This window comes from Cryptomeria japonica, chromosome 6 (assembly GCF_030272615.1).
Source record: "Cryptomeria japonica chromosome 6, Sugi_1.0, whole genome shotgun sequence".
Classification (NCBI taxonomy): Eukaryota; Viridiplantae; Streptophyta; class Pinopsida; order Cupressales; family Cupressaceae; genus Cryptomeria; species Cryptomeria japonica.
Genome location: NC_081410.1, coordinates 280,807,395 through 280,879,483, shown reverse-complemented (window position 1 = coordinate 280,879,483; position 72,089 = coordinate 280,807,395).

Here is a 72,089-nt window from a genome sequence, read left to right as displayed (position 1 = left end):
TTGGTTGCAGAAGGTAAAAGGACATATGGAAATGTATATAATCTTAAGGAATTCTTTGAGTCTCAATGTATGATGGGACAAGTTGATGAGAGTTGGATATGGCATAGAAGACTAGGGCACATCAATTTTGATAACCTTGTTAAGGTAAGAAAGAAAGGGTATGTAAGACACATACCTCAAATTATTAATCCAACAGATACCTTCTATGATGAGTGTGAAAGAGGTAAGAAAACAAAGGAGAGTTTTAAGGAAAAAAATACTCAACTATAAGACCTCTTGAGCTGGTGCATACTGATTTGTGTGGACCTACAAGAACAAGAGCCCTAAATAGAGAAAGATACTTTATGCTACTTGTTAGCATACAGATTTGTCCCTTTTACAAATGTTTTAAAATAACTCTTGGAAGCTCAAATTGGAGAAAAAAAATTGAGACTAATAGTTGAGTCACTTGCAATGGATTTGTGCAAGTTCTCTTTGAATTTTGATGTGAAGGTACAACTCCCTTCATTTGATTTAAAATAAATAAAATATTGGATATGTCTTTAACATGAAGACACAAAGGCACACTAAAATTCACCCATCAGCATGGCATGAATTCCATTTTGGATTTAATAACTGAGAGAGAAAAAATCAAATGACACAAAGACCATTTATTCAACTTCCCATTTGAGAGGAACAAAAGACAATGACATTTTACTACAAACATGTGGATTAATAAAACCCATAGGTTTTATAGATATACAGATAATTAAATTAAGAAGAATAAAATTTAAAAATGATTGAGATAATTCACAAATTAATCTCAATCAGAGAGAATATACTTGAACACAAAGATATCCATATATTTCTCTTTATTAAATACATAGAAAAGGGCTCAAAGGCCATAATACCCTGCACAAAATTAATGCCTGAAAATAAAATATCCACCCCTTATTCCCCTGTTGCATTCATTTTAAATATTTCCTCCTTCCCTTTAGCACACAGACTTATGGAAAAAGAAGAAGACCCTTCCCCTTTGTCTATAAAATCCTTTCAATAAATAATCCCCCATAGTCGCTTCTTGATTCCCATAACTGATTTTTGAAAAGATTAATAATTTTCTTCTCACTTAACATACTCATGAATACAATTCTCACCTTTAGGGAAATAAAGCTCAAATATTTTAATACATAATTTCCCTTGATAGTCTCGGTGAATACATTTTCACTTATAGGTGAAAATAATTGTCCATTTTCCTAAGTCTTTGAGTTTATGAGACTTGAAACCCAAGTATCTCCCAATTAATGCAACTGCCATTGATAGTTTTGATAGTGTTGTACTCTATTATCCATATCTTACGAACCAGCCATAATTTTGGAAATCACTCTAGTGAAGATTTAGAAAACTAGGTTTCCTAACACATATCAAAAATTCCTTGAGAACCAATGGTTGAATTGAGAGTTATGCCACCCACATAAAGACTAATATTTGTGTAATCGGATCACCACTTTGAGCTTATTCATTATATTTATAATTTTTTGTGCATCCTCACAAAATCGGTCATTTTGGTGTTCTTCAAACTAGATGTATAAAATTGAACCTCATTAATACATATGAAGATGTTGTTTCATCTTTGTTGCCCCACCATAATAATTTCCTCAAATCATCCTCTTTGTGGCCCATTAGCCTTATTTGATGCAATATGGAAATAATAATGGAGGAGTGTGTGTTGTTTATAATGAATCTGCTCACAATAGATACAAGACCACTTTCGGTACTTAGTATCACATGATCGACACATTTTAATGCATCACTAAAGAAGACTTGCAGGACAAGTACAAGGCGTAGCAGCATCATTTTTTTGTATTTTTGAATAAGTCAAGCTTACAAGCACAAGAATCCTTCTATCAAAGCAGGGAATGAATTGGCCACTTCTTCAATTTACCAATTCTTATTCATATAAAACAATAGGGGATTCCTTATCGGGTTGTTGATACATCTTCATGTACCTATAGATTCACATTGTTTGTGAAGAACTATTTTGAACCTTCAAAATTGACCTTGTGTTTTTCAATTACCAAAACTATTGAAGTGTTGAACCAAGTGAACTCTCTGAACTATATGAATCCTTTGAACTCATGCACTTTGAACCAATGGAATTTGAAATCTTGAACCTTTGAAATTGAACTTGTACCTTCAAACCTATTCTATTGGTTCAGTAGTTCAACAATTTCTTCAAATGCTGCCTTTTATGGAATGCCATCATTATAAAAAGGTGATGAGAAAAATAATTAAAGGAAAAGAGTGCAAATTTCACCTTTAGTCATGAGATGGGGCTTGGCTTTAAAATTTAAAATTTGGGAAACCATAGGCAAGCCAACACTATTGATAGATGATTTCTCTAGGATGACATGGGTTACCTTCCTGCAAGAAAATTCTCAAGCCTATGGTAGATTCAGAATCTTCAAGATGATGGTAGAAAAGGAAAGTGGATACAAGCTGGAATGTTTGTGATCAGACCATGGAGGTGGTTCACATCCAATGAGCTTGAAGATTACTATGAGAGACATGAAATTAGAGGACAATACTCTCCCCGTAGGACACCATAGAAGAATGGTTTTGTGGAAAGGAAAAATAGAACAATCAAGGAGACGACAATGACATGTTGAATAAGTTTGATAGCTGTAGGCACAACACTTCAATTAAGTCATTACATGTATGGTTAGTAAATCAATAATCAATAAATAATAAACCATAACAAAGTGACTAATTGCCTTCTAAAAGATGCGAGTATATGATTGCTCTTAGATTTTTATAAGCAATACCAGTGACTAGACTACACCAAGATGAAGGATTTAATCTACATGAGCATGATATTAAGATAAATAGATGCAATATGGATGAATAATTCAAATAATAATGATTCAAGCAATAATGGATTCAAGCAACAATGGATAAACTAAATATGGATGCAAATAATCTAAAAAAGCACAATGTATTCAATGACTCCAGAGAAAAATCAGCATAATAATAATCTCCAAGCGCGTTCTGAAAAATCTCTGGGGTGTTTTGAATGAGAGTTGAAGGCTGAATTTATAGAGATTTACAAAAAAGCTCAATTGAGGATTAATTGAAAATAATTGAGAAATTAGGTTCAATTAACCTTGAGATAGATTCCAATTATAGTTTAATTGAAAGGCATCTAAATTAGAAGTTCAAGTTGCATTGGAAATAAGATTTAATTAATACCATGCACTTGTGATAAAAATAGATAATTCTTTGATTTATTCAAGAAAAGAGCCTTTTCAATGCAACTGAACTTCTTTTTCTGAAAAGCTTTGAGTTCCAATTTTAGAAAATGATCAATAATTCAATTAATTGATTTTCCAATTTCAGGTTCTAAATTTAGAAGAAGTAATAATATCTCAAGTTTGATTTCTCTCTCAATTCAATTCTTTTATTTTATTTTCAATTCAACTCTTGCTTTGTAATTAATTCCTCTTTTGTAATAAATTAATTCTTTTTTTCCATGATTAAATGACAAATTTATTAATTAATTAAATATGCTAGGATATTTAATAAATTAAACAGGACAATTGTCAAAAATGATATTCTTAGAATGATTCAATTAATTAAATAAATATTTAATTAATATTGAGTAATTGATTTGCCATGTGACATTTGATGATTAAAGAATTAATAATGTGCTCAAGATTGATTTAATTGCCTTTGGTTAGGACCTTGGTGATGTTATCAAGATTAGGGGCCCATGGTTTAGATGACCATTTTTAGGGTACTACATTTGCCCCTCTTTGAATTAATGTGTGAGCAACGGGTTGGTTTAAAGAATAGTTGATGTCTAGGAGATACCAGTTCTGAACTTGATTGATCATGAACAAGATAAAAAGCGAGATGTTTAGCTTGATTTGAAGTGATGAAGTTGAACATAGTCTGATTAAAGCGATACCGATCCTGAACTTGATTGAACTAGGAAGGATAGAGAGCAAAGATACTGAACTTGAACTTGATTGATCAAGAAGCAGATCTTACTGATCTAGAACTTGATTGATCTAGACACAGCGAGTGAAGATAAAATCAATCTTGAACTTGATGGATCAAGATACAATGAGAAAAGATAAACTGTCCAGTTTGATTTGATTCAATGAAACTGAATACCTTCTTAGATTGAGCGTGTGATCGAAGATACTCTTTAAACCCTTGATTGAGTTTAAATGAATAATCAACTTGATATAAAGTGATGAAACTGATTAATGTTAAGAGATTGATTAAGATGAAGACAAATATCAGCTTGATTTAAAGTGATGAAATTGATATGCCCCTAGCAATTGATTCGATTCAGATGATCGAGAGATCTGAACTTGATGTGAAGTGATGAAGCTGAGATGCCACTTACCAATAAGAATTTCATTTGATTTTCTTTATTTGAAAATATTTTTTCTCAACTTTGATGAAGATTTGAAAATTTTCTTGACTTTGAAGATGTGAGGTCATAAGGTCACGAATATGCCCCCTCGGGAGCGAAATTGAATAATAGTGAGGGTACATGATTATAGGCAATTTTTGGCGATGATAACTATTTGAACACAAATGATTCTGAGGAATTTTTGAAAATTCGGCATTGATTGATAAGAAATTAAGCACAAAGTTGATTTGTAGATTAAAATGGAGATTTAGCGTTGATTACTGATAAATTAAGCGCAGTTTGAAGAAAGAATGAGCATTTGATGAAAAACACTAAGTGGTCCAAATTGTGTGAAATTGACTAAAAAAATGATCTTGAATTTCAATTTTGATCCTGAAAATGGAATCAGAATGGGCGAATTAGCTAAGGGTACAATTTTCATGTCCATCGGAGAAAGTTGAAAAATTAGGGTTTTGGCTATATAAGGGGTAAACATGTCATTTTCAAGTCATTTTAACCTTCCAATTTTGAAAATTTGAAAATCCTTCTACAAAGAAAAATGGTGGTCCCCATTCGTGAGCATTGATTCAAGCGACAAAGACAACATAATCAACCTCGGGACTTTCAGCCAGCGGTAAGTGATCGATCTTAAGCCTGTTATTCATTTTAATTTTGAATTTTTTATTGATTTATCAAGTTTTTGGCATGTTTATAGTTGGGCTTTCACATTTTGTTGTGTGAGATAGGATCTTGCCTCGTACGACAAACTAATAAAGTGTATTTTTCATTTAGAGTCATTAGTTTTGTCGTGCGAGGCCTACCCTTGTATCGTACGACAACATTCATAAGAGATCATTTTGTCGTCCAAAGTCTAGTCCTATATCGTATGGGATTATTTTGTCGTATGATCTCTAATCCCGACTCGTACGAGTTTCTTCCCTTCTGTGTTTTATCATTTGGAAAATAGTGAGCATTTTTGAAGGTTCAAACTTGAAATTTTGACTTGGCAATTGACGTAGTTGAATTTGCGTGTTTTTTTACTTCTCTTGTAGGCTTATTTGGAATGTTTTCTAATGCTTCGTTGTTTGATTTTTTTGCAGGTTCATTTGCCTCATGTTCTTTTCAAATGTGTATATCCACCCACTATGACATTAGTTTGGCAGTTGTCAGATGTTGAGTAGGCACATATTGATTTGTGTGGTTTCACACACCTTCTTAGGTTACCCGATATCCGTGTGAATCACAGGATGCTCACAACATTAGTAGAGAGATTTCACCCTGAGCATAACACCTTCCATTTTCCAGTTGGGGAAATGACCATCATTCTTGAGGACATTTACATGATTATCTATATCCCTTTTGTTGGGGGTAAGGTAGATTATGATGCAGCACAACTTCCTGGATTACAGGCTGTCAGACATGTACTCAGGGATCCAGATATCTTGACTTGTTCTATCAGTTGGGACATTATGATGAGCAGGTATAGTGAGGATTTTCCTCTAGCTTGTGTTATAGCAAGGTTTATCAGTTGTTTTCTTATGCTGGATAGAGGACAATAGGGATTCCTTTGTGGATGGGGCAGGATGCTGGAGAGGCTTGTTGAGACCCCTCAGAGACTAGGTTGGGGTTCTTGTATACTAGTCCACATGTATCATGAGATGCATGAGATTATTTATCAGGAGGGGAAGAGCATGGTTGCAGGATTCTTGATTTTATAGGTATGGGCCTGGGAGCACCACCTAGTTTGTAGGCCGATTGTAGATGATGGTAGGGAGCCTGGTCAACCAATTGTATATAGATATTCATGATATGTCACACAACCCCATCTAGGCAAGATTGATTTCTGGCAACATCAGTTAGATGACTTGATAGTTGTGGTATGGAGACCTTACAGGGGCTTAGAGCCATGGGATTAGTGGAGGATCATACTTAGAGATTTGTTTGTTACATGCCCACTCATTGGCAGATCACAGATTGTGGTGGAGTGATTCGTGGTATCTTGGGTGATGAGGTAGTATGGTAGGCCTTAGGGGATCTCATAGGAGTTCACAACATACATGAGATATGTTGATGAGGAGAGGCAGGGATGGGCATCGAGGTTATCTTATGCCTTGGGTATGTAGGAGGTGACTGGATTGTAGTGACTCCAGTGGGACTACATGGATGACATTGTAGATCCCCAGTATAGGGATTGGTTCCAGCAACATCCATTCCCTAGATTTATAGATCCAGAAGAGTAGGAACCTCATATTGAGGAGATTGAGGATGTTTCCCCCGCCCAGGGATAGGTTTAGAGATAGGGATAGGGATAGAGAGCCAAGGCTATGAGGCGAGTAGGTGGCGATCTTGGTGCTAGCAGCAACAGGGTTATAGTTGGAGTTAGAAAGCAGAGGGGTGAGGGTGGATCCCTAGGTAGTGTTGGTGTTAGGTTGGGTGGAGGTGAGGAGGAGTGATTAGCTCCTAGACAGTTCTGATAGAGGTTGGAGGAGCAGGGTGGAGCTAGAGGTGGAGATGGGGGTGGAGAGCCTACGAGAGAGCAGGGGGCCAACATAGCATGGTCGATGAGGGTACGTCTAGTAGAGCTGCAGTCACAGTTGACAATGGCACAGACTCAGCTAGTGGAGCAAGATCAATAGCTAGCAGAGCTTAGAGCAGAGAGAGATCACCATGTCTCAAGGATGAGAGCAAAGAGGAGGGAAAAGATTGTTGCTTTGCGGCAGGAGGTTTTGCACCAGACCAGTCCAGCAGCTTATTACATTGCATCTTACAGCATAGTTGTTCATGTAGCATAGCAGATTGTACTGTACTCATTGTATATGGCATGATCAGAGGGAGCACGAGCACCTCATCAAGATCCCAGTCAATGGGCTCCTCCTCCTCCACTAGGTGATGAGGGATAGGCTAAGAGATAGATATTCTTTTTGTACCTCTGAGATTTTTTGTAGACATGCCCATTTTTTGTAGCCCTTACAATTCTTGCTCTGATGGGAGTTTGTATATGTCACTTGACATCATTCTATACTCTGAGACTTTATATGATATATATATATATACACGATCTGATTTGACTTCATCGTACTTGTGTTGATTCGATTATGAGATGCTTTCTATATGTATGCATATATATTTTTCTTTTCAGTATGGATGTATGTAAATCAGATGATTATGGATGTCTATTTTTGTTTCTTTTCATATGCAAATAAATGAATGAGTAATGAATGATGCAAAAATTTATTTTATTTTTCTATGCAATAAGGTGAATACAAATGAGTAATAATGAAATGTATGAATATATATAAGGTGTTTATGTATGCAGCTAACATCTTAAAATACAAGTACTTGATCAAAGAAATGATGAAAAAGAGACCACTTAGCTAAGAAATGATGATGCTTCCAACTCTCATTGAGAAGATAAAGAGATCATTATTATTATAATGAAATCACTCTAAATTCACAAAATACAGAATGAAATGCAACCTAAACCTAGTCACTAGATTTAAAATGCTTAAGTTTCATCATCGAGCATATCAAACATAATCAGCAGATTAGAGTTCCTTTCTTTTCACATGCAATATTAATTATCTTGTCCGCGATGACCCATTTTTCATTCATATCCTTGGACAGATTTCGTAGGGATCCAGATTGCGTGATAAAGAAATTCCCTTAAAATGGAAAAAGAAATGATGGGAACCTCCCTGTAGCATACAAGTAAGCGGAGTCGAGGTATGTGTGGTGATTTCACCTTGTTATGAAGGCTCTTATCACAGACACGCAACTTATTAGATGTTTCTAGATTATCAAAATCATTCCTACAAGCAAAAAACAAAGAAAATATTATGCCCCAATCCTTTCTACTCTTAGTCAAGATAGACTTCCTTGAGTTACTGAGAGGGATAATAATTAAAAATCAATATTAAATACAACATAAAAATTAAATTTTCATTCATAGCTCAAACTGTTTAGTGATTGTTTTCAATTTTGTTGTTTTCTTGTGTACTCAGTGATAAAACTCTTCAGTAGTCAGGAGATAGGTGACTGACTTGGAGTGGATGACCAGGTTTCACTAATGGAAAGATGACTTGGTTGATACTACTTAGGACATGTAAATTGGTTTGTCGATTAAAATAAGACTAGGAAATTAATCAGTTTCAAGCCATGAGGGTTCCTGTTAATGCACAAATTTGCACCCTACTAAACTATAAGTTTAGCAATCTGACCTAACATGGGATTCACTTCTGCATGTGGGCAATGCACAACTTGAAATGAAACCTCCAGTTCCTAGGCCAGTTCCTATTGGATAATCACCTGATACTCTCTAATATTGGACTAACTTTGCAGGGTAAAGGATAAGAAATTACAGAAATGGAACTTAAAACTGAACTAAACTTAACTAGAACCTGGTGATACACCAAAATGTGAGAGATAAATGATAAAAATTGATCTCAGTCTACAATATTCTACTTTAATTGATAAACACTTCTTTCCTGTTATAAGTTTGCATAAGTATTTCATAATAAGGTCTTGAGATGAACCAATGAGGAATAGTAATTTTTCACTCAAAAATTTTGAACTTTTAAACACATACTATGACCTGCAAACATACACACGTTCCTATATTAAGGTATTGACTGAGACAAGTAAGCAAGGAGCAATATAACTCACAAATTTAGCTTCATCAATCATGCTTATACACAAAAAATTGGAAGGAAAACAAGGTTTGATTCCATAGAAAATCACTCCAAAAGATGTTGTTTCATATATAATATCTCCAAATCTGAGTTACAGAATCTGTGCAAAAGAAATGTTAAGGACAAGAAAACTATCTCTGAAAACACTATTCTTGCATAAATCTGAACTAACCAAATGAAGTGTCTCCAGGCACTAAGTACAAAAACTCTCCAACTGATTGGGTCGGATGCAAGAAAAGGGCCTCAAAAAGAGGAGCCTAGAAGACACCAAAAAGGGCTACAAACATGGAAAAGTCTTCTTTAATGAATAAGCATCCCAAAAGACCACTAGAAATAGCCTCAAAAAGCTCAACCAAGTAATAAAAGCTCCCCAAAATGGTGAAAAAGTCCAACTTTGACCCTTTGCCTAAAAGTGCTCCAACCTCCCTAAATTCACTCCATTTGATTTCAAACAACCTCATGTTCCTATAAAAACGTTCTTGTCTCCAAAATTATCTCAACTCCTTTTGAATATTTCCCAAGTGGTTATGCATGCTCCTATATGCTCTCCTTATGTCTCCAAACCGAAAAGACTTCTTCAATGAGAGCCTTATCTCTCCTGAATTAACTCATCTTTCAAAACTAAGTCAAAAGACTTAGTCTCCCTCTTGCACATGGATACACCTTTTACATTTTAAATAATAATATTTAATAACAATTTATAATTGTATTGTAATTAAATACCTTTTACAAGGAAATACCAGCTTTTAACCAAGAAAGAAAACAAAAATATATAAAAAGAATAAAAATAAAACATATTTGATATATCGATGGAAAATTTAAACATCTATTTTATCAAATATGTTTTATTTTTATTACTTTGCATATTTTGGAAAGCCCAGCGGACTTGAGGGAGAATATAAAAAATTACAAAGGGTTTTTGTCACCCTAAAAGTTTTACACTCCATCGTATATTTCTCATTTTGCAAAATGAAAACAACAAAGAAGCTCTTCGAGGGTTTGGTGCCGCCATTGATGTTCTGATTTTTCCATTGCTTTCTGAAGTCGTTGATGAAGGGTGCTGGGGCTTTCTGAATCTTCTCTTTAAATGCAAATCATATTTTCTACAAGTATGAAAATGGCTCCTTCTTGCTTTATTCTGAGATTAGTTATGCCGTTGTTGGAAGCTTGAAGAGGGTTTTTACGCTGTGTCTGTTTTTTTCACATTTTGCATACAATTCTACCAGGAAACTTGCTGTGTGTCTATTTTTTTACATATTGCTCGCACATTTACCAGGAAGCTTGCAACTACAACATCTGAAAAAAATATCGGACTATACCCTTGTTCTAAAGCTCCCATCTACAGGAATGAGAGAAACACGTTCAATCCATTCCTGAATGGCATCTATAATATGTATTTTCCCAGTAGTAATATTGTTGTTTCGAGTCAGAGTAAATTACTATTGTACAAACCAATGTCTCAACACTAAGTAGCTTCTGCACAATGGCATTCTTTTGTGCCATCTACCGAGTCCCAAGGGCCAAACAAGTCATAATGACAGCAGACAATCCTTCAGGTATAGCAGCAACAGCCAAAGCAACAGTAATCTTGAAATAATAGGTACACTTCTCAAATGAGAACCTAATATTCTTTGGCCAACCATCAACAACTTCCTATGAGAGAAAAATTTTATAGCTTATGATCCACACCAGAAGACAAACAATACCAATGGCTTTTGTCAGACGTTCCCCAAATTCATCAAGTTTCTTTTTCAAAAGTGTGTCATCATCTTCTAAAGAAGCTTCCTGGATTTGTGCTTGAATTTGTCCTATTTCTATAGACATTCCAATGCTCACAACAATGCAAGTACAGCAACCATTGACAACAGTAGTTCCTGCAAAAACCATGCAATCTTTAGCTTGCAATTCACAGTCATCCATAAGGATTTTGTTTGTGCTTTTAATAACAGGCTGACTCTCTCCGGTGAGAGAGCTTTGTTCCATCCTCAAGGTTGATGTTTTCAGGGATGCAATTCGCATGTCTGCAGCAACCTTGTCTCCCACCCTGAGTTCAACTATATCCCCTGGAACAAGTTCTCGGGCAGAAAGATTTGGAATACTATAGCCATCTCTTAGAACCTTTGCTTGCTTAGATTGCATTTCTTTGAGGGCTTCTAAAGCCTTCTCAGCATTAGTCTCCTGTCATACTTCTATAGTGGCATTAAGCACAAGGATTAAGAGAATTACCAAAGGCTCCACATAGGCTGTCATGCCCCCCTCAACAATGTCATTTTTATCCACATAGGCAAGAATAAATGAAATGAAAGCTAACCCCAATAGAATTTTAACTAGTGTATCATCAAATTGTTCTAGAATCAACTTCCACAAAGGCTTGCCATTTTGTCCATATTCTGGAATCATCGCATTCCATGATACCGTATCTTTTTAAAGGCATTTTATTGAACAGTTCCAGCACGCTTTTATATGCTTCCACATTTTGTATACAATTCTACCAGGAAAGTTGCGTGCTGTGTTTGTTTTTTCACATTTTGGATACATGTCTTTCTGCTAATACTTGGGGATGTTCATATCTATTTGAATAGATTCTAAGTGCATGGCTGTAACATGTCCTCCACCGCAGGTGATGTGAGACCAACTAGTGTAGGGTTCTATTAAATTTGGATCCCAAATTCCAAGTAATTCTGTAGATTCATTTAGTCCTTCTTTGAGTTCAAGTAATGCTTGACCTTCAGCATTTGTTGTAGCTATTAAGCATGGACAGTATAGAAGAATAAGAAATACAAGCCAGTTCACCATAAAATGCATATTTCAGATAAACCATCATTTTTTTTTTAACAACTATATATAATCTCCAGAATGTTAGATTATATATAGCTGTTAAAAAAAATCACATTCTTTCCTTGAGAGAATTGTACCTTTTGATGAGATTGTGTTTTATCCTTATTAAATTTCTGACTTTGGCACATGCTGGGATTGATCTTATGTAGAAATGAAGTTCGAGCATGGGCTCGTGACACTCATTTCATTACCAGTTGATTCTGATTTCATTGAAGTTCACTGTTTGAACATGCATTAAAAAACTCAGATACTCTGTTTCTATACCAACCTGTTGCATTGAATTGTTTATCTTCACGATGTGGTATTGACCCCTTTTAAATACTGTAAGGTTTCATATTGAAATAATATGTCCCTTAAAACAATTTATTCATTAATATTTTTCTTTTTATGCATATCATGAATAGTAAAGTAAAAGGTTTCATATTTAAAACAAACATGTCCCTTTGATACCTCAGTTGGTTTCTTCATCATTCCACTTTGATATTTTGAGATTAGTTACTCTAAAAGGTATGTCGGGCTCATACCCGAAGGGAGCCTCGGTCAGGGGCACATGCCAATTAGAGTAACTAATTATCTACGCATGAAACAAACACATTAGCATAAACATTTCTTTCTCCTGAAACAGTGATTTGTGTCTTTATCTTTCCCGCCCTTTCAAGACAGAAATAAGATAGGATATGATAAATGATATATTGTAGGATAATCTTTCATTGCTTAGATCTGTTGGATCTAACACCTCTTCTCTTTTGTGCAAGAAAGTAGGGGTTTTTTTCAAAATTTGAAGATCGAGGAAACAGTCATAAGGGCAACGGAACAACAAATAACCAGTCAAAGCAACCCAAGGCAATGACTGGTTATCCTTACACTCACTATTTGATTCTATCCTTTTCTGTTTTGGATATGTAGGAAAGATAGAAATGCTAAGCTCACGGCTTATGTGAGGTTTTAAGAAATTCAGTGTATGTATAAATATGCTTCAAATGCATGAACTCAATTTGTAATCTATCATTGTTCAATGAAAATACCCCCCTTTTCTTTTTTAACACTGCAATGTACCATTTTGTAAATGCAATCATTTGATAAAAATGCATCCTTTGGCTAAAATTACATGGGTAATGAAATTTTAGATAACATTTTGGCGACTTCTACTGTATGTATGCCTGCTATACAGGACCCAGTAGCCTTAGAAATCCATTGGGCAGTGAGTCTTTTAGGAACAACTCTGGACTAAGGTAAATAGCTGAGATAAAATAGTGTAAGATAGAATTCTGAGTACAAATTTATGGCTCTGGATAGCTTGGCTCCCCTATCCTGAGGGATAGGTGTATACTCAGACTCTTATATTGGACTATTTTGTGTGAGTTATCTATCAGATTTGAATATTTATAATAGCAACTCGTGTTCAAAACACTTATTGAAAATAGGGAAACTAAAAGTTAGCTAGGCATTAGAGATACTAATAATAGGCAAGGTAGTATGAAGTAAGAGGGCTGGGTAATGAGGTTTTTCATTATGTATGCATGTTGAGTATACTCCAGCATATAGAATGCAGGATTTGATTACACAACCCTCTTAGTTGGAATGAACGTACTATTATTAGTATTCCTACTGCCTAGTCAACTGCTAACTGTGCAACAGCACTTAGGAGCACCAAAACTGAAAGTAAATAGTGCAGCATCACTTTATTCAACCACTAATCTATTACTTATAAAATAGGATAGACCTCAAAACAAGGTTTGAGGTAAATACCGTTTACCGGTAATGGCAAATTTTCCCCTTCCAGCATGGCCAGCTGAAAAGCATTGTGTTCCTTGCATTCTGTTATGACAAACGGACCTCCCCAAAATGAATCAAACTTGGTGTGCTTGCCTGGTCTACTTTTGAGCTCATCCCACTTGAGTACAATATCTTCCACATTGAATTCCCTGGCTCTAGCTTTCCTATCAAAACTCTTCTTCACCTGCAACTGTTGAAACTCCATTGTTTGTCCCGCTTTTCTCCTACTTTCCTCCAATTCCATTAACTGTGCATAACGCACTTGCATAGGATCTTCTTCTTCAAATAGCACCATTTGAGCGGCCATATCTAGTGCTAGCAATTCTGTTTCTATTGATAACCTTGCTTCCTTCCCATAAACCAACCGATAAGGTGAGTTTCCAATTATTTGCTTTGGTGTGATTCTGTCCACCCACAAGGCTGCCTTCAACTTTGAATGCCAATCACGCTGATTCTCTTGCAAAGTCCGTTTGATGATTCTGATTAAGTTCTTATTCATGGACTCTGCCAATCTGTTGCCTTGAGGATAATAATTTGAGCTAGTATTGAGATATATGTTGTGTTTGATAGCCCAATCAGTCACCCTTAAGCCTACAAAAGCGAGTGCATTGTCTGACACTATGGAGTCAGGAACTCCAAACCTGTTCACAATATCATCATAAAAATTAAGAATAGCCATCTCATTAGCATCCTTTAGTGCTGCAGCCTCAGTCCATCTAGTAAAATAATCGGTTGCAGTGATTATCCACCAGTGGCCTGCACTTGACGGTGGGTTAATAGGACCAATGAAATCAACACCCCACCTGTCAAAAGGTTGTTCTGCTTTTATAGGATGTAATGGTAATGCTAGCAGCCATTCTTTCCTTGCAAACATAACACACTTAACACACTTCCTTACATATGCATGACAGTCCTTGAAAACATCTGGCCAATAGTAACCAGCCCTTAGGATTTTATATGCAGTAGTCCTGGGAGAGAAATGACCTCCTGAATGGCCATCATGGAATTCATGCAAGATTTTTGTAATCTGATTTGAATCAATACATCAAAGGAGGACACCATTGTGATCTTTCCTATACAATATATCATTAATCAAGACAAAAGGAATTGATTGTAACCGATAATACCTTCTTTTTACCTTATCTAGGTTTGCTGGACACTCACTAGTCTTTAGAAAGTGAACCATATCCTGCAACCAGCTTGATGTACTGTTATCATCAGCCATCAAATCAATCACCAGAGCTATTTCTACTCCTTCTTCTTTTCTTGAAATTTTATTTGTAATAATCTGTTCACACAAGCCTCTTCCTCTAACCAATTTGGTGACCTGAATGTCTAAGTCATATTCCATAACCCGTGTTATCCAACCAGCTCTTTTCTCACTGAGATCTTTACTAAGGAGAAACTCTTTTACACTTGGATGAGCAACCTTCAGGTGTATCTTGTTATGAGACAACAAGTGCCGAAACTTTTTAGGGCTCTTTACAATAGCAAGGACATGCTTTTCAACAAAGCTATACCTCTGCTCATAATCTTCCAATACTTTGCTAAAAAACGCAATTGGCTGTTCCAATCCTTCTATGTTTTTCTGGACCAGCATTACAGAAATAGCCTCATAACCACCATATGCATACAAAATGAAATCTTTGTTAAAGTCTAGATTTACTAGAGCAGGTGCTGCCGCAAGTGATTCCTTGATAGTTTGAAAATTTAGCTTTGCTTCTTTTGTCGAGTGAAAAACAACATTCTTCTTTAGCATGGTTGTAAGTGGTTTCAATAAATCTGCAATATTAGGCAAGAAACGCCTAACGAAATTAATCCTCCCAATGAAAGATTGTAATCCCTTCTTATGATGCGGCAGGGGTATCTCCAAGATTGCTGCTATTCTTTCCGGATCCACTATGACACCTTGCTTAGAAACAACATAACCCAACAAGTTTCCTTCATGAACAGCAAACATGCATTTCTTAGGGTTAAGTGAAACACCAAACTCCTTGCAGCGCTCAAAAATCTGCCTTAAGTGCCCAAGATGATCCACGGCCTTCTTAGAATAAACTGTGATATCATCAAGATAAACCAAAACAAACTGGTACATCAGATTACTAAATGCCATATCCATGGCTTTCTGGAATGTTGCCCCTGCATTGGATAAACCGAAGGGCATTCTTTTGTAGGCCATGGTACCCCATTTAGTGGTAAAAGCTATTTTATATTGGTCTTCATTTCTTACCAGTATTTGGTTATATCCCGAATAACCATCTAGAAGTGAGAATCTTTCCGAACCAGCCACATACTACAATATTTGTTCCATTGAAGGAAGGGGATGCCTATCCTTCAAGGATGCTCTATTCAGGTCTCTGAAATCAACACATAATCTAAGCTCTCCATTCTTTTTCCTAATAGGTACAAGATTGGACACCCAGCTGGTGTGTTTGATGGGAAAGATAATGCCACTTTCAATCAGCCTAAAAACTTCCTTTTGCATTAATGGCTCTATCTTTGGGTTGATAGGACACTGCCTTTGTCTCACTGGCTTAGCATTTGGTTCTAACTCGATGGTATGCTATGCTAATTCAGGATTGAAACCTTTCAAATCACCATATTCCCATGCAAAAAAGTCTGCAAACTCTTGAAAAAGCTGAACATATGACTCCTTTTCAGTAGGGGAATTCACTTTACCTATCTTTAAGTTTTTTCTGGGTGTAACCTCCAACTCTTCATAATGCTCTTGCGGGACCATCAAACTGGTCTTATTCTTTTTAGCTTGATCATCCAAATTAAAAATTGACTCCAAGGTAACAAGACCCTTGGGCAATTTATTTGATTTCAGTTGAATGACTTGATCCCCATATTGTTGCTGAATTTTGTTCTGATTTGAGGCAGCGAACAAATCTTCCTCCAATAGGAATTGTAAAATTTGTTCATCTGATTCAAACACTTGCCAATTAATATTATTATCCAGAATTGAGGGCCGGATAATAATCTTGATATGCTGCTGATCACAGGTCCCTTTTATACTATTTGGTATATCATATTGGGCTCCAACTGCAGCCAATCGATCAACATGCTGATTTATACTTCTTGGAACAGCTACAATGTTAAATGCATCAAAAACTTCAATGGAATCCCAAACCCTGAGCTTGTATGCTTTTAAAGTATCATTTTTTACTGCATTCAAACTTCTAACTTGGTTAACAATTAGCTCACTATCACCATGCACCTTCAGATTTTTAATTCCATGCTTTCTCGCCCACTCTAAACCTTGAATCAGTCCTTCATACTCTGCTGTATTATTGGTACAGGTAAAACCAAACTTGAAAGCTGCATAATATTTCTCACCCTTAGGTGAAACAAACATAACCCTACCTCCTGAACCATTCTTGCTTCGTGACCCGTCAAAGAACATCTCCCAAACATCATTCTGAGATTCAATATTAGCTTCTTGTCCTTTAACCAGATTAGGCATAATTAAACCGGCTTCTTGAAACATATAGTTTCCCAAACTAGCATCCACAAAGACGCTAGTTTCATCCTCCAAAACATTCTTTGCTGCCCATTCATCTAATAGGAAATCCGGTATTTCACTGACCTGAGTTACAGGCTCATGAACAACTATATACTCATCATGCTCAAAAATCATACAATTAGCATTAATGATGTTAGGTGTATAAGGCTCTATATGATTCTTAGACAACAATTCGGATTGGATAGTCACTTTGGTTCCATATCTTGTTCGGAACAGCATGTGTGACCAATCAGATGATAAATATCCTCCTATTTTGGCAGTAAATTCTCTTGACAAACACAAGGCAAAATATGGGGGCAGATCTATGACATAAATATCTTGAGATATAGAGAAATTAGGACAAGCATGTAAGGTTAAACTAGCATCTTTGATAAAGCCTATAGTCCTAACAGCCGAACCATCAAGCTGTACTACGCCTTTCTCTAATAAATCATATTTTAGACCAAGTTGGTCAGCTATCTTTTTAGGCATAACAGAGCATGTAGCTCTGCTATCCACCATGCAGTTGTGTACCAAATTATCACCTATAATAAGAGAAACGTTAAACGGGGGAGGTTTCACGCTCTTACCTTGGATTGAAGTTGCTTCTTTATTGCTATTCCCCTTTTCATCATTCTGGACAATAGTATTAGTCAACACAGCCTCCTTACCAGCATCAGCAAATGTCACCTTAGGAGGAATTTCTTTGTTCAATGCCTTCTTCAAACTATTAACTTGTCCAGGAATAGCTAAAGAATCCCACATGCTCATGGTAACATTCATCCTTTTCATGGTGTCCACAATGCTGTAAGGTACAGATGAATGTACTTTCTGTTGTGTCTTGACAACAGACGTATCTGCATCCTTTTGAAACTGCTCCTTAGCTGCTGCAATAGGTACTTTCTTCAGAATGCTTGGTATTTGTGTGGATTTGAATGACGATTCTTCGGTTGTAGGTCCTTTACCTCTCTCTGATGTTTGGCCTATGTCAAGAGCTTTTTTCTTAGCTCGAGTATTGGCTACAATCGGTGAATCACCATTCATGCCATTGAATTCTTCATCTTGCCAGTTAAGAAAACCAATTTCCATAGTATGCATATCCTGCTGTTGTTCAGGCGCAGCTAGAGGTGTATCCGGTTGTGAACTTGCAGCATTTTGTACCATGAGAGCTTGATTTATCATGCCATTAGAGCATGTAGACTGATTATGAGCTTGGTTGCAAGGATAACACTAGTCTACCTCTAATATTAAATTGTTTTGAGCAGGTACAATGTCTCTTACTACATTTGCAGCATTCAAAGGTGCTGGATTGTAAGGCTGATAAGACCTTTGATTAATATTTTGCCTCGCACCTTGGTAATTATTCTGATAAGGCTATCTATTCTGCTGGTAGTGCTGATTGTAGCCTTGACTTGGTTGCTAAAAAGTTGGCCTTGGAGCTTGGTAATGCTTCTTAATACTTGTCAACTCATTTCCCAGAGTCTGCAAAATATTTTCTATCTTTTGCTGGCTGCTCCTTATCTCATGTATTTCATTTGACGTGCCTGCTACCGTTGTCTCTTGAGGAGCAGCAATAGGCATTGCTGGTATAATAGGCAAAGAGGCAAGAGGTGGTATATTAATTGGCATGTCAGGTTGAATAGCCAGAAAATAAGGCATTGGAGGCCTAGGTGCTATCTTACCAGCCTGTATGAGGCTATTCTCTACTCTAATAGCAATGCCAAAAGCTTGGGGCAGCGAAGTACCACCCATCGATTGAATCATTACTGAGATATCACTATTCAAACTTTTTAGAAAATACAAAAATGCATGTTCTGCACTTGGTCTTACCGCTGCTCGTATTCATTTCCATGTTTTTTGAAAACGAGAGTTGAAATCTATCATCTGCTCCTGAGGAGCATGCTTGATAGTTGTGAGCTGTTCCACCAGGGACAAGTGATCAGACTTGTCTTCAAAATACTTGGTTAACAGATCCCCAAGCTCATCCCATGAGTTAACTGACCCCACAGCCAAAGTTATAAACCATTCTAAAGCTTTTCCTTTCAAGGATGCTGCTAACAATTTTACAGCAACATCTTCTTCTATAATGTGGTGCACATTACATAAACTTGCCACATCACTGATGTGGTCTATTGCCAGTGTTTGGCCTTCTCCAGTGAAATCTAGTAAGCCTTTTAGTGCCACCAAAGGCACGTCATGATGCTGGGCAAAATTCAATGGGCTTCCTTGATTGAAAGGCACGAAAGCAAAGGCTCTTGGTAAGGCCATAGCACCAAGCCGAACTGATCTACTTGCTGCAGCTGAGCTTCCTCCTATAAAAAATGAAAAACTAAACGGAAGAGGAGCAACAACTCTACAAGTAGGTGAGGCTGAATGTCTATCTCTTCGATTCCTGTTTACAGCTTTACCTCTTCTTTGATAAACTCTTTTAGGAGGTAATGACTTGCCTCTTTTTGTATATATGGTTCTTTTGGCTGATCTTCCTTGTCTTTTTGGTGAAGAAAGCTGCAAATATTCAAAGTTTTTGGAACTTCTAGTTTCAATTCTTCTCATAAGGCAAAATAATTATGCTCACTTGATCTTTTTACCAGGGAGTCGCCAGATACACCTGAAAATAACCTCTTACAGGTCTTTATTATGCTGATAGTGTATAAAAATCAGCATAAAATATGAAAATGGACTTCCTTTAAGGTCCCATCGGGCGTACCAAAACTATTAATGCACAAATTTGCACCCTACTAAACTATAAGTTTAGCAATCTGGCCTAACATGGGATTCACTTCTGCATGTGGGCAATGCACAACTTGAAATGAAACCTCTGGTTCCTAGGCTGGTTCCTATTAGATAATCACCTGATACTCTCTAATATTGGACTAACTTTGTAGGGTTAAAGGATAAGAAATTACAGAAATGGAACTTAAAACTGAACTAAACTTAACTAGAAACTGGTGATACACCAAAATGTGAGAGATAAATGATAAAAACTGATCTCAGTCTACAATATTCTACTTTAATTGATAAACACTTCTTTCCTGTTATAAGTTTGCATAAGTATTTCATAATAAGGTCTTGAGATGAACCAATGAGGAATAGTAATTTTTCACTCAAAAATTTTGAACTTTTAATAACATACTATGACCTGCAAACATACACATGTTCCTATATTAAGGTACTGACTGAGACAAGTAAGCAAGGAGCAATATAACTCACAAATTTAGCTTCATCAATCATGCTTATACACAAAAAATTGGAAGGAAAACAAGGTTTGATTCCATAGAATATCGCTCCAAAAGATGTTGTTTCATATATAATATCTCCAAATCTGAGTTATAGAATCTGTGCAAAAGAAATGTTAAGGACAAGAAAACTGTCTCTAAAAACACTATTCTTGCATAAATCTGAACTAACCAAATGAAGTGTCTCCAGGCACTAAGTACAAAAACTCTGCAACTGATTGGGTCGGATGCAAGAAAAGGGCCTCAAAAAGAGGAGCCTAGAAGACACCAAAAAGGGCTACAAACATGGAAAAGTCTTCTTTAATGAATAACCAACCCAAAAGACCACTAGAAACAGCCTCAAAAAGCTCAACCAAGTAATAAAAGCTCCCCAAAATGGTGAAAAAGTCCAACTTCGATTGTTTGCCTAAAAGTGCTCCAACCTCCCTAAATTCACTGCATTTGATTTCAAACAACCTCATGTTCCTATAAAAATGTTCTTGTCTCCAAAATTATCTCAACTCCTTTTGAATATTTCCCAAGTGGTTATGCATGCTCCTATATGCTCTCCTTATGTCTCCAAATCGAAAAGACTTCTTCAATGAGAGCCTTATCTCTCCTGAATTAACTCATCTTTCAAAACTAAGTCAAAAGACTTAGTCTCCCTCTTGCACATGGATACACCTTTTACATTTTAAATAATAATATTTAATAACAATTTATAATTGTATTGTAATTAAATATCTTTTACAAGGAAATACCAGCTTTTAACCAAGAAAGAAAACAAAAATATATAAAAAGAATAAAAATAAAACATATTTGATATATCGATGGAAAATTTAAACATCTATTTTATCAAATATGTTTTATTTTTATTACTTTGCATATTTTGGAAAGCCCAGCGGACTTGAGGGAGAATATAAAAAATTACAAAGGGTTTTTGTTACCCTAAAAGTTTTACACTCCATCGTATATTTCTCATTTTGCAAAATGAAAACAACAAAGAAGCTCTTCGAGGGTTTGGTGCCGCCATTGATGTTTTGATTTTTCCATTGCTTTGTGAAGTCGTTGACAAAGGGTGCTGGGGCTTTCTGAATCTTCTCCTTAAATGCAAATCATATTTTCTATAGGTATGAAAATGGCTCCTTCTTGCTTTATTCTGAGATTAGTTATGTCGTTGTTGGAAGCTTGAAGAGGGTTTTTACGCTGTGTCTATTTTTTTCACATTTTGCATACAATTCTACCAGGAAACTTGCCGTGTGTCTGTTTTTTTACATATTGCTCGCACATTTACCAGGAAGCTTGCAACTACAACATCCAAAAAAAATATCGGACTATACCCTTGTTCTAAAGCTCCCATCTACAAGAATGAGAGAAACATGTTCAATCCACTCCTGAATGGCATCTGTAATATGTATTTTCCCAGTAGTAATATTGTTGTTTCGAGTCAGAGTAAATTACTATTGTACAAACCAATGTCTCAACACTAGATAGCTTCCGCACAATGGCATTCTTTTGTGCCATCTTCCGAGGCCCAAGGGCCAAACAAGTCATAATGACAGCAGGCAATCCTTCAGGTAGAGCAGCAACAGCCAAAGCAACAGCAATCTTGAAATAATAGGTACACTTCTCAAATGAGAACCTAATATTCTTTGGCCAGCCATCAACAACTTCCTATGAGAAAATTTTTATAGCTTATGATCCACACCAGAAGACAAACAATACCAATGGCTTTTGTCAGACGTTCCCCGAATTCATCAAGTTTCTTTTTCAAAAGTGTGTCATCATCGTCTAAAGAAGCTTCCTGGATTTGTGCTTGAATTTGTCCTATTTCTGTAGACATTCCAATGCCCACAACAATGCAAGTACAGCAACCATTGACAACAGTAGTTCCTGCAAAAACCATGCAATCTTTAGCTTGCAATTCACAGTCATCCATAAGGATTTTGTTTGTGCTTTTAATAACAGGCTGACTCTCTCCGGTCAGAGAGCTCTGTTCCATCCTCAAGGTTGATGTTTTCAGGGATGCGATTCGCATGTCTGCAGCAACCTTGTCTCCCACCCTGAGTTCAACTATATCCCCTGGAACAAGTTCTCGGGCAGAAAGATTTGGAATACTATAGCCATCTCTCAGAACCTTTGCTTGCTCAGATTGCATTTCTTTGAGGGCTTCTAAAGCCTTCTTAGCATTAGTCTCCTACCATACTTCTACAGTGGCATTAAGCACAAGGATTAAGAGAATTACCAAAGGCTCCACATAGGCTGTCATGCCCCCCTCACCAATGTCATTTTTATCCACATAGGCAAGAATAAATGAAATGAAAGCTAACCCCAACAGAATTTTAACTAGTGTATCGTCAAATTGTTCTAGAATCAACTTCCACAAAGGCTTGTCATTTTGTCCATATTTTGTATACAATTCTACTAGGAAAGTTGTGTGCTGTGTTTGTTTTTTCACATTTTGGATACATGTCTTTTTGCTAATACTTGGGGATGTTCATATCTATTTGAATAGATTCTAATTGCATAGCTGTAACATGTCCTCCACTGCAAGTGATGTGAGACCAACTAGTGCAGGGTTCTATTAAATTTGGATCCCAAATTCCAAGTAATTCTGTAGATTCATTTAGTTCTTCTTTGAGTTCAAGTAATGCTTGACCTTCAGCATTTGTTGCAGCTATTAAGCATGGACAGTATAGAAGAATAAGAAATACAAGCCAGTTCACCATAAAATGCATATTTCAGATAAACCATCATTTTTTTTTTAACAGCTATATATAATCTCCAGAATGTTAGATTATATATAGCTGTTAAAAAAAATCACATTCTTTCCTTGAGAGAATTGTACCTTTTGATGAGATTGTGTTTTATCCTTATTAAATTTCTGACTTTGGCACATGCTGGGATTGATCTTATGTAGAAATGAAGTTCGAGCACGAGCTCGTGACACTCATTTCATTACCAGTTGATTCTGATTTCATTGAAGTTCACTGTTTGAACATGCATTAAAAAACTCAGATACTCTATTTCTATACCAACCTGTTGTATTGAATTGTTTATCTTCACGATGTAGTATTGACCCCTTTTAAATACTGTAAGGTTTCACATTGAAATAATATGTCCCTTAAAATAGTTTATTCATTAATATTTTTCTTTTTATGCATATCATGAATAGTAAAGTAAAAGGTTTCATATTTAAAACAAACATGTCCCTTTGATACCTCAGTTGGTTTCTTCATCATTCCACTTTGATATTTTGAGATTAGTTACTCTAAAAGGTATGTCGGGCTCATACCCGAAGGGAGCCTCGGTCAGGGGCACATGCCAATTAGAGTAACTAATTATCTGCGCATGAAACAAACACATTAGCATAAACATTTCTTTCTCCTGAAACAGTGATTTGTGTCTTTATCTTTCCCGCCCTTTCAAGACAGAAATAAGATAGGATATGATAAATGATATATTTTAGGATAATCTTTCATTGCTTAGATCTGTTGGATCTAACACCTCTTCTCTTTTGTGCAGGAAAGTAGGGTTTTTTTTCAGAATTTGAAGATCGAGGAAACAGTCATAAGGGCAACGGGACAGCAAATAACCAGTCAAAGCAACCCAAGGCAATGACTGGTTATCCTTACACTCACTATTTGATTCTATCCTTTTCTGTCTTGGATATGTAGGAAAGATAGAAATGCTAAGCTCACGGCTTGTGTGAGGTTTTAAGAAATTCAGTGTATGTATAAATATGCTTCAAATGCATGAACTCAATTTGTAATCTATCATTGTTCAATGAAAATACCCCCCTTTTCTTTTTTAACACTGCAATGTACCATTTTGTAAATGCAATCATTTGATAAAAATGCATCCTTTGGCTAAAATTACATGGGTAATAAAATTTTAGATAACAGTTCCAATGAACCAGAATGTCACAAAAGTGACTGAAATATGTAGAAGCAATAATAAAGATACATGAAAGCAGGAAATGCCAATGTTGCATTGATAGATGGAGCATTGAGTACAAGAGGCATCTGTTTGCCAGGTTTTCACCTACTTGGCAGAGATTCTTCTTTTTTTTTTTAGCAAGGTGCCTGTTTACCAGGTTTTCACAAGGGCATTTTTCTTCTTTTCTTTTCTTTTCTTTTTTAGGACTTTTTATGACTTTTATGAATTTTTTGTAGGACATTTTCAGCTATACAGGTTGCTGGAGCAGAGAATGCTAAGTGAATAATTTATTCAAATGGATGGTGTTAATCAGTTCACAGAGTTGTTCTCCTTCTGATGTTGAGAGCTAATAGGAACTAGAGCCAAATACTGCACTAATGATGTAGGGACCCAACCAGTTGGGTTCAAACTTCCCTTTTTTTTCTCGAAACTACTGATTTTTAGGATTTTCTTTCAGAACTAGGTCACCAACCTAAAATTCTCTTTGTCTAACCTTCTTGTTATATCCTCTGGACATTCTCTTTTGATACACTCTAAGATTATCAAATGCCACTTGCTGACGTTCATCTAGAAATTTGTGTTCTAATACTTGCTCTGTAAGCCCATAATACAGGATTGAGCTACAGATGCCAATCCTTCCTAGATTTGTTCACTGTTATGTGCAATATAGTAAGTAGGTTTTTGTTGGATACCTCAGCTTGTCCATTACCTTGGGGGTAATATACAGATGACCAGTGTTGTCTAATTTTGAATTTCTCACAGAGCTCATCGAGATCTTTATTCTTGAATTGTCCTCCATTGTCAGTCATGATGGATGAAGGTATCCCATACCTGCCAATGATATGATTTAGAATGAACAGAGATACTTGTTTGTCGATTGCTTTGATGAGCGGAACCACTTCTACCCACTTAGTGAAATACTCAGTGGGGGTTATGATAAATTTATGTCCATTAGATGATGTAGGGTAGATCTGAGCAATGAGATCAAAGGCCCATTGTTGGAAAGGCCAATGTGTGATGAAGGGTATGAGATCCCTTGTTGGAGCATGTATGAGATTTCCATGTAGCTGACATTTCTCACAAATCTTAGAAAACTTTATAGCATCCTTCTCCATGTCTGGCTAGTAGTAGCCAACCCTTAGTAGTTTCTGAGCTAAACTAAGACCATTCAAATGAGATCCACAAATACCTTCATGAACTTCTGATAATGCACATTGAGACTCTTCAGTTTCTATACATCTTGACAATGTACCATCCAAACCTCACCTAAACAAATTGTTAGCAATGATGACATTCCACGAAGCCTTTCGGGTTAGGTTCCTTTTCTTATTATGGGTAAAAAATTTTGAGATAATTTTGTCTCATAGATAAGAGTAAATGTGGCTGTATCAGGACGAGTCATGTCCAATAATAGAACAGACCATTTGGGTCTCAAGAGAATCATAGGCAGGGTAATGTAACTCTTCCACAAGGAATTCAAAGCAAAAATTGGATTCTTGTAACTCAAGTATAGATGCCAAGGTGACCATAACATCTGCTGCTCTGTTTGCTGTTCTGGGAATCTATTGGAATGATACAAAAGTAAAATAGTTCTTGAGATCATCAACCATCCTCTTATAAGGAATTAGTTTCTCATCTTGAGTTTGATATGTATCATTGATTTGATTGATAATTAGTTGAGAATATCCATAGATGTCTAATTCTGCAACCTTCCATTTGATAGCTAGCTTTATCCCATTTACCAAAGCTTCCTACTCTACAATATTGTTTGTGCAAGGGAAAAGAATCTTATAAGGCTTTGAGATTGAATATTTATGAGGAGTGATAAATAGTATTCTAGCACCAGAACCATTTTGGGTGAAAGATCCATTAAAGAACATCTTCTAGGATTGTTAAGTAAGGTGCATTATTGATTCATCTGGAAACTCTATATGCAGTGGTTGAGTGTCTTCAAGTGGAGCTTCAGCGAGTTGATCTGCAATTACCTATCTTTTGATGGATTTGCATTCCACATATTCAATATCAAACTCTGTAAGTACCATGACCCATTTTGCCAATCTTACGGTGATTGTTACTTTGTTGAGAAGATATTTGAGCGGATCAATTTTAGCCACGAGCTTGACTGAATGTGCTAAGATGTAGTGTCTCAATTTTTTTTATGCAAAGATTAATGCCAAGCATGATTTTTCTATTATAGTGTAGTTCATTTCATAAGACACCAATGTTCTACTGATGTAATATATAGCTCTCTCTTTTTTATTTTCATCTTGTTGTGCCAGAAGTGCCCCCAGTGATGAATTAGTTGCTAATATGTATAAGATCAATAGTTTATCCTGAATTGGTGGCATCATTATTAATGGATTGGATAGGTACTCTTTGATTTGTTGAAGGTGTTGTTCACATTCCTGATCCCAATTGTATATTAGTCCTTTCCTTAATACTTTTATGAGAGGTTGAGCTTTGTTTGCTAGTTGAGAAATGAAGTGTCTGATTGATTGGAGATGTCCCTGTAAACTTCTCATTTGACTAATGTTCTTCGAAGGTGGCATTTCCATTATAGCTTGGACCTTCTTAGGATCAACCTCTATTCCCTTCTTTGAAATGATGTAGCCAAGTAATTTTCCAGATGTCACTCCAAATGCACACTTTTTTGGATTTAGCTGGAGTTTGAATTTTTCCATTCTATCTAGTATAGGGCCTAGCTCTTGAATATGTGTGGGACTCTTCATAGTCTTTATTAAAGTGTCATCAACATAATCATACATATTCTTATGCATCATGTCATGAAAGATAATAGTTACTTCTCTTTGGTATGTTGCTCCTACATTCTTTAGCCCAGATGGCATGACATTCCAGGAAAAGGTTCCCCATGCACAGGTGAAGGCTATCTTTTCTTGATCTCCAGGAGCTATTTTGATCTGATTATATCTAGAGAATCCATCCATTAGTGAGTACATCTCATACCCAATAGTCTTGTCGACTATCATATTAATGTTTGGTAATGGAAAGTCATTCTTCAGAAAGCTTTGTTGAGATCTCTGAAGTATATGCAAACTCTAATAGATTTGTCTGCCTTTGACATAGGTACTATGTTTGAAATCCGTCTGGCATAGTCTATAGCTCTGATGAATCCATCTTTTAGTAGTTTTTCTAGCTCATCTTTGACTAGTAGTGCCACATGAGGCTGCATCTTGCAGAGTTTTTGCTTGACTGGTTTAACTCTTGGTGTGACAGAAAGATGATGCATGATAAGATCAGGATCCAGGCCTAGCATATCAGAGTACGTCCATGCAAAATTGATCTTCTTTTTCTAGAAAGAGATGAGTGAAATTTTTCAATTCTTCTACTGATAATGATTGAGCTACATTAATGATGTGTGGTGTCTCTTGACTCCCAATGTTAATTGGATGAGTTGGCTCAATCAATATAGAAGATCTCTCCTAGAAGTGACTTGGTAGTATATCAAGTATCTTAGCTTCAGGTGCCTCAAATAGCTTTTCACCCTTAGGTACATCCTTTATTTTCTCTTTTTTTAGATTCTGACACCGCCACAATGTGATTTTTGCCATCAGATCTTTTATTTTTATTTTTTTTATTTTTGTGACTAAGATACTTGATATTTGTTTCAGTCATGTTTTCAATTTGTTCACTGGTGAAGTGTCCATAGGTTCAACTGTATTGAGATAATAGGCTAATGTATAGTCATTAGCAAAAGTAGGTATATTCACAAGTTGGTTTTGTAGAGTACAGTCAATTAGTTCTGGATGTAGTAAGTGTTAAATTCTGTGAGAAGCAAGAATTGAGCCAGGATTTGATGTCGGTCATAGATCACATGCAACTCCAAGCAATGGATGATCAAAGATCAAAATAGCTGAATGAAGATAAATTTGATATGAGAGAAAAATAGAGATAAAGAAGAGAATTTAGAGAAGACTCTCACCGAGCTATCACTTGACTTGTGAAGGTGAGAGTATATTGCTTATTATATAGAAAAATAATAGCATATACAACCAAGAGGTGCATTAACTCCCACCTCCATAAAAAGTGGAAGGTTTTACCTACTACCCCATAAAAGGTGGGAGGTTTTTACCTACTTGGTAAATGCCAAAACATGTGGCATAACCTCCTTACATGAAAACAAAAAAGGAGTTATAAGAGGTGGCACATAAGGCCAAAAGAGGGTGAGAAACCCAACTACCCCATAACCTACTTAGGAAATGACAAAATAGTGGTTATGAGAGGTGGCACAACAAGCCAAAAGAGGGTGTGTAACTCAACTACCCATGTGAGGTGGAGAGTTACACATGTAGCTAAAGTATTCTGCCACGTGTCCTCATATTAACCACACCTAATAACCTAAGCAAGCTTAATAATATATGTGTAGGAAAAATAAATACCCCCTAACATAAGGAAAATAAAAAAACCTACACTAACACCCCCCCTTAAGCGTAGCTTAGGTGGGTGAAAAGATGGGTCCCGACAAATGAGGCCATGTTAGGTACCTATGTACATAAATATCCCCCCCAAAAGAAGAAGCCCCCCATAAGAGGAATAGACCCCCCCTAAATAGAGAGAGAAAGAATGAAGGACTAAGAAGCCCCTCCTGAAGTAGACACCTTTTGCATCCCAAGCAAAGATCGCAAATGAAGGAACTTGCTTTCAGTGAAAGGTTTGGTGAAGATGTCCGCAGTTTGCTCCGATGTAGAACAATACTTAAGATCAATGATGCCTTCCTAAATGAGCTCCCAAATATAGTGCATATGTATCTCAATGTGTTTCGTCCTCTGATGATGAACTGGATTTCTTGAGATCTGTATAGCACTCTGATTATCACAAAAGATGATGGTAGGCTTTCTGACTGGAATACCAAACTTAGTAAGAATATTTTGAAGCCAAATAGCCTCAATGGTGGCATTGACTCCCCCTCGATACTCAGCCTCTTTCGATGAAAGAGAAATTACAGACTGCTTCTTGCTCGACCAACAAACTGGACCAGAACCAAGTAAGAAGCAATACCCAGAAGTAGACTTGCGATCCTGAGAATCACCTGCCCAATCTGAATCTGTATATCCTACCAAATCAATATCCACACCTGCTACATACTGAATTCCATAATTGTGAGTACCCTGAATGTAGTGGAGGATCTGCTTAGCTGCTTTCCAATGCAACTCATGTGGCTCCTGCATGAATCTAGAGACCATGCCCACAGCATAAGAAATGTCGGGTCTCGTATGAGTTAAATAAATGAGGCTTCCAACAAGCTATCGATATAAAGTGCCATCAACCAAGGGTGAAGAGCACTTAGCCTCAAGTTTGACCCCTGACAAAAATGGAGTAGGTGCAGGCTTACAATCAGCCATGTGAAATCTGGAGAGCATATCAAGTGCATACTTGGGTTGTCCAAGGAAGATTCCTGAAGATGATTGAGTGATCTCAATTCCCAAGAAGTAATGCAGAAGACCCAAGTCTGACATCAAAAATCTATCATGTAGAGCAATTTTCACTGCTTTGATGGTGGATGAGTGACTCCCTGTGAGTAACAAGTCATCAACATAGAGAACCAGAAATGTGAGAGTTTCATCCTGTTGCAGAATGTATACGTTCGGATCAAAATGGCACCGAGTGAAACCAACTGTCAGAAGAAATGAGTCCATCTTGGCATACCAAGCTCGAGGAGCCTGTGTGAGGCCATAGAGAGACTTTCAAAGTCGACACACAAGTGAAGGATCTTGAACAAACCCCTGTGGTTGCTCCATGTAGATTTCCTCCTGAAGGTCACCATGAAGAAATGCACTCTTCACATCCATCTGATGAACTTCCCAACGATGGGCAGCAGCTATAGCAAGAACAAGCCAGATGGAATTCATCTTAGCAACTGGAGCAAAAGTCTTAGATTAATCAACCCTTGGAACTTGGGAAAAACCTTTTGCTACCAAGCGAGCCTTATACTTATCAACCGACCCATCCGCTGCAAATTTTGTTTGATAGATCCACTTGCATCGAACAAGTTTCCTTCCCTTAGGAAGAGGAACTAAATCCCATGTGTTATTCCTTTCCAAGGAATTGAACTCTTCTTGCATTGCAGCATCCCACTCAGGAACACCTGAAGCTTCTCGAAAGTACTATGGATCAGAAGCTGAAGCAATGAAGAGATGTGGAGCTTGCTGAAATTGTGACCTTGTTCTTCTAGTATCTAATGGATCACCAAGCCAATCTCCTGCTGACTCAAATGTTTGTCGAGCCCAAAGAGGCACTGAGGCTGGAGAGTCTGGGGGAGAATCATCAGCCTCTGAATGATGACTATGAGAGGAATGTGAATCCTCATCATCACTGTCACCATCTGAAGTAGAGGAAGAAGACTCCTCATCAAGATTAGGAGGATTAAGATCCTCTGAAGAACTGTCATCATAATGCAATTTCTCCAATGTGATAGTGGATGGAGAGGTGGTATGAGAAGAACTAGAAGAACTCTCCTCAAAATGAACACTCCTCTCAATGAACAACTCATGAGTAGTGGGATGGAGAAGCCTATACCCTTTGACATCATCTGGATATCCAACAAATATGCAAGGCTTACTCTGCGGATCCATAGCCTTGCGTTTTTCAGCTGGAATGTGGGCCCATGCAAGAGAACCAAACACTCTAAAGTGTTTAACTGTGGGTTTTCGACCAGTCCAAGCTTGAAAGGGAGTTACCCCCTTCACAGCTTTATGAGGAACTTGATTCTGGATGTAACACGCACAGTTGATGGCCTCTGCCCAATACTGAGGTGCCAAAGACTTGGAGTGAATCATACAATTAGCCATCTCCTTCAAGGACCTATTTTTGTGTTCTGCTACACCATTTTGTTGAGGACTATATGGAACTGTGTGCTGCATGTTGATACCTTCTGAAGCACAAAACTGTTCAAACTGATTATTAACATATTCACCCCCATTATCTATACACAGAATCTTGATGAACTTCCCAGATTGTTTCTCTGCAAAAGCTTTGAAATCTAGAAAATTTTCAAAGACTTCAAACTTTTGTTTGAGAAAGTAAACCCATGTATATTTGGAAAAGTCATCAATAAATGTCAAGACATATCTAGCCTTGCTGAAAGATGGTTGTGGAAATGGTCCTGCCAAGTCACTATGTACCAACTCCAATAGTTGTGTAGCTCTCCAAGCTTTACCTTTATCATACTTCTCCTCTGGATGCTTACCAAGAATGCACCCCTGGCAAACTCCATCAGAAAATCGAATAGAAGGCAACCCTGAAACCATTTCTTGTTGACTAAGTTGTTGCAAGTAACGGTAGTTCAAGTGGCCAAACCATTGATGCCACAAACAACTCACCTCATCTGCATGAGTGAGTAAAACTGTCGAAGGAGAGTCAGGAACAAAGTGAGAAAACTGATATAATCTAGAATGATGATCTACTTTTCCCACAGCAACAGTAGACCCATTATGCATTTCGCTGATTACCACTGCATCTGGTGTGAACTCAACTCGCTTTCCAGAACCAGTGTGAGTGATCTGATAAACAGATAGGAGATTAGTTGATAAAGATGGAACACAAAGGACATCTTGAAATGTTCCTTCACCCACATCAACAGACCCTCTCCCATGCACTTCAACAGGAGTGTCATCACCCATTAGGATGGAAGGCATAGAACATGGCTCTAAAGATGTGAAATCATCTTCTGAAGAAGCCATGTGGTGTGAAGCACCTGAGTCAATTATCCAAGAATTTGGTTGTGAGGCAATAGCAACTAGGGCCTTACCCTTTCCTTTCCCCTTACTCTTATCTATGTCCTTAGAAGATCCTTCCGATGAACTCTGTTTGACTGAATCAGGAACCTTGATATTATTCTTTTCAAGAAGATTTGAAAGGTGATCAATTTGTTTCCTTAAACACTTATGTTCATCATGACCAGGCCTCTTACAATAAGAACACTTGACCTTCTCCTTCTTAGGTTGTTCACCTTTTGATGAAGAGGTCTCATTGTCTGCTTTTGAAGTAGCAGATTTCTGATCTTTCTTCTTCTCTCCTTGGTTCTTTTGTTTCTTATCTTGCTTACTAGACCCTTTCTGTTCTTTTATGCCTTGATTTACAACTAAGGCATGTGACTTAGAGGGCTTTATTGTACCCATTTGAACCAATTTGTCCTGCTCCCTAGTGAGTTCTACAGCAAAATCATCTAAAGAAGGCATTTTGAATGTGGTACCTAGGGCACATTTGGTAGCATAGAATGTAGAAACAAACACTGAATAATTAGGACCAAGCTTAGAAAGAATACTCAAGATCAGTTGCTTATCATCTTTCTTAGTTCCACACTGTTCCAACTACAATCTTATAGACTTAAGTTTAGTGAAGAAGTCTTGTATAGTATCAAAATTGGTTGGATTCAACCCTATGAGTTCATTCTCCAATTGATGACCTCTTAGTTCATCCTGCTTACCAAAGAGGTTTCCCAAAGTAGTCCATACTGCATTTGGTGTAGTAGCAGATTCAATGTGAAAAAGAAGGTTAGGAGAGACTGACATGCACAATGTACCAAAAGCTTCATCACATTTATTAAACCATTTAATCTTTTCTGCAGCATCTTGAGGTTCAGTTTCAAGTCCCACAGTAACACGATGATATCCATGTCTTTTCAGATATATTATCATCTTAGATTTCCATTCAAAGTAATTATATGGTGTTAAAAGTGGAACTGTAGATGCATCCATGATAGCAGAAAAGAAGATTGCAAAGAGTCAAGAAGAGTGCAAGAAAGAAGACACAAGAGACACCCCCCCTTTTCACTAGTCTTTGAAATCACCCCCCCCCAAATATTACAAGGTTGGAACTTTATAATTAGTGCATTTACAAGGCTTTTATCAGATTACAATGCTTTCTAAGGCTTTAATGGCCAAAATAGAAAGTTTAAATACATATAAATTTAACACAAAATCTAAAAAAATTAGCCTTATAGTTGCTCAATGTATCTTAATACCTTTCCAACAACTATTCATTTTTGTAAAATAGAGTTGTGAGAAGAAAGATATGATCTATAGAAGGGAAAAAAAAAAATGTAGCTGATTCAACCTGCAATATCTAACAAAGAAGGGTAGAATATTTCAATAAGACCTGCAATTATGAAGAGTGCTCATTTCCAGCTTTCCGTCAAGTACTCTGATTTTTTTTTACTGTGTTCTTCAAACTCTGAATTTGGTGAAATAAAAGTCACTTATGATTTTCACAAGCCTTCTGGAAACTCTGGAAATGCTAAAGAAGCCTCCAATATTACCAAAAATGCTGCAATCACCCAAATCTCAAAGAACACATATATAAAACCAGATTTAACTAGAAGCTTATTTTCCTTTAAACTGTTCTGATTCTCCAGATCACACGAAAATGCAGGAGAAGAGCATACTTGGTTTTTAAGAAAAATATTAGCTATCTAACAATCTCAAATCTCTCAAATAAATCAGAAAAGCAATGAGCTATACCAGACAACACGACTCTGATACCATGTTAAATTCTGTGAGAAGCAAGAATTGAGCCAGAATCTGATGTCAGTCATAGATCACATTCAACTCCAAGCAATGGATGATCGAAGATCAAAATAGCTGAATGAAGATAAATCTGATATGAGAGAAAAATAGAGATAAAGAAGAGAATTTAGAGAAGACTCTCACCGAGCTATCACTTGACTTGTGAAGGTGAGAGTATATTGCTTATTATATAGAAAAATAATAGCATATACAACCAAGAGGTGCATTAACTCCCACCTCCATAAAAAGTGGGAGGTTTTACCTACTACCCCATAAAAGGTGGGAGGTTTTTACCTACTTGGTAAATGCCAAAACATGTGGCATAACCTCCTTACATGAAAACAAAAAAGGAGTTATAAGAGGTGGCACATAAGGCCAAAAGAGGGTGAGAAACCCAACTACCCCATAACTGACTTAGGAAATGACAAAATAGTGGTTATGAGAGGTGGCACAACAAGCCAAAAGAGGGTGTGTAACTCAACTACCCATGTGAGGTGGAGAGTTACACATGTAGCTAATGTATTCTGCCACGTGTCCTCATATTAACCACACCTAATAACCTAAGCAAGCTTAATAATATATGTGTAGGAAAAATAAATACCCCCTAACATAAGGAAAATAAAAAAACCTACACTAACAGTAAGGATAAATGTTGGACAAGTTTGAGGGAGTTCATGGTATTGTCATCACAACTGCTAATCAAAAAGTTGAGATCCAGAAGGATACCTTGCATAAATGTCTCGAGAACAAGAAAAGTCAGAACATGATTATTAAAGTACACATTAATATTTAACTGACCTAATCCAATAGACATGCTTGTAGCATCGTTCTCTATGCCAGATTGGACTTCATATCATGGTTCGATAGCAATAAGATCAATAGACTAATTTTCATTATTTACATTAGATGATTCAAAATTTGATGTTGAGTAGATATTGTCATGATAAGACTATTGTCAAGGTCATCAGATTCATTGGATGAAGTTTCCAAGTCTTCTTTAAGTGATTTAGTGAGTATATGTATGGTATCAACACCAAAATCTTTAATGCTGCAAGTTCCTCCAAGATTTGTCTCATTTATCATTGGTATTTGACACACCTGTTGACATGATCCTTATGTTTCTGTGATTCCCTGTCATCTACTCCATTCAGCTTCCTCTAGAGTGATGACTGGTTTTGCTTCTGTTGCTTCCAATTCTTCTTGTGTAGTGCTATACGTAGCTTGTTCTATCTTAGTATAGGCATACATAGATGAAAATCTTTCTGGTATTCTTCCTTCCTTTATTCCTTTTTCATAGTTTGCTTGTCTCTTTTGTCTAATTTCCTATATTTATTTTTCTAGTTTTATGTGCATCATCTCTTGAGTATCATCTGTGGTACTATTAGACTCTTCTGGAGTTTTTGTAGTGGATTTATCTGAGAAGTGATTTGGACCCCATTCATACTCATTTGAGTCAGTGTCTAAATCTTCTACTTGTTTCCTACCAGTGTATGTGACTGGAACCTTCAGTGGTGCAAACAATTCTCTGATTCTTTCTACTTCATCTCTTATTTCCTCTGGGACTTCAACTCCTTTTATTGTTGTAGCTGACACCATCAGAGCTTGAATGTTGACTGTTTCTTCTTTCTAGACTATTGATTCCTCTTTCTATTTTACACACTCTGCTTGAGTTTGTTGAGTGTTTTTTTTTGTAATGTTGAAGGTGATATCCTTTTCTGCCACTTAGAATTAGAAGCATGTTTTTGGTCTGATGTCTTTTTCAGATTATACCCCAGTCCGGCCTTATCATTTCTTGATTTTGTTTGCAGCTGAATCAGTTCAATAATACCCTCTTGATGTTTTCCCAGGGGACCAATACCTAAATATCCCATGCATTGAATCATCTTGTAGCTAGGACCATATTGGGTTGAGGAAATCTCACAATGTCGTACTTCCTCATTTTGACTATCTTCCTTGAAAAGCCATTTAAGAACTGCATCCTCTTCTATTTCATCTACTAGGGAAGTAGAAGAGTGTACAAAAAGACCATCATATATGATATTCAAAGCTGAATTTTGTGTTCTCATAGCCTTTGATGGTTTGCCCAGCTATTTTGGTGATGGAGGGAGAGAGACTAATGAAATTATCGGTTCTATCTTGTAGCCATCCATGTTGATATTTATAATCTTCAATTCCTTTTATGTCTTTCATCAGAGCTTCTGGATTTTCGTTTGTAGAAGTTTCCCTATTATGAGGTACAAAAGTATCAGCACCTTTTGTCAATGCATTACAGAGGACATTTGTATCAGTAGGAATACTAACTTCAACTCCATTGGAGGGAAATTTTAAGCATTGATGGTATGTAGATGGAACTACCTTCATTCCATGAATCCATGACCTGCCCAGTAAGATATTGTATGACAGAGGAATATCAAGTACCTAGAAAAGGACATCTCTTTCTATAGGTTCGACCTTGATTGGTAATGATACCAGACCTTTAGAGGTCCTTTCCTCTTCATCATAGGCTTTAATTGTTATTTTCTTGACTGGATCAATGACATTTTCAGAAAATCCTAGTTATGTAAGCAGACTATAAGTACAGATATTCAACCCTACACCTCCATCTATCAAAACACATTTGACTCTGTGTTTATGGATCATGGCTTCAATATGCAATGGCTGGTTATGTGGATGATTTAGCAAGTTTTCATCTTCTTCAGAGAAGACCAGATAGTGAGGTGAAGTTAGATGACCCACCATAGACTAAAACTAATCAATATCTAAATCTTTTGGAACATTAGTGGTGAGCAAAGCTTTGTCCGGGATCTCTTTGTGAGAAGAAGAGATTTTTAGCAATTCAAAGATTGAGATTTGAGCATTTTTCCTTTTCAATTGTTCAACAACGCTATATTAAGAGGATGATGTTGAAGTTAGCCTTTTAAATTTATCCATGGTTGATTATTTTTGTTTGTTTGATGGGGCTGGTAGGTTTGATGTTGCTTGAGCCGGGTCAGAAGAACTAGCTCCTTGGAGAGTGACTTTCTTTTGAGAATGGGTCAGAGCTCTTGCATATCATGATTCATTTGGTTTATCTTAGACTATAATCACATTGCAATATTTAGATTGGGAAGGCTCAATCATGTTAATGATGTTGTCATTACTGGTATAAGTATAATTTACTTTGGCACCTCCTTTGGTCTTTGAGGAATCACCTTGTTCGTAAACAAGTAAAGGGTCCTTAAATGCTTTGTGATCAGCATTGGTCGGGTGATTCCCGACGATCTTGAATCTCATGTTTGAGCTTCATGTAGTTGTTTGTGTTATGACCTTTATTTTGATGGTAGTCGCAGTATTCATTTTCTCTCCACCATTTTGGTTTGACTTCCAGATCATATGGCCTAGAATTATCTGGTAGTGTTATCAGTTTGTTTACCAATAGAGTTTTGAAAGCAGATTCATATGATTCTTAAAGAGGAGTGAAATCATGCTTAGATTTGGAAAGCCAACGTTTCTCTTTGAACCACTCTTTTGTTTTCTTTGGAGAATTTTCTGCTGCAACTTCAGCAACTTTGAGTGCTTGTGTGCCGCTAGCCAAGTTAAATATCATGGGCTTTGAGTTGGATTTAATAGTGTCTACTACTCCATTATTAAAAACGTTCGTATTGTTGTCTTTGCCATACTTCCCATACTTGTTTTTCTCTTTAGAGCTAGATCCTGGTTGTGTTTCTTTCCAAGGTGAGATATCCCCCTTCTTTATGAGCACATCTTCCATTCAAATAGCATTATCTACCATTTTGTTAAATGACGGGTGTACTTGCATTTTGATACTAAATTTTAATTTTGGGACCAAGTTGTTGACAAATATATCCATTTTCTTAGAATCTAGGATAGGTCATGAATACCTAGAGAACATCTTTCTCCAACGTTGAAGGAAAGTAAGAAAAGGCTCCCCTATTTTATGTTTAATATTACAAAGCTCAATCATAGTCATGGGATGTCAAATGTTGTATGAGTATTGTTGTAAAAGTAGTTGGATTAGTTTTTCAAACATTTTTATTCCTTTGGGTAGACTTGAGAACCATTCCATAGCTTGTCCTCCCAAACTCCTTGGAAAAAGGTGCGTGAGATACGTTTGATCATGCATGAACTCCCTACAGGCAGAACAAAATTCCCTGACATGATCTTGAGGATCTGAGGTACCATCATATATGTCAAATTTTGGGATCTCAACTCGTGAAGGAAATGGAGGCATGTATAGATTCTTGTCAAACGGAAAGGGGCATATTGCCTCCAGAGAATATTGTTTTGGGGACTTATCCTTATTCCTCAGTTCTATGATCTCAATCAGTAAGGCTTGTAATTGTTTGTGTACCATGAGTATAGGTGATTCTTCCTTTTTAGTAACGAGTGTTTGAACATCATATCTAGTAGGAAATTTGGCGCCTTGTTTTGCTAGTTCTAAGAAATAGTCTTCCTTTTCTCGAGCTAGGATAGTTTTCATCCTTTTTTAGAAGTCTTTATCCTTTTGACAGTCACGGATATCTTTTTCTGGAGGTTTAGTGTCTTCTCTAGCTTCACTTGATGAGGAATCATTATCAATTTCATGAATACTAAGGTTGTCTTTATCATTGTATTTCATCTCATGTATAGTGTGAGATTCAGGTTCATCAAAAATTGGTACCCCTGATGATGAAGGTTTGTCAGTGAGAAGGTCCTTCATGTGTATGGGTTATCTTGATATGTGAAGGGTTGTCCTTTTCCTTTGGCTTCTTTCTTACAAGAACTCCTATTTTGAATTGGCATTTTTATGGATTCGTGTGACCTAAAGTTGTTTGTAATGTAGAGGTCAAGATCAATTTCAGAGCTAGTTGTTCGGTTAATGTATTGTTTGAGAGAAGCAACTAAGATTTAGTCTAGTTTCAGGAAAGATCTATCTTGTATAAGATGTTTATCTAAGTTGATTCGAGAGTAGTGACTAAGATTCAGTCTGGTTTCAGGAATGATCTATCCTGTATAAGATGTTATCTAAGTGACTTAGGTTGATAAGTAGTTGATTGAACTAGCTGAAAGATGATCGACCAAATCATACAATACAAATTGCAGAGGTACACTGTCTTGATCTATTTATGCTTAGGATGATGATAACCAATATTATGTTTGTTGAAAACTATTTTAGGCAAGTTTGACTACTTTGTACTGACAAAATTAGAGATTTGTATGATAGGTTTTACTGAGCCATACGACAATTTAATAGCTTCTGGATGACAATAGTTTTGTTTCGTACAAGTTGCTGCCTAGTACCATATGATAGATGAGTATGTCTAGGATGACAAAAGATTTTGTGCAATTTTATATCATATGACATAGGAGTTATCTTTATACGTTAGAGTATTAGGATTCATACGATAAAGGATTGAGCTCAGATGATAAATAATCAGACTCGTATGACATAGGATATGAAGTAGTACGATAAATTATTAGATTCATACGACTGTTCTTAGGACAGACAAAAATTTTGAGCTTTTCAATAGCTGAGTATGATAACTGAGTATGACCAATTCTGAGATGGACTATGTTTGACTAGGATAAACTAGTTTTGGATAGAATTTTGACTTAGGATGGACTAGTTTTGACATGGACAGAGTTTTTGATCACTGAGTTGTTTCTTGTTTTCTCCAATTTTGGTATTTCAGTTTTAGTTTGAGGGATGAAAACATAGAAAATATGTAGTATGAATAGTAACTCCAATCACAACATGCAAGCCCTACGGAATTTAGTGAGAGAAGAAAACCTTTCCTTTTAGACTTAGGTACACACCCAATAGCTAATCAGAATACAGTCACTGAGTCTCACACAATGGATTCTCAACATCATATTATCTGACTCCAAACACTAATGGGGGCACAAAATGACAAGTATCTTGGGAGAGTTACTATCTCTCTTGCACAAATATTATCCCCCTTTCGGAGGTGAACTGGGTAGCTTCTAATTTTAATTGGATCTAGTAAGGGGTCTTTTCGGTGTGTCAAGATATAAACTCAATTAAGAGGTCTCCTAGCCTTGAAAACCAAAGTTCAATATACCCAAAGTTACTGAGGAGAGCTATTCCCAAGCACTGCCATTGACTTGATTTTCATCAAATCATGTTTATTTTATAGTGGGTTGGAGTACTTGGTGTTTAGCCATTCCCACTTAGGTCATTCTCCTCACACCGATCGTAACGACTTTAAGAGTTTTTAAGCTCCTCGAGAGGGTAGGCCTGCTAAAGATGTCCAAATTTGAAATGAAGAAAACACCTCAAGGGTCTAGATTTATGATTGTCTAGAGAAAGAAAAGAGGATAAGAATACTCTCCTACCTCTCAGAATTTACTTAAAACATGAAATACAGATTTTTTCTTTAACCATATAGCAATTTAGGTTCCTAAAAATGAATTTAAAGAATACATGATGTTTGGACAAGCATACTCTTTGACAAGTGTTCTACAAAAACTGAATAGGTTGTGAAAAATTCTAAGATAGATAGATAAACAAATAGGGCCAGTCGTCAGTATAACTAATCTGAATAGAAAACCAAAATCATAAAATTTGCTATTTTTTTTCCTTTTAACAAAAAACATACAGGATCGTGCGATATAGTTTACCTGATTGTATGATACAGGATTTCAGTTCGTATGACACTTGTAGTTTGTCATTTTGGCCTGTGAGAAATGGTGTATGATATGACGTAGAAGCTGTATGATCGAAAATCTGAAAAGTCTAAAATCTGAAAAATAACAAAAATAAAAAAGTTAGTCTTGGAAGCCAAAAAATTTAGTCTTCTGCCCCACAGTGGGCGCCAGAGTTGTGTATGTGAAAAAGTGGAATAAGTCTGATAGATGCAGGCACAACACTTCAATTAAGTCATTACATGTATGGTTAGTAAATCAATAATCAATAAATAATAAACCATAACAAAGCGACTAATTGCCTTCTAAAAGATGCGAGTATAAGATTGCTCTTAGATTTTTATAAGCAATACCAGTGACCAGACTACACCAAGACGAAGGATTTAATCTATATTAGCATGATATTAAGCTAAATAGATGCAAGATGGATGAATAATTCAAATAATAATGATTCAAGCAATAATGGATTCAAGCAACAATGGATAAACTAAATATGGATGCAAATGATCTAAAAATGCACAATATATTCTATGACTCCATAGCAAAATCAGTGTAATAATAATCTACAAGCATGTTCTAAAAAATATTTGGGGTGTTTTGAATGAGAGCTAAAGGCTGAACTTATAGAGAATTACAAAAAAGCTCAATTTAGGATTAATTGAAAAAAATTGAGAAATCAAGTTCAGTTAACCTTGAGATAGATTCCAATTATAGTTTAATTGAAATGCATCTAAATTAGAAGTTCAAGTTGCATTGGAAATAAGATTTAATTAATTCCATGCACTTGTGATAAAAATAGATAATTCTTTGATTTATTCAAGAAAAGAGTCTTTTCAATGCAACTGAACTTCTTTTTCTGAAAATCTTTGAGTTCCAATTTTAGAGAATGATCAATAATTCAATTAATTGCTTTTCCAATTTCAAGTTCTAAATTTAGAAGAAGAAATAATATCTCAAGTTTGATTTCTCTCTCAATTCAATTCTTTTATTTTATATTCAATTCAACTCTTGCTTTGTAATTAATTCCTCTTTTGTAATAAATTAATTCTTTTTTGCATGATTAAATGACAAATTTATTAGTTAATTAAATATGTTAAGATATTTAATAAATTAAACAGGATAATTGATCAAAAATGATATTCTTGGAATGATTCAATTAATTAAATAAATATTTAATTAATATTGAGTAATTGATTTACCATGTGACATTTGATGATTAAAGAATTAATAATGTGCTCAAGATTGATTTAATTGCCTTTGGTTAGGACCTTGGTGATGTTGTCGAGATTAGGGGCGCATGGCTTAGATGACCATTTTAGGGTATTACAATTAGGCTGGCTTATGAGAATGATGTGTTGAGAACTGAATTGGTACAATCACAGAACAATGAGCAAGAGTTGGAAAGAATGGTGACAGTCCTAAGAAGTGATCTGGATGCTGCAAATGAATATAAAGAAAAGTTTAGGGTTAGTTTTGCAAGGCTTGATGAATTACTGAAGGATCAAAGAGACATTGAAGACACTAGAGGTCTTGGACTTGAGCCTAGAGAAAGATTTGGTACTACAAATAAGGGGAATCTACCACATAACCAAAATAAAAAATCACCGGTAAGGAAACACAATGCACATAAATTTAATGGTAGATGCTTTGTTTGTAATAAGTTTGGCCATAGAGCAAGTTAATGTAGGAATAGAGAAAATCAAATAATAATGCAGTTCCCGATCAATGTTCAAATTGTAAGAAGTATGGTCATAGGACAAAATATTGTAGAATGAATGTGAGATGCCATGCATGTGGAAAGTTTGGACATATGTCTAATCAATGTAGGTCAAAGAATGGTCAAGGACTCAAAGAGGCACTTTAGAAGAATAATGTTACTTCCTATGCATGCAACAAAATAGGACACATTGCTAAATATTGTAGAAGCAAGAATACACCAGAAGGGAATGACACATCCAATGAGAAGGGGAAGCAAAAGGTTGATGGAATCCAACAAACTCATGCTAAACACTACGTTAGGAAATCTAATGATCAATTTGTAGAGGCAAATTCCCTGGTTACTCAATCGGTAGAGCAGAATGTTCCTGCACTAGTAGGGAACACATCCAGTAACTAAGGCATTAGCCTTAAAAGGAGGCAAATTAATGACATATTATACATTACCTCTAGTAGTGGTTTGAAAGCTTGTTTCAGATCTTGGTGTAGTCAATTTGGAGGATAAGCAACACTGAGATAATAGACTTTGATTCAGGAATGATATATCAGCATGAATTAATGTTAATAAGAAATAAGGGTTTCATAGGATTTAAAATGATAAGCTGCTTCATTTTTGATCACATAACACTTAGAGCAAAGAAGAGCAAAGCAGAGCGAGTTTAAGGCAATCAAGGTGATTAAGAGCATTTTCCAGGGATTTCTAGTATTTTCTGAGTGGGTTTTCAAGGTTTTCATTAGCTTAGGTTGAGAGGTATTTTCTCTATTTTTCATGCTACTTTTTTGAAATCATGATGGCTTCTAGATCTGATGTCACTCTATCAAATGCGGCTACCCCTATTGTGGTGGACATTAAGGATCGTCCACGTTTGGAATTTAAGAAATGCCCTCAAATTGCAAATGTTGATGATTCAATTGACGCATTTTCTAGGGTTCTTGATGAAGTTATTTATGTGGAATATGTGAGAGCATATATTCACTATACTTTGGAGGATCTGGGACCATCAAAGATTAAATTAATGTACTTATCCACTTTGTTGAACAAGGATGGATTAATCAAACTAGAATTTTAATTTTTGAAGGATCAGGGTTTCACCAATATTCTGGAGATGCCCAAGTTCAAGGATGAGATGATTTGGTATGTGCTAAGCCAAGTCCATGGAGAGTTCATGTGGCTTGACCAACCCTACAAAATCACCAAGGAGGTGATTCAGGCTATCATCGGTTTACCCCAGGTCAGACAAACACTAGGTAGAAGGAAGATTCCAAATAATGAAGTGAACAAGCTAACCGGTGCCACTTTGACAACCGATTGATGTGGATTAGCACCATTAGGGACAAAGATGCTCAATTTGCAAGCATGGTAATTGGATACAGGGTAACTCAATCCAATCAATTGAACTTTGTTTGCAATTCTTGTATCTACTGTGCACACAAGATGGTAAAGGAAAATGTGAAATATGATCTATGTCAGTGGATGTGCGATGAATTTATTTCCTATTTGTGAAAGATTGAGGGAGAAAAGAAAGGCACATTCTAGTATGGGAATCTCATTGTCTGTTTAATGATTTTCTTTTTAAATGAGATATCAGGATCCGATAAGAGGCAATGGGCCTATGATATAATGGTAGGAAAAAAAATTAAGGATGTCTTGAGGAATTTGGGACATGACAAAGACTCCATTATGTGGGGTTATTTCAAAGTATTTGAGAAAGAAATGAAGAAGAGGGAAAGGATACCTAAGCATATTATTGACAAATACTCTACCAACATATGCTTCATGGTCAAGAAGGATTAAGCCTTAATGGAGGCAGTGCAACTTAGAACTATCTAGGTTACTGAAATGGGCTATAAGGTTGATGCACAAATCTTGTATCTTTATTCCAAGATGCTTATAGATGCCCCAGTTGATGAGAAAGAGAAAAATTTTGGTACTACAAAGTAGAAGGAATCTAAAGTAAAGATAGGTTTCAGTAAGAAGAAAAGGGAAGGACAAATAAAGAAGGTTGGATAGGTTATCCAAAAGATGTCCTCTGAGATCAAAAAAAGCATTGGTTTAGTAGAGACATCTCCTCTGGTAGCTATACAGGCTTCTCTGCAAGAAGGAACTGACAAGGGTATATAGAAGAGGAAGAAAATGGAGACCTTTATTGCTCTTGTTGAATCTGGTTTTGAGATAGAGGAAGAAACCCCAAAGATTCCTAAGATTTACATGAGGATTCAGAGGAATAAGCCCAAGGAAGGGAAGCTACAGAAAACCAAAGTCACCCCTCCGGCAACTCAGAAGAAAATTTTGAATGAGAGGAAGCCTACTAAGAAAAGAAAATTGGCCAAGTACTCTACTCTCACCCCTGGTAAGAAGAAATCAAATATAGATAAAACTCTTGAATCTGGTATAAGTGTTAAGATTATTGGTCATCTTTCTATTGCTGAGCTAATTGATCAAATTACAAAGGATAACATTTTGAGTAGCATACAACATTATTATGGTGATATGGATGATAAAGAGAAAAAGGAAATAGAAGAATCATTTTTCTTATACTTAGACATATATAAGAAAGCTTTACTTGATATTGAGAAGCAAATACTAATAGATTTGTATCATAAGTTAGATGCTAGGAGGTTATCTACTATTGAGGAAGAAAAACACATAAAGGTTTAGGAATTATTAACTGTTTGTGGTTCTATTACTGAAGATGAGATGCAACAGTGTCTAGATTTTGCTAACAAAACAATTTTCTGGAGTAGACACTGGCATATAATTCTTATGGTGGGCAAAGTAAATGAGATAGTCAAGGAAACTCATGAGTCTTGGGTTAAATTATTTGTTCATAAACTAGATTTCTTTACATTACTGGATACACCTCCTAAGTCTGACATTCCAGACATCCTGGTTGATTCTAAGGGTAAAGGTATACTAGGTGGAGATCCACCAGTTTTAGAATAGAAAATAACTGAGGACATTCCTCCAACAGTAACACATGTATAGGATATAGAGATCAACATATCGATAGAAGACAATCCTCCTCCATTAATTGATGTTGACACAATTAAAATTCATGAGGTAAAGGCAGTAGAAATAATTGCACCAAGTGGCGAAGCCACTGGTGCTGAGGAGAAGATAAAGGATGCAGTCAAACAGAAGGCAGAGGAGAAAGGTCAGGTTGAATAGACTAAAGTCAGGGTATCGACACCCTCATCGGTTGTTGGTCCCTCATTGTTGGCACTTGACTCATGCAATCAAGAAGGTTTTTATTGTTTTGAGAATAAGAATATTGAGCAGCTGAGCAATTTTTAATTGATGTTTGTTGTGGCTTAGAAATTGAGGAAGGAAGGATCAGAGGATAAATAGGTTATTGAGCAGGCTATTCCAATTTTACAACAACTTGCACTAGAATGCAAGATAGATCAGGTTGCAAGTCCATCTGGTAAGTTGAAAGGTTTTCCTGAGCACATTGCAAAAGAGTATAAAACTCTTCAACAAGTGTCAAACCGATAGTTCATGGAAAGGTATAAAACAACTAGGAAGGTCACCTATGATAATATGATCACATTTGACAAAGCTAAGCTAACAGAAGAAATAACAAGGATTGATGAAGCTCTTCATCAATGTAGTCACATATTCCGGTCTTGCACTAACACAACAAAACTTACAACATACCTAGATAATAAAGTTAAGGTAGATAACGATAAGCTGGAACAACTTGTAGTCACTTTTGATGATACTAAATCATTGACATACTCTATTGATGGTCAAATTTTTCTTTTATAGTCTGAAATTTCAGCTCTGAAGAAGGACAGGGAAAAATTAATCCAGTGGGCCAAAGAATTGAGAGGTTTGGTAAGTCCCTGACTTAATACTTTGTTGTTTCATAAGCAGGAATGTATGCACTAGATGAATATGCCCACAGTGACAACCCTAATAGAATAAGAATTGCACACTTACATTCTGAATGGGTTTGTACCAATTTTGGGAACTCTAAAATACGGCTGGGATACTTATTTGGCATTTTTGAAGGGTGCTTATCCTGATATTTTTAAGTACATTTTGATCTGGTATTCACAATTTTTCTTTGTACATAATTTCACTGATTACTTATTGTTTTTCCCCTGACCTTTGGCATTGCTATCAATGGGGGAGAGGTTTGGATGTGAAAAATGTCAAGGGACATAAGAAGTAATATATAGCTCAAAGGGAGCAACCTTCTGAGATCAATTTTTGGACAGGAACCAATACAACACTTTAATGATCCATTTTTCACATGAGTGTTTCCATCAATACCAAAGGGGGATATTGTTGGCAATTGACACTCATCCAGGTTATAGGTGTTGTCATTGATGGCAACACACTTCATGGTAGATACAACAATCATGGTAACTAACATTCACTTCATTGACATTCAGGGAACCAACATGCATGTAACTGACAAACTTGGAATTGGTAATCTAAGGCCAACATAGGAGATTGATCCGGCAAGTGTGGAAGCATCAACAGTCATATTGTTTCATGTTTATATTTTTTTTGGGCTGATATGTGTCTTATCTTTTTATATGATTATAAGCCAACATAAGGCATTTGTGTGTATTCATGTAAATGGGTATATAAGTCAGTTCGATTAAGTCATTTTTTGGATATGAAAAATAAGAGATGTGATAGGTTATGTGATGTTATGTGAGTGGGATCTTGATTGATAGAATGTGAATGCAAAGGTTTGTAATCGATCTTGATTATTTGTCTAGAGTTTTGGGAAGCAATCTAAGTTACCAGTAAGGGAGGTTACAGTGTAAATTGTAACAAATAGTGCTTTAAACCAGAACTCATCTAGCATAGAAGATGCACATTCTGAGTTCAGTTTTTGTTTTTAATCTAGTACTTTGGATCTGTAGTCAGTGATTCTCTTTTTATGATGAGAAGTGTGCTCTAGGAAGTGTGCCTTCTTACATGTGCAGGCCCTCTTATACTATTTATTTAGTTGGCCAGTGGATAGATATTGTGGGTCACCAATCCCATCATGGTTTTTACTCTTTAAGGTTTTCCATGTATAAATATTTATGTTATGGTATTGATTCATGTGGTTGCATTAATATTACTTGTTGTTACTTTATTTTATGCATATCGGTTAATAAGTGGATTTGTTAATAAGGCTAAAAATAATATAACTAACAGAACACTAATTCACCTCCCTCTTAGTGCTCTTTGACTCCAACAAACATATGATAGCTTTCCGATCACCAAATCCTGAACCAACTAAATGTGACATGCATCTGAATTACATGAATGACCAAACCAAACTAATTCCACCAATCGAAACATACCGAAGACAAATCTCCTGATCATCATCAAAGTCCAACCACTCTACCAGAACTCGATAGATAACCAAAGAAGCTAGTGTTGACATCAATGACAAATATTAATGCAACACATAATCAATTCTTCCAAATTACCAACAATATCCCCCTTTGGCATTGATGGAAAGACTAGATGTGAAAAACATCCAAGTGCCAAGAAGTGTGAAACAAGTCTCCCCCAATGTAAGATATCCAACAAATGATATATAAATAGAGTTATGAACCAAATAACCAAACCATAAACCAAACTCCCCCTATGACTGATATCTCTGTTAAGCTATATTTTTCACATGTATACCTCTCCCCCTTTGACATCAATGCCAGAAATCTGACATAAACATCAATTTTTTTTTATAAAACCTCTGAACCACACAGCTGACTACTCCCCCTAAGTAGTAGCACCAACTCATCAATCTAAAATGAATGATATTTCTAATAATGCATACTAGACTAATGCCAATCAATATCAATCAAGTCTCAACTAGAGGGACAGAGACTCCCAATCTGTCTCTGTAGTACTCAAATGATTCCTTGGGCAAAGGTTTAGTGAAGATATCTGCAATCTACTATTTAGTGTTCACATAAACCAATCTGACTTTATTTGCTTCCACTTTTTCTTTCAAAAAGCTATACTTGATTGATATGTGCTTTGTCTTAGAATGAAATACCGGATTATTTGATATGTCAATAATAACAGAGTTATCATAGTGAATAATTGTCGATTCATTGTAATCTACCCTTATATCCTTCAACATTTTTTTCATCCATAGAACTTGTGTACAACTAGTAGCAACAACAACATACTCAACTTTAGCAGTAGATAAAGAAGTACATGATTGTTTCTTGTTGATCCATGAAACAAGTCTTTCCAAGAAAGAAAGATCCACCAAATGTTCTTTTCCAATCATCTATATCTCCAACCCAATCTGCATCTGTATATGCACATGATGTAAAGTCATCATTTTTAGGATACCACAAACCATATTTAGTTGTTCCTTGTAAATATCTGAAAATCATTTTCACTACACTCTCATGATTTTCTCTAGGATCACTCTGATATCTTGATACAATACAAACTACATTCATTATATCTGGTCTAGTCTGAGTCAAATATAACAAACCTCCAATCATAGATCTATACCTTGTAGGATTTAGTGGAGCTAATACATCTTTATTTGTCAATTTCTCACTTGTAACCATAGGGGTACCAACTGGTTTAGAATTTTTCATACCAAATTTCTTCAACAACTCTTTAGAATACTTAGTTTTACAAATGAGAATATCTTTATCAATCTAAGTCATATGCAAACCTAAGAAAAATCTCATTTCTCCAATCATAGACATCTCAAATTCATTCTTCATATTATCAGAGAATTCCATAAATAACTTTTTCTCACCTCCAAAAGTGATATTATCCATAAAGACATCAATAATCAATATGTCATCATTAGTGATCTTATAATATAAGTTACTATTAGCATTACATTTAGTGAAACCACACTTCAAAAGATATTTGTCCAATCTAGCATACCAAGCTCTAGGTGCTTGCTTCAATCCATATAAAGCTTTCCTGAATCTGCAAACCATGTTATTGTCATATAAAAGTGAAAATCCATCAAGTTGCTCAATGTAGACTTCCTCATCAAGATCTTCATTTAGAAAATGCACACTTAACATCCATCCAATAAACCTTGTCTTTCTTATGGGCAACATAAGAAAGAAATAATCTCACAACTTCAATCCTAGCTAATAGACAAAAAGAATCATCATAATCAATTCCTTCCTTCTGAGAATATCCTTTACATACCAATCTAGCCTTGTTACTCATAACTTGTCCATCTTCATTCAATTTATTCCTAAAAACCCATTTAGTTCCAATAATATTCTTATTTTTAGATCAGGGAACTAAAGTCCATGTCTTGTTCTTTTCTATCTGATGCAATTCCTCTTGCATAGATTTCATCCAACATTCATCCTTACATGATTCATCTACTAATGTTGGTTCAATTTGATAAATTAAACATACCTCTTATGCTGCCAACCTTCTCCTTGTCATCACTCATTTTCTTTTGTCTCCAATGATCTAATTTTCTGAATGATTCAACCTTACATACCTAGGAGTCTTCTGATTTTCTATTTCTCTACTCTGATCTTCAATTACTATTGAATTTTCTAATAATGTCAAATTAACTGGTTCAACATTCTATTTTAGTACAGGTGTTACCGGTTCAGTTATGACCATTTCCAATTCTAGTTCTCTCTCATAAGTTATGATTTGACTTTTGTACTGCTCATCCACCTTGACATTAGCTCTCTCCATAATTCTCTACAATCTTTTGTTATAACATCTATATGCTTTGCTTTCATTTGAATAAACAAGAAATATTCCTTAATCACATCTAGGATAAAAATTTCCAATGGAATCATCTCTTTTGATATAGCATTTACTACCAAAGATTTTGAAATACTTAACTGTAGGTGTATGATCAAACCATAACTCATAAGGTTCCTTACCAGTGTATCCTTTGATATGAACTCTATTGAATATGTACACTGCCATGCTCACAACTTCTCTCTAATAGATATGTGATAAATTAGCTTCCATCATCATACATCTAGATGTATTCAGGATAGTTATGTTCTTTCTTTCCACAACACCATTCTGCCGAGGTGTCCGGGGTGCAGAGAACTGTCTCCTTATCCCATGTTTCTCATAATAACTGTTAAATTTATTAGATGTGAATTCACAACCCTAATCAGATCTTAAGCATTTGATCTTCAATCAAGTCTTTATCTCAACCATAGCTTTAAAGTTCTTGAATTTTTCAAAGGCTTCAGATTTCTTCTTTAGAAAAGTAACCCACATCATTCTAGAATAATGATCAATGATTAGCATGAAATATCTATCACCCTAAAAAATTCTTATTCTAGTAGGACCACATAAATCAGTATGAATAAGATCAAGAACATTATTAGATTTTTCTTGTATACTCTTAAAAGAAGTTCTAACTTGCTTTCCCATTTAACATTCCTTACATACCAGATTATGAGGCTTCACAATCTTAGGTATATCTGTAACTTCCTTGTTGAATAGATCTTTACAATGCAATAAAAATTCACATGACACAACCTCTTATGCCATAGCCAACTCTCATCAATATGTGTAATCAAACATGTCTTCTCACTAGAGTTCAAATGAAATATGTTACCTCTAGTCTGAGTGTTGGATGCAATCTCCAATCTAGATCTATTGATGATTTTATATTTTCCATCCTTGAACTGTAATTGAAATCCCTTATCCACCAACTATCCTACACTCAAAAGATTATGCTTTAAACCTTTGACATAGTAAATATTATCAATTTTATGCTTACCATCCAATGATATAGCTCTCCTCTTCCTTTGATCATGCATGCTTACCTCTAGTCTAAGTGTCGATTGCAATCTCTCATTTAGATATGTTGATGATTTTACATTTTCCATCCTTGAACTATAATTGAAATCCCTTATCCACCAACTATCCTACACTCAAAATATTATGCCTTAAACATTCAACATAGTAAACATTATTAGTTTTATGCTTACCATCCAATGATATAGTTCCTCTTCCTCTGATCATGCATGCTTTGTCATCTCCAAATCTGACTAGACCACCATCAAATTCTTGCAAAGATAAAAAATTCATTTTATCTCCATTCATATGATATGAACATCCATTATCTATTAACCATTCATCCTTGTCTTCAACTTTAACAGCAAGGGCCTTCTCTTCATTTTGAATGACAGGTTTCAGAGCATCTTCCTTGATAGCTAAGAATACCCACTCCTTTTCATTGTCAGATCCACTAGCTAAATCTTTTGCCGGTTCATCATCAGAATCATTAGTTACACCTTCCTCATTAGCATAGTAGCATGATTTTTCTTTGTTCCTCCTATACTTATGCTTGTTTTGATATTCATGGTTAGGCTTAAAAGATCATCTAGCTTTCTCCTCAAATCTTGAATTCTTCTCAAGACATCTAGATGCAAAACATTTGAAAGGTGATTTTCTTTCATACTTACTTCCTGCTGGACCTTTAGGTACTCTTCTAGATAATAGGGCTTCAAGTTCCTCAAGTTCTTCATCTTGTTTCCTCATATCCTCTAGTTCCTTCACATATAATGTTCCAATCAGTCTTTCTAGTTGATGATGTAGATGCCTTGAATGCAAAATCCATCTTTGTGGCTCTTTGAGGACTGAATTTTTCAAGCTCAAAAGAAGATAACTTTCCAACCAAAGTATCCCTATTAAAAAAAGTGTTAGACATTATTCTTAGCTCATTAATTTTAGTAGCCTTCATCTTGTAAGCCAATGGAAAAGCTCTCAATACTTTAGAAACAATCTCATCTTCGCTCAAAGATCCACCACAACATTGAATTCCTATAACTATTTCATTGACTCTTTCCATAAAAGGAGTAATTCTTTCATCTTCCTCGATTCTTAGGTTTTCATACCTTACCCGATAACCATCAAGTTTAGCAATTTTAACAGTAGTGTCACCTTAATTCAGAGTCTCCAACTTATCCCATATGGATTTTGCAAATTATTTTTTAGTTAATCCCATTACCTACAGATCTGAAAGGGCACTCAAAAGGGCTTCTCACGCTCTACAGTCATTTTCAATGTTCTTATCCAATTTTGCCGAAGGAGGGTTGCTAGATGCTGAATCATAAGGGGTATAGATTTTCACAGTGATCTTCCAAATCTCCTTGCTAAGACATCTTATATGAGTCTCCATCTAAAGCTTCCATACTCTGTAATTTGTTCCTTCAAGCCTAGGATTGTCCTTCTGGTAAGAAATTGAAGTTGAATGATTACTCACCATAGGATCTTCCTCAAGAAATTAAGCTTTTGTAGAAAGGACCAAGCTCTGATAGCAATTGTTAAGATAATCGGTGAACAACTGAGAGGAGGGGGGTGAATCAATTGTTAACAAATTATGAAACTTTAAGCACACAAAACCTTTTACCGAAATGCATAAACCAAATACCATAATAGAAGATATATCAATTAAGCACAAACATAAATCATAAACCAATTACCATACATCCACAACACATAACACCAATATTTGTACATGGAAAACCCGGTAAAGGGAAAATCCATGGTGGGAATCCTACCCACAGTCGAATGATACTTTTGTAGTAAGTATATGATTACAATAAGGGGCCTGCACATGTAGGAAGGCCAATAGTCTAGAGCTCACTGCTCATCACAAAGGAGCCTCACTAACTACAAAAGATATCTAGACTACAATCTGAAAATAAGTATGAACTACAAGAATAGCATCTTATATGCCTGAGTACAATTCCAGTTAAGCTCAATGCCATATGTCTTAAACCTCTTACACAAACCCAATTTGATCACCTATGATCGACCAAAACCTCTGCATATGATTACAACTTTATTTTCACACAGATAATCCCATGACCACGAATGATGCCACGATCTACAAAGAGATCTTACATCATATTTATAACAACCCGAGACCTAAACAATTAGGTTGGCCACCTAAAATATAATAAAATAAATCCATTACATAAACTTGCAAACCAATGATAATCAAAGTTGTCCTAAGACTGAAACAACATTAAATAAACAATAAATCCAACTAGTAATACATCGGGAGCATCCACCAACACGTTAAATAACCAGTCCATAACCTAATAGAATAAGACTAGACCTAAAATAGGTTTCCATAAGCCTAAAGAAATACCACCAATCAACTGGAATAGGAACATGAACACAATAACCATTACCATCCTAAAAACCTTCTAGAAGCCGCACCAACACCACTTATCAAATCCATCAAAATATCTTCAAGGAAGCTCTGCCAGTAGAACCCTTACTAGTAACCAAAATGCTTACTAGAACATATGATAGTTTCTAGATCACCAAATCTTGAACCAACTGAATGTGACACACATCTGAACGACATGAATGACCAAACCAAACCAATTCCGCCAATTAGAACATACCAGAGATAAATCTCCTAATCATCATCAAAGTCCAACCACTCTACCAAAACCTGGTAGATAACTGAAGAAGCTAGTGTTGACATCAATGAAAAACATCAATGCAACACATAATCAAGTCTTTCAAATTTACAATAATCACATGATCATAGTTGTGGTGTATGTAGATGATATCATCTTTGGAGGCAACAAGGATATTTTATGCAAATAGTTTGCCAATTAGATGTAGTCAGAGTTTGAGATGTCAATTCTAGGGGAGTTGTTATATTTTCTTGGTTTGCAAATATCATCGTAGAATAAGGGAATATTTATTTCTCAAACCAAGTATGTTTAAGACATGTTGAATAAATTTCATATGGAAGATAGAAAACTAGTTAGTAACCCCATGGTGACAAGATGCAAGTTTGTGAGATTCTGCCAAGATCAAGGGCATAATGAAAAGCATAAAGAGAGACAAAAGAATGACAAGAAAAAACTGTATTCTCATCAATATACAAATTATCGACTGGATTAACCAATACAATGAATATGAGCCTTCTTATATAGGAAAGGTCATATGGATATGTGAGCACACAATCTTGACATGTGGCTCAATGAGAAACAAGGGTAGGTAGGAGAAATAATATAATATTCCACAAGAGGTGGATGACCCATCGAATGTGGAGTGTAACAACAAAATAAGATCACAAAAGGTGAAATTTCCCCTAAAAGCTATATCCCTATGTGTACACTCCCTAAGTGTCTCATATCCAAACTATGAAGAGATGTATTATCCTAAGTTAACTTAAGTAAAGTATAATAATATCCATGATGAATATTTACTTACACCAGCACCCCCCCTTAAGTGCAACTTAGGGGAAGGAAGATTCATGTCAACAATGCAAGATGGGTCCCAACTACTAGGCCATGATAGGTACCCATGTACAATATGCAAATGCAAGAAAAACTATGTAATGAAATCTCTCACAAATGGAGAAAGGGAGAAAAACCAGTGGGAAAAAAATCCCCACCAAAAGAGAGATGAATGTACAAAAGACTCTCAAAGAAGAAGGACAAAACCTCAAAGAGGAAAAAGTCCCCCCCCCATAAGAGAGGAAGGAGAAGTTGGTTGACCCCCCCTAATGAGACATCCCACACCCCCAAGAGAGTTTGCAACTACTAGAACTTACTCTCAGTGAAAGGTTTGGTAAAGATGTCAGCAACCTGCTCTGCTGTAGGAAAATACTGCAAATCAATGACCTACTCCTGAATCAGCTCTTGCATGTAGTGAATATGGATCTCGATTTGTTTGGTCTACTGATGTTGGACCGGTTCTTTAAGATTGCAATAGCACTCTGATTATTGCAATGTAGAATAGTTGGCCATGGAATGGTGAACCCCAAATCTATGAGAATATGCAAAAGCCAAATGGTCTCATTCGTTGTGTTAATAGCTCCTCGATACTTAGCCTTAGTCAAAGAGAGAGAAATAGCATGCTGCTTCTTTCTCTGCCAACAAATGGGGTGTGAACCAAGGTGAAAACTGTAACCTAAAGTAGACTTATGATTATCAAGATCACTAGCCCAATTGGAGTCTATGTAACCAACCAAGCGAAGTCCTATGCCTATTGCATAGTGAATCCCATAGTGACATGTACTTTGGATGTAATGAAGGATGCATTTGGCATCTTTCCAATGAAGCTCATGTGGTTCCTGCATGAAGCGAGAAACCATGCCAACTACAAGTGAAATATCAAGGTGTGTGTGAGTCAAGTAGATGAGACTACCCACAAGCTGATGATACAATGTGGCACCAATTGGTGGAGAAGAGCATTGAGCCTCAAGCTTGAATCCTGAAAGAAACAGAGTCGGTACAGGATTACAATCAGCCATATGAAAGCGTGCAAGTAGATCAAGAGCATACTTGGGTTGCAATAGTGGGTAAGTGCACAAAGATGGTGGTCAAAAAAGGGGGTATAAGTGGACACTTTTTTTCTCAAATCAGGTGAACTTGAACTTGGAGGCAAAATTTGAAAGTCATCCACTCAAGATATGAAGATAATTAAAGAACAAATATTGTATTACTCTGAATCTAGTTTCCAAACTACTAAAAATTTTCAAAATTGGATAAGATTAAGAGGGTCAAATCCTTTGCAGATGAAAAATTGACCTTGATTTTTTCTGAAAAACATAACATAGTGTCTGACGTGTGCATCAAAAAAGTCATAGTTAGATTTAGTATTTTGACAAATCCTTTGGCATAAATATAGTTAAGAGTGATCACTAGAAGATGTGTATTTTTTTGTAATTTTTTGTTGAGTATTTTTTTTTAATGATTTTTCCAATCGAGCACATCCTAAAAATTAGGTACCTGTTCGTGCGTGAAGCATAAGTTGCACTAAACAAATTGAAAATATAATTTTATTTTTTTAAAATTATAAATAATCAAGTGCACTACAATAATATATAAAGTTTTTTAAATCTGGATAAGTATATCAAAAGTTATTCAAAAAATGGTGTACCTATGTCTGTGAGAACTATGGAGACACTGGTAAAAGAAATTCAATAATAATATGTTATTGTTGTTCAAATTGAAAAAACTTTAGATGGTTAGAAAGCTCATAAGATGGGTGAAAATATGGTGGCAATTTTAGAAATACCCACTTGATGAAGTGTAAGCCTGATGATGAAAAAGTTGATAAACCAAGTTGATAAAATAAAACACATCAAAAATGAGAGAAATGGAGGGAAATCAAACTTGCAAACCGTAGCTTTGCCATCCAGGACTATTTCCAAGCCTAAATAGTCAAAAGCGCGTATGTGGTACTTATGGTTCAAAAAGCACATACGAGGTACTTATAGTGTAAGCAGTGCATATGCGCTTGTTTCCCTATAAACAACGCGTACGCGCTATTGTATAATATGATATTTTATATATAATATGTGTATATACATATAATATATGTAATATATAATATGTGTATAATATGATATTGTATATATAATATGTTTATATACATATAATATATCTATATATATAATATATGAAACATATATATACACATGTAAGTGTATTGTCTCCCTCTCTCAAATGCATACAAGGTGCCTCTCTCTCTCTTTCTCCATACCTCATCCCTCTTTCTCTTCTTCTCTCCCTCCCTCCCTCCATACCCCATTGCAACTGTGTTTGCACTTCTATAGAAGTAAGTGAATTTATTTCTTGTTTGCAACTTCCTCTTTGATTTTTATCATGTATGCTCTCTTAAGAAAATTGACTGATGGATTTGTATGCGTATATTGAATAGGAGGAATAGGGTTTGAAATTGAACCATGGGTGTATTACCATAACAAATAAGGAAACCTATAGCAATATTCTTCTTGAATGTGTTTTTAATGAGTAGAGCATATGTGGAAAATAGTGTCAACAAAGCAACATGATCAGTCAAAGTACCTGCAATATGTTTTTTAGAAGGAAACAACAGGTAGGAAGAGAAAGAGTGAGAGTAACACAGATGATGTCATGTAGAATGATAGTGGTGGGTATGTGAGAGTTCCAATGTTGTTACACAATGCCTATCACGTAAAGAAATTAAAGTTTGTTGTATGCATGGCAATGGTAGTATATGATGATCATCACTTGTCAAACAACTTGGAATGGTACATTCCCATGAAAAAATCAAGTGCGTGATTCTTATAGTCACAATTGAGATCAGTCTTATAACCTTGCAAATTTAATAGCATCTTATGTTTTAGAACTTAGGTAGTACTCTTAGGGTTAAGTCAAGCTCTTGCACTTTCTTTTTAGCGAATCCTCATTGTTTGTTCGCTTGGAGTCTCGATGACTGATGGATTTGTGTGTGTATATTGAATAGAAGGAATAGGGTTTGAAATTGAACCATGGGTGTATTACCATGACAAACAAGGAAACCTGTAGTGATATTATTCTCGAATGTGTTTTTAATGAGCAGAGAAGATTGGAAAATAGTGTCAACGAAGCAACATGATGAGTCAGGGTACCTACAATATGTTTTTCAGAAGGAAACAACAGGTAGGAAGAGAAAGAGGGAGAGTAACACAAATGATGTCATGTACAATGATAGTGGTGGGCATGCAAGAGTTCCCATGTTGTTACACAATGCCTGTCACCTAAAGAAATTAAAGTTTATTGTATGCATGGCAGTGGTAGTATATGATGATCATCATTTGTCAAACAACTTGGAATGGTACATACCCATGAAAGAAATCAAGTGTGTAATTCCTATAGTCACAATCGAGATTAGTCTTATAACCTTGCAAATTTAATAGCATCATATGTTTTAGAACTTAGGCAGTACTCTTAGGGTTAGGTCAAGCTCTTATACTTGCTTTTTAGCGAAGCCTCGTTGTTTGTTCGCTTGGAGTCTCATTGTATGATGTTCTATTCATAACTTTAAATTTAATATATCATTTTATTATCTCACCATATAACCCCTTAGGTGTCATTAGAGGTCATATTGTTTCCTAAGAGGTCATATGGTGTCTTGTGACCCCTTAAGACCCCTCCTCTTTCCCTCCCCCATACTCTCTCCCTCTTCCTCTTTGTCTCCCTCTCTCCCTCCCTCTACCTCTCTCCCTCTCTCTACCTTCTCTCTCTCTCTCTATGTTCTATCTCTCTCTCTCTCTCTCTCTCTCTCTCTCTCTCTCTCTCTCTCTCTCTCTCTCTCCCTCCTTCCCTCTCTCCCTCTCTCTCCCTCTCCCTCCTTCCCTCTCTCCCTCTCCCTTCCTCCATACCCCTTCTTTTCTCCCACCCCCCTCTTCTCTCTCTCTCCCTCTCTCCACATTCACTCCCCCTTTTTCTCTCCCTCTCTCCCCCCTCTACCTCTCTCCTCTCCCTCCCTCTCCCTCCCCCCCTCTCTCCCTCTCCCCTCTCCTCTCCCTCCCTCCCCTCTACTCTCCCTCTCCCTTCCTCCATACCCCTTCTTCTCTCCCACCCTCCCTCCTCTTCTCTCCCTCTCTCTCTCCCTCCCTCTCCTTCTCTCCCTCTCTCTACCTTCCCTCCCCCCTCTCTCTCTCCCCCTCTCTCTCCCTCTCCCTCCTTCCCTCTCTCTCCCTCTCTCTCCCTCTCCCTCTCCCCTCTCCTCTCCCTCCCTCCCCTTACTCTCCCTCTCCCTTCCTCCATACCCCTTCTTCTCTCCCACCCCCCTCTTCTCTCCCTCTCTCCCTCTCTCTCCCTCCATCTCCCTCCCCCCCTCTCTCTCTCCCTCTCCCCTCTCCTCTCCCTCCCTCCCCCCTACTATCCATCTCCCTTCCTCCATACCCCTTCTTCTCTCCCACCCCCCTCTTCTCTCTCTCTCTCCCTCCCTCCCTCTACCTATCTCCCTCTCTCTACCTTCCCTCCCCTCTCTTCTCTCCCTCTCTCTCTCCCTCTACCTCTCCCTTCCCCCATCTTCTCTCCCTCTCTCCCTCTCTCTCCCTCTCCCCTCTCCTCTCCCTCCCTCTCCCTCCCCCCTCTCTCTTTCCCTCTCCTCTCCTCTCTCCTCTCCCTCCCTCCCCCCTACTCTCCCTCTCCCTTAATACCCATTCTTCTCTCCCACCCCCTCTTCTCTCTCTCTCTCTCCCTCCCTCCCTCTACCTCTCTCCCTCTGTCTACCTTCTCTCCCCCCTCTTCTCTCCCTCTCTCCCTCTCCCTTATCCCCCTCTTCTCTCCCTCTCTCCCTCTCCCTTCCTCCATACCCCTTCTTCTCTCCCACCCCCCTCTTCTATCTCTCTCTCTCCCACCCTCCCCCCTCTTCTCTCCCTCTCTCTACCTTCCCTCCCCCATGTCTCTCTCTCTCTCTCTCTCTCTCCCTCTCTCTCCCTCTCTCTACCTTCCCTCCCCCCTCTCTCTCTCTCCCTCTCTCTCCCTCTCCCTCTCCCTTCCTCCATACCCCTTCTTCTCTCCCACCCCCCCTCTTCTCTCCCTCTCTCCACCTCTCTCCCTCTCTCCCTCCCTCTACCTACCTCCCTCTCTCATCTTCCCTCCCCCCCTCTCTCTCTCCCTCTCCCTCCTTCCCTCTCTCTTTCCCTCTCCCTCTCTCTCTCTCTCTCCCTCTCTCCTCTTCCTTCCTCCATACCCCTTCTTCTCTCCCACCATCCCCCTCCTCTCTCTCTCTCTCTCTCTCTCTCTCCCTTTTCATTCACATCTTTTCTACTACCAATAGTGTGTACGAGGTACTGAAACTATTAGTTCACTGCCCTGCCATAACTTTTTTAAGGCAAAGGAGTGCATATGCGGTACTTATTACTCATAAGCATGTACGAGGTACTATTCCCATTATTCGTTACCCTACGATATCATTTTTTAGGCTTAGTAGCATGTACACCCTACTTATCAGTACAACATTTTATGGTCTAATAGCATGGACATGGTTTATAGACATAGTTTTAGTTTCCGAAGAGCCTCAACGACCTCAAAAGAAGTTTTTGAGGTCATTGAAGGCCCCACTAGAACTATGTCTGAACTTCTATCACTATTTTATACATAAAAGTAAGTGAATTTTTTGTTTTTGCATGATTTCAAATGATTGAATTGTGATTATTTGATAGTTTGATTCCAAAAAATAGTGATAAGATGCATATTTATGGCTATTTATTTGTTTATGAACTTTTCTTTACATATATATGTAATATGATTCTATTTAGGACAACCAATATCAACCATGGGAAAGAACAAGCGAGGAATGATGGAACAATGAGAGGCTCAAAAGGAAAGACAAAGGCAACGTATGAAGAAATTGCATGACATAAGAACAATGGGAGAAGAAAGTATGTCATCCTCAACATCTCAATTTGATTTACCAAATGAATATAATGCACCTAATGCAATTGAAGAAGAAACATTTGATAATTTACCATTTGAACCTAATGTAATTGAAGAAGATACCGCATTGAATAATCAATTAAATGATGATAATATTACACCTTCCCTACTTGATGAATTGAATATACATAATGCACTGATGTTAACACCTCCTAGAATCATTCGTAGGAAACCAAAGTATCTAATTGACATTGATGAAAATATATTGAAGTCAATACCCAATAAAATGAATGAACGAACTTGCAGGAGAATGGTTAAAAGAATATGGAAAAACTATTTTAAAAACTTAAATGAAAGCACAAGATGTCAATTAATTGTTGAAATGATTAAAAATTTGAATTTTAGAGAGACAATGAAAATTCGAGGCCTAAGATCATCTGAAAGTAACAGTGAAAGAACTATTGTCAGAAATCCATTTGATGCATATCAATCTATTGGTTCAAAATCATGTAGTAAAGATTCTAATGCTACTCGACGTGTCATTACATCAACCATAATGAGCAAGAAAATAAACAAAGATCATTTGATAAGAAAAATAAGTAAGTCATTAAACATTCGTAGAACAACATTCAGTAAAGCATTAAAGAGGCAGGAACAAATAGAGGAACCTAACAATAATTCTCTTTGGGAATTCTTGGGTAGACTACCATGCAAAGACAAGGTTGTTGTTGACGCACTAAAAACATTAATTGAAAATTTTTGGCATGACAACACAAGAGTATCGCCCAACCAAAGAGATGTTGTTAGAAGGTGAATTGGCTCTACAAATCATGAGCCACATGCCAAACACTATTTGGATATGACTCAAACTAAATTTTATGAAAGATTCCTTCAAAAGTTTTCTCAAATAAGAATTTCTCAAAGATTTTTTGAAATGAAAAAACCTTTTTATTTTAAGATTAATCATGTACGCATCACGTGTTGTTGTAGGATGCATATTGAATTTTCCATGCATTATGATATTTTTTGCCATATTTGTTCTACTTTGCACACTAACGATGTTTTGTAGGAATGTAATATACAAGCACCTCCTAAGTCGGTAAGAGAATTTATTTCAAGTGTGCTATATAATAGACATGATGGTTGCATTTATTATAAGATGCCTTGTTTGGAAGGTTCTTGTGCTATATGTGGTGGTTTGAAATGTTTACCAAGATGCCTACATTTGGAGAGCACACATGAAATTGGTATGAAACTAGTTTCTTTTAGAAAGTACAAGATAGTCACATATGGAGTTAAAGATGGAAAAGATTTGAAGAGATGTGAGCTAGTGAAAAATGATATATGTGTAGCTCAATTTATGAAAATGATTCAAGAGAAACTAGTTTATGAGTACATAATGCATACACATAGAGCTCGATGGTTAGATGAAAAATTCAAGTTATGTAAGGACACATTTTCTCTTGGCACCATTATCTCTATAGTTAATTTTGCTGAAAATTATACACTACAACCTCAAAATGAAGTGCAATCCATGTATTATCACTCTACACAAGTTTCTATTTTGGTACACATAGCATTCATGCATGCAGATGATAGCATAGAGGAGGATAGAAAGGTTGTAAGAGAGGATCACTTCTACATAAGTGATGATTGTACTCATTCATCGGAGTTTGTACAAGGATGCTTTAAATTTTTCTATGATAGTTTAAGGGAAAGGAACATACGATAAAATCAACACTTAATATGGTCAGATAATTGCACCACACAATTCAAGAATGCAAGGATGTTTTATTGGTTGATCAAGGATGCATATGACAAGTGGTGTACAACATTTTTGGAATTTCACTGAGGCTGGACATGGTAAGGGAGAGCGCGATGGTGCATGAGCATGTGTGAAAAGAGCCCTAGCTAGGGAAGAATTGAAGTACAAAGGTAGTGTTGAGTTGGTAGATGCAAAAACAATTGTGCGATGGTGTAGGTCTATGATGGGTCCAGGTAATTCAGGTACGTCAATGGTTCATAGATATTTTTGGTTGATCATTGAATCTAACATTGAAAACTATCTAGATTGTTGTACAGCTGCAGGATCGAGTGACATGCACTCATTATGAGTTAAAATTCAAGTTCATTGGTAATTTATATGAGACAGATGGTATGTTTTTTCTCTTCATGCATGTATTGTTTGTGGGAAGAATGTGAATCACAAGAGTGGGTTGACAAATGGTCTTGTAGACCGTTGGTTCCCATTGATTCATATCAAATTCCCAAAGCACTACAATTGAGCCAGATCGAGACATCAGTAGATTTGATCATGTATCCGATCTAGTGGATTCAGGTGATTTTTTGAGTTAATTTTTGCAACTATTCTTTTTCGTTTATTTTGTTGTACATCATACTTTATTTTTGGTATTAATTAACACTTTATAAAATGAAGGTCATGTGTATGCAGTTGTTGCAAAAGAGAACAATGAAGAAAGAACATATTACTATTTGTGTCGTTGTGTTGAGCCTAAAAGAAAATTGACAACCACAATCATTGACGGAGAGGGTATTGAGTACCCAATAGGGTATGTTGTCGTGATAGAAAAATGTCTTTGAAGATACCCTATCAAGAATTTTGATGTTTGGTTGTTCCAGGACTTTGAAACACACAAACATATTCTTCAGTTCTCTAACCTTGTTGTTACAACAAATATTCATTTGATGAAGTATCGTGGTAGACCTCATGACAAGATTTTATGGAAAGTTCATGAATCTAACCACGAGGCAATACTTAACACAATACAGGTTAGAGTTGATCCTGACGGCTCACTTGATTGATTCTATGGTTCAAAGTAGAATGATTTTGAGAATTTTGTATAAATTATTGACGAATTGTTCTATATTCATTTTTTGTATATATAAATTCCCATGAGCTAATTTTTACAAGTTTAGGGGCATAATTTTGTATATTTAAAAGGCAATGAGTTGATTTGTACATATGTACATGCCAAATTTTATATATTAAAATGGTGATGAGCTGAATCACACATATTGTGATGCCAAATTTTGTATAAAAGCCCATGAGATGATTTGTATATTAAAATGGCGATGAGTTGAATCACACATATTGCAATGCTAAATTTTATATAAAAGCCCATGAGATGATTTGTAAGGCATTTTTTTGTATAATCAAATAGCCAAGAGCTGATTTGACCATATTTAAAGACAAATTTTTGAATAATATGTGACAATGTTTTGTGACTATTTTGTGTGTCAATGTTTTGTGACTATGTTTTGAGTATATGTGATGTGTCCTTGGTCAATCATGAGCATTCTTGATTCTTGTATAATCATGGAGAATTATTTGAGTCATTATCAGGTCATAGGGGTCATAGATTGAGACTAGATACAATTTGAGCAAAAATTGTCATTGTTGTAAAAAAAAATTGTCAAAAAAGTTGTCAAGCAACTTCTACATTGCGTCGGTAGGGTATGACACTCGACGTTCTGGTGCTTTTGGATGCATGACAGGGGCATGCCTATCGTAAAACTACCCACCTAGATGCACGCGTGACGTTGATTTTTGCACATGATGAACCAAATCAATTCTAGCCAATCCTACAACTTTGCATTGCATGCAACTGACAACTTTTGCAATAGGCGAAAAAATGCTACCAATTGAAAATGGCTCTGAGTCATCAAAAACTGAGAGAGGACATTTTAGAGGAGCCTCACGTGACCCCATGGTTTCAAAAGGATCGACCATATGTGTCCTGGATTGGAAGAAATAGTCTGTGAAGTTTTGACAATTTTTTGGACTCAAGGCACTTGAGAGATCGCACCGGTATAGTATGACTCTCCATGTTTTGGTGCTTTGGGATACATGATAGGGGCATGCCTAGTGTAAAAATTCCCACCCAGATGCATTCATGAGGTTGGTTTGTGCACACAATGAACCGAATCAATTCTAGCCAATCTTGCAACTTTTCATTGCATGCAACTGACAATTTTTGGAGCAGGCAAAAAAATGCTAATAATTGAAAATGGCTCCAAGTCATCAAAAACTGAGATAGGCCATTGTAGAGGAGCCTCATGTGACCCCACAAGATCAAATGGTTTGACCTTATGTATCCTAGATTTGAAAAAACAATCCATCAAATTTTAACAATTTTTTGGACTCAGGGCACCTGAGAGATCGCACCGGTACGGTATGACTCTCGATGTTCTGGCACTTTGGGATGCACAACAAGGGCATGCCTAGTGTAAACCTACCCACCCAGACACACTCACGATGTCGGTTTGTGCACATGACAAACCAAATCAATTCTAGCCAATCTTGCAACTTTGCATTGCATGCAACTGACAGTTTTTGGAGCAAGCGAAAAAATCCTAATAATTGAAAATGGCTCCGATTCATCAAAAAAAAAGATAGGCCATTGTAGAGGAGCCTCACATGACCCCACAAGATCAAACAGATTGACCATATGTATCCTAGATTTGAAGAAACAGTCCGTCAAATTTTGACAATTTTTTGGACTTAGGGCAATTGAGAGATCGCACTAGTATGGTATGAATCTCGACATTTCGGTGCATTGGGATGTAGGAAAGGGGCATGCCTAGTGTAAACCTACCCACCTAGATGCACTCGCAATGTCGATTTGTGCACACAATGAACCAAATCAATTCTAGCCAATCTTGCAACTTTGCATTGCATGCAACTATCAATTTTTGGAGTAGGCGAAAAAATGCTAATAATGAAAAATGGCTCCGAGTTGTCAAAAATAAAGATATTCCATTGTAGAGGAGCCTCACATGACCCCACAGGATCAAACAGATTGACCATATGTGTCCTAGATTTGAAGAAATAGTCCGTCAAATTTTGACAATTTTTTGGACTCAAGGTAATTGAGAGATCGCATCGGTATGGTATAACTCTCGATGTTCTGACGCTTTGAGATGCACAACAAGAGAATTCCTAGCATAAAACTTCCCACTTGGACATGCTTGCGATGTTGGTTTGTGTACATGATGAACCAAATCAATTCTAGCCAATCTTGCAACTTTACATTGCATGCAATTGACGGTTTTTGGAGTAGGCAAAAAAATGCTAATAGTTGAAAATGGCTCTGAGTTGTCAAAAATCGAGATAGGCCATTGTAGAGGAGCCTCACATGACCCCACAAGATAAAATGAATTGACCATATATGTCCTAGATTTGAAGAAATAGTCCGTCAAATTTTGACAATTTTTTGGACTCAGGGCAATTGAGAGATCACACTGGTACAGTATGACTCTTGATGTTTTGACGCATTGGGATGCATGACAAGGGCATGCCTAGCATAAACCTACCCACCTGGATGCACTCGGGATGTCAGTTTATGCACACAATGAACAAAATTTGACCATTGCGAGCGTGAGGGTGCACTCGCACCAAACACATTGTTGTTTATATTCATATTGTTGATTACATATGCAAATATTCATTTAAATTTATAAAAGGGCAGCCACCAAATACAGTGAATACACAATAATGAACTGAATACAAGGAGTTTTGTAGGGTTAATTCAACATTTTAGAAATTTTATCAAATCTATTCCATGATTGTAATGTTTTATATCATATATTTTTGTTGTTTATATTCATATTGTTGATTACATATGCAAATATTCATTTAAATTTATAAAAGGACAACCACAAAATACAATGAATATAAAATAATGAGCTCATTACACATTTATTGGATCAAATATTGATATTTATATATATAAAAAAGGGCATGTCTGCCAAGTCAATACAAGTATTACAAAAATGTGGCATATGCCATGTCCAAATTGATATACAATAAAAATGTAGAATATATCTACATGTATTGGTCATTCTATGACCAAAATTAACACTATATGATCCTAAACTTGTGGTGGATCATCAAAATCAAGCCTCTTCGATGCAATACATGGCCTTGTAGATGGCTACAAAACCACAATTCAAAAGCCAAGTTAGAATTCTTTTGTAGAAAATAGTTCACAATTAACAACATAACTATGCATTTAACTTTAATAACTTTACAATTGAAATGTAGATTACCTCATTGGCTGATCTAGGAGCTAATGTCTTCGCTCTCCTCTCCTTGTCACTCTTAGGAGTTTGCTTGAAGACATACTTAAATGGATCCACATTATGGCCGTACCGCAAAAGGGTCTATTGTAGATTAAATGTATAATTAATAGTATGTACTAGCATAAATATATCAAAAACACTTAAAAGCTATAATATAGAGAACAATGACGTACCTCTGCCTAAGATGCTTCTCCAATGGACTGAGGATGGCTCACCATTGATGTAGAAACTATCGCTATTACCTATACAAAAAATGTTCAAATATTAAATATAATTAATATAATGATAAGTATTGAAGGTTAAAAACAATTAATTTTACATATCAAACAAAAGTGTACTGGATCCTGAGATGCTTCTCCAATGCAAGAAGGAGGGTTTGCCATTGATGAAATAGGTATGGATATTTCTTCTATGAAAAAATTATAAGATTATAATATATCACAAGTTCACATGTACGCATGAATATAATCATGAAATCAAGAAAATAAAGTAGAGATACATACCTCCGCACTCTCTTGATCCATGGGTGAATCAGGTGCATTCAACAAATCCACAAAGCTCAATGGCCACTGTACATGTAAAATAGACAATAAAACACTAATCAATCTACAAACCCCAACTAATACTTGATTTCCACATTTTCAAACAATTGTACAACTAAAAATGTGTTCAATTACCTTCTTCCCAAGTTTTGGTGTCTTCGAGGAATTGTTTTTCTTAGGACGAGCCCTAGACACGGAGGGGGTACCCTAGAAAACAAAATTAACATGAGATATTAGTACAAATAATAAATTAAACATAATTTTAAAAATCTAAAATGAAATGACTTGCATATCCCATCAAAACAATACATAAAAAGCGTTGTACAAAATATGATACTGTATAGCCTTGTAGGCCAAAATCGATTGCTAAAAGCGTGATGTCATCAATCTGGGAAATTTCATCCCTTGTCAACACATACAAACCAAAAATTGGACCAAGCATTAAAGATAGTATATCTTGTATTTTTTTCAATTAAAAGTGTACTATTCTATTTTAACATGTTAGAAAATTTATACCTTAGGCATGGAAGTTGCAGCTATAGTAACTAGGGGAGGTGTATGGGATACCGCTGCTGCATCCTGAAATGCATATTATTTGTCTCAATTTAAATCGATGTATAAATAAAAATTCATATATGTAATTACAAATTTAAAGTGACTGATAAATAAAATGTTATGAATTCAAATCAACACACCTATGTCTGTGGCTCATGGGTGTAGATGGAGGAAATAGATTGAACCTTGAACACAAGATTCAATCTTCCAGCATCCAACAATGAAGTTTTTCCTGCAAAACACACACATGCAAATGCAAATATCTAAGCTAAAACACACATGCATGCAATAGAAATTCACTCCATTACACTCCTATTCCTCAAGATTTCACATTCGATATATTTGCTCTCAGAAGCACTTATGCAAAAAGCTATGAGGAAATGGAGATTTGAGAATGCAAATAAAGCGGATAAGATGTCAAGATAATGGAATGCAAACTGACATAAGTTTGATGCATAAAGATGAGATGCTCAAATAAGAGAGGGGGTTTTGTTTAAATAGATTTTCTCCGGGTGAGTTCATGTTGTGGGATGAATATGGGATAATGCAAAATGAGTGGTATAGGGAAGATGAGTGGTAAAATGGGAAATGGTAACTAGGAAATGGTAAGTGGTAGGAGGGGATATTTAAGGGTTTTATTAAATAAATAGATAAATGTATACAAGGTGAATGCATGAAGGCGTATAAATGAATATGATAAAATATTTTATTTAATAAATTTGATGGATAAATGGTAAGATATTAATAATAATAATATAATAAAAGATGGGAATTATGAATAATGAATTATTGAGAAATAATAGTGTAATAATGACTCACCTGATGTTTAGAGAAATTTGAAATTAAATGCAGACAAATTAATGGAAATTTTTATGTGTCTACATTTTGCCCCTCTTTAAGACAATGGAGCCTACTACATTGTTTCAAAGAAAATGATCAATTGATATATGCCCCAGAGGTGTCTTGGTAAGGGTGATGATTGATTGGTTATGCCCCCTCAAGAGATTGATTGAACAAATTGATGGAGATTGGTCTCTCGATAGATCATGGGAGAGAAAGATTGGATGATTGATATTGCGCAAGTAATTAGATTGAGATGTACATTTGATGGAAATGCATAGTTGATGAGGCGTAACTGAACAATTGATGGAAATGAACAGTATAACCAGGTTGATAAGTTGATTGAGTTGATTGAGCTGATTAAGCTGATAGGGATTGATGCTAGCGCAAGATAAGGTGATCCAATGATTGATTGATTGATTGACTCCAGGGGCATTGAGATTGCACGAAGCACGTTGGTTGAAAAAGAGATTAAAGATTCAAAGACATGCATCAGTTGGATAAAGTGTTTGATCGGTCTCACTGCAATAAGAAGAATGAAGAAGATGATGAAAGAAATGATGAAAAAGATAGATGAAAAGGAGGATGAGAAGAGAAAAGTGATTATTATGAAGAATGATGAGAAATAGGTTATGAAAGGTGATGAGAATTCTTGTTCTTTTTAAGTGCTTGTATCATCATCGAGCTTATTATAGCAAAAGGCAAAAAATATTTGGATATCAATTAGATCCAAATGAATTAGTCACACCAATTGTGTGAAAGAAAACATATCAGACAGTAAAGGAATGCCTTAGTGTGTATTAGACCAATATGTCCTCAATGATCTTAAGTGATCATGTCCTAAGACGTGTCATCATATTCCTCAGGAACATCCCACAAGCAGCAAACAAGTGAACATGCCCCATCCTCGCCTTTCTAGTCAAAGACATCCTGTAGATAAAATCTATAGTCAGAGACATCCTGGAAAAACTAAAAGACATGTCACCAAAAAGGAAAATAAAAAACAATAAATAGAAAATAAGCAAACAATATGTTTCATGTTGAATGATTTTTTTTGTTTCACAGTTGATGGGTTTGGGTGTATAAGTTGATCAGATGTTGTCCTATTTGCTCAATTTAAGTCTCGTCCTATCATGAGTCCGTTGAAGTTCCAAAGTTGCATGCTTGTCCGAAGTGTTTGTGTCATCGCAATGTTTATTGCATGTTTTTAGATTTTTATGATTTTTAGGGTTTTATGAATGTTTTAGTTTTTTAGAGTTTTTTCAAGAGATTTTATAATTTTAAAGATTTTTTTCAAGACATTTTATGATTTTTAAGATTTTTTTTTTAAGGACATTTTTTGATTTTTAAGATTTTTTTTCAGGACATTTTATGATTTATAAGATTTTTTTTTTCAGGACATTTTATGATTTTTAAGATTTTTTTCATACATTTTATGATTTTTAAGATTTTTTTCAGGACTTTTTTTTATTTTTAAGATTTTTTTTCAGGACATTTGATGATTTTTAAGATTTTTGCAGGACATTTGATGATTTTTAAGATTTTTTCATGTTTGCCCCTTGTGTCTAGCAAGATAAAAGGGATTTTGAGTGGATGAATGAATGAATAGGACATGAATGGATAAGCGAATGATGGAGAAAGCTTATGTGATTGTCAAGGACTATCTCAATGTAGACACATAAAAATTTCCATTAATTTGTCTGCATTTAATTCCAAATTTCTCTGAATATTGGGCGAGTCTTTATTATTACACTATTATTTCTCCATAATTCATCATTCATAATTTCCATATTTTATTATATTATTATTAATATATTACCATTTATCCATTGAATTTATTAAATAAAACATTATATCATGCATACACCTTCATGCATTCATGTTATACACATTTCTCTATTTATTTAATAAAACCCTTAAATATCCCCTCCTCTAAAATAGGGTAGCATGTTAATCAAAGCTCAAGGACTAGATATAGCAATATAAAGCAAGGGTATGGTGTAACTAATGTCATATGGTCCAAAGAAATGACCATGTCAAGAGGTTTGTTACATTTTATGTCCTTAGTTCACATCAAGATCAAGGGATAGATTGGGCTAGGAGGCAGATATGATAAGCAAGATCAAAAGGGGGTAATGATGGATGGAAGCAAGCAATGGATAAAATAATGGATAGGAGCTTAAGGCTGTGGATCAAGTGCAATAGATAGGACACATAAAAGCCTGTAAAAATCCTTAACCTTGTCAAGATCAAAGGTGGAAAAAGGGATATGGATGGATATAGAGTGAATGAGGGATAATGGAGGATGAGGGATAATAGATGGATGCACACAGATGGAACTTGCCCCCAGTGAATAGTGCAAGAAAATAATGAATTACACATGACGCCTGTATGTCAGGTTTTCATCATGGTACTTGCCCAAGGTGCCTATTTGCCACGTTTTCACCAATGGACGAATTTTTTTTTCTCATTACTTTTTTTAATTTTTCACTTTTTTTCTTTTCTTTTCTTTTTTTTTGACTTTTTTCTTTTCTTTTTCTCTTATTTTTCTTTTTTTTCTTTTTTTCTCATTTTGACTTCTTTCTTTCATTTTTTTGACTTTTTTCGAACTACTAGAAGATGATGGATACTTGATAGGAGATATGACTCAGGAATCAAGTTGAGTACCCTTGAAAGATGTTCTATAACGATCCATGGCTATTGAATGTATGCTCAAAGATTTCAATAGGATGATGGTAAAGGGAGATGAAATGGATGATAAGATGGAAAGGTTATACAGATTTATGCAAAGGATTGGATAAGAGGGATGGAAGGATATAACATAGGTGTTGGATAATGGATGGGATGTTGGAAGAATTATGCATGGCTAGATGGAAATGCTGGCAAGATCAACATTGGCACACACCTTGAGGGGTGGTGGGCTAGTGGAGGAATAGTGGATTTCGGAGTTTGTGGTTTTGATGGAAAGGTTGATGTAGATTTTAGGACACAAGGAGCCAAAATGGATGAAGGAGGTGAAATAGGTTTTAGGATAGTGGATATGGGAGAAGCTGGGGTAGCAAACTTGAATGCCAATTTTGATTTTTCTTTAGTGTGAAAGTCCTGTATGAGTGACTTGGGAATCCACATGGTTCTTGATTTTTCATTTTTTTGTGATACTTTAGAATGCATTGTCTCGATGTAAGACTTGGGAAGCCATACACATTTTGAATTTTCTTCTTTCTTTGTGGGCCTTTGTGGCCTTTTGTAAATTTCTTTCTTTTATAGTGTCTTGGAATGCATTGCTTCTATAAGTACCTTAGGAACCCATATGGTTTTTGAAATTTCTTTCTTTTTCTCAGGGGGCCTTTGTGGCCTTTTGTATATCTCTTTATCTTTTTGGATCAAATTTTTTTTTTTTTTTACATGTCGATTAGATGGGACATGTTGATCCTTAAATGCCTATGGATTATTTGAATCATGACTTGTATGTTTGGCATCCAAATTGCTTGGAGAAGGAAAAAAATGTGTAGATGGATAGGAATGATATGAAGGTATTTTGGATGGATGGAAGGTGCTCAAAGATGTGTGCCTTTGTTGATCCCGCATAAGGTATGGAGGGATATAGGGACCTAAAATAGATGGAAGGGGTGAAGGAGAAGGCATGTATTTGGATTTAACTGGATAAATGTAGGATTTATGAGGGATA